This window comes from Ambystoma mexicanum, chromosome 7q (genome assembly GCF_040938575.1).
Source record: "Ambystoma mexicanum isolate Mex_15411 chromosome 7q, UKY_AmexF1_1, whole genome shotgun sequence".
Lineage (NCBI taxonomy): Eukaryota > Metazoa > Chordata > Amphibia > Caudata > Ambystomatidae > Ambystoma > Ambystoma mexicanum.
Window position 1 is genome coordinate 1,078,632,368 of NC_090941.1, and position 72,089 is coordinate 1,078,704,456.

The window sequence follows — 72,089 nt, forward strand, 5'->3', positions numbered from 1 at the left end:
TCTTTAAAAAGGGGAGTAGGATAGTGCCATTTCCACAGGGCTGATGGGGACGCCTGCCTCTCAGAGTGAGAGTAATTGGAGCGTGGTCCGAAAGTAAGATGGGACCCAATGCCATGGACTCTGTTTTTCCGAGCAAAGGACTTCATAGCCACATTTGGTCAATTCTCGAGTGCGTGCGGTGTGCGTGTGAATAAAAGGTATACCCGCCCTCCTCCCCCCTCAGCTCTCTCCATGCGTCCATTAAGGAGAGTTTGCTCATTTGTATTTGCAGTTGTTCTCAGGGGGACCCTTGGTGCCCTGCCACCCCTGCCCTCTTATCTCTGGAAGGATCCCATACCATATTGAAGTCTCCCGTTAGTAATATTGAGGATTTGGCAAGAATCTCAAGCCTGGCCACCACTTTTTACACAAATGCATCTTGTCTCGAATTTGGGGTATATAATGTGGCAACAGTGAGGGTTTCCCCTTGCCCTTCTAGCGTGGTCACTAGGTACCTCCCCTGCTCGTCAAGCTCCTTCGCCGTTATTTTCAGGTCAAGACCATCCCGCGGAGCCAGAAGACCCCACCTTTTTTCACTGGTTGGTTGGCCTGAAGGCTCCTAGAGTAGCCCCATAGACTAATTCTCCACTTTTCCTCCCTGCGGATATGTGTTTCCTGTAATGTGAGTATGCCTGGATGTTCCCTTCGCAGGACCCTCTCAAGTTTTTTTCCTTTTATGGGGGGAATTCAACCTGTTTACATTCATGGAAAGTACTTTCAATGTGCCCGCCCCCGCCATAGTGGGTCTAGATTAGTTGATTGGATTGCAGCCACCACTAGGTTGATAACCGGGTCACCTGAGGTGATACAGGCTTTTGTGGCTGGCCGCCTTTGTTTCCCCCCCCCCTTTGTGGGCCAGGTCACCTGACTTATAGCCCCCCCTCGATTCAAACCTTCGAGAGTTGACTCTCCAGTCGCCCTCCAATTTGTCCCACGCAGGATCACCCAATCCCATTCCAAGAGTTGCACCCCCTCCCGTCCCCCAAACCCTTCCACGGAGTCGGAGGTTCTTCGAACCCCCTCATGATTTCTTCTGAGTGCCCTCTCCAGGCCTGCTCCTATTCATTCTTGGGCTCATGGACCAGGCTAGGACTCAGGCCCCGCCATCCCCCTCAGGCGCTTGTATTACTCTCTCTCTCCCCCGACTGGCCCCCAGACCTCCCCGATCCAAATCTCCCCTTCCTTGGTTTCTTGGCCCGGACTGTGGCCACTCACAGCTCTTCGGCCCCTGTTAGGCAGAATCCTGTGCAGTGCCCTTAGGGACCACTATACACAATTAAGACTACAGGTAGCAGTACAAGTTTTACCTTTGTACAAGCCTGTACTACTAGGTTATAGTGGTAGCAGTAGCAGAGCAGCCAGGCTTATCTCAAGAGTATATGAGCAGTAGAGAGATTACACAAAGGGACCACAATTACTGTGAATCAAGCAAACACCGACTCAAGGTTTCAGGTAAAAAATATAAGTACATTTATTTTTAAACCAATTGTTATTTTTAAACCAATTGTTATTAACACAACACTTCTAATAATTCTAATACTTTACCAGTAGCAATGTCTGTTGCCCTGTGTGCCTCTCTTTGTGAGCCACGCAGTGTGCTGTTTCCGCAGGACCATGGAATTATGGGTGGACTGAAGAGCAAGCACAGCAGTGTGTGATGATATGATGTCCGCAACCCAGGTCACCTGAACATTCATAGAAAGGCACTGCTTCCTGCTGCAGGTATAGCTCTTCTTCTGACTGAGTGGCCACCAGGGCCACAAGTACTCAGTCTAGGGCTGCTTTTTCATTGGAAAGCTCAGCGATGGAGAACAAAATTGCCTCTTTTGCATTGATGTGTGCCTGGGTGCTGGGCAGGGATACGTGCTGGGCTGCATGCCGCAACAGTGCTTCCAAAACCTGCCCCCATAATGGAAAATGTGGGCTGCAACTTGCCATGCAGCATGCCCACTGTGTGCTGGTAGGTGCCTGTAGCATGAACATGCAGCACCGACAGGAGCTTCAGCAGTGGTAATAGGGCATTTCAGATGTTTATCCGGTTCTGTATTTCATCCTGGATCAGGGATAGTAGCTCAGAGATGGTCTCCTTATTCAGCCAGTAGGTAGTGATGGGCTACTTGTCTGTAGATTCCGAGGGTGATGTCCTAACCAGGGGAATAGATATTGACCTTACATGGTGTGCCCTCTGCATCTCTGCTCCATATGCACTGTGGTGCTTTCCTGACTGCGAGCGCACATTGCAGGCAGCATGTACAATTACAATTAAACCCTGTCCCCCAGGCTTGCATGTCAGGCAGGCTTTAATTTCAATTGGACGCACTGCTGTCCAGAGCAGAGTGAAAAAGAGCAGGGCAAAAGGCAGCGCACACATGTACAACACCTTTGCACTCTGCCATGCAAATGATGAAAGTTTGTCAAGGAGAGCCGTTTACGTTGCGGTGCAAACGTAACAGCTTCCCACCACCAAATTACACTTTGGAGCTAAATTAACTCCTCTGTGTCTAAAGATTGTGTGAAGAAAAGAACGCATTACCCAAATCTAACGCTGTTTTGAATATGAACCTCTGCATGTTAATCCAGATCTGTGAATATTTTGAGCTGCATCATTGTGGATCTGTGCACTGAGTATGCAACAGTCTAAGACTGAATATTAAGTACCATCTGGTTGGCCACTGCAATAACTGTTGTTTTGCATGGACTTGCCTGTTGTATTATGACTCCTTGGTCTAACAATTGATCTTCTATTGCGTTTAAGTCAGGGATAGCTTGTGCTTTAATGAGGTATTATTTCAAAGGTTTAGATGTTGAGCACACCAGTATTTTGCGTAGTAGACAGTCAATGCCATGACCAAAATGGTTCTTGAACATTTGAACTGCTCTTAGCTGGTTTACTGATATCTTTGTCTCTAGGACATTCTCTAATGTATTGTTGTGGCCAGTCTCTAGATGACAAAAGACCATCTTGTTTTAAATGTACATCGGGCCAAACCATTTTCTCAATTTTATATGGTTGTTTACCCTCTTGTGGGAGTAGTTATTTCTACTTGCTGTTGTATTGGTATATCTCTTGAATGTTGTTTGTGTTTTGTGAAGACATCCTGAAGTAAGACACATATTCAATTCGCCAAATGGAATGCTTTATTTTTCTTAAATGTCAGGATGGAGTAAGGCCGCACTTGTCCCATACTAAGGTGGGAGTTCCCTACCTAACATAACTAAGGATAGTCTTTGTCAGTAAGTTCAACTCAAAAGTCTGTCTGTGTCCAAAACCGATACTTGCCCTGACAACTAAAGATAAACAATGTATAGTGATGTCAGCAACAAAAGAAACATTTTTCCAAATAAAGTTCAGAGCTTCTTCCAGCTCTTGGCTTACTTTCCAGATTCCCCTTCCCCAAGTTCAAAACAGTTCCAAAGGGCCTCAGGGTTCCCTTCCCCAAGAGGTCAGTACAGTTCACAATGTCTCAGGGTTCCCTTTCCCAAGAAGTCGGCTCTTCCAGCATCAAAACCTACAATCAGTTCAAATCTCTTGACTTTCAAAAACAGTTCCAGTTCAATTTAGCAATAGTCCAGGCTTTCTAGTAGTTCATACAGATTGCTCTCTTTCTCATTCACTTCAGCAACTGTTATAAAATATAGCTTCTTTATCTTTGCTTTCCTTGGCTCTTTTAAGGCAGGGGTCACTCGGTCTAGGTGCAATTGTCAGTCCATCCATCACAGGTCATGCATCCGATAACCCATGCCACATTGTTATGCCTCTGTGTTCTTTGAGCTTTCTTGCCAACACATGTTTTCTCTCTCTGAACCGGTGTCATTGGTCAACACTAATTTCTGGTTCTCGTTGGCAGCCTCTTGGCTTTGCCACAAAGTGTTTTCCACACAACCCACTCACTCCATGGTGTTCACCCTTTTCCACCACCTTGCTCTCATATTATTCATGAGTGCTCATCACATGCTGTTCACATTGTTTATAGGTGCTCATCACATGCTGTTCACATTGTTTATAGGTGCTCATCACTTGTTTTTAACGCTTGTTCTGCATTTTATATGCTCATTGCATCTTTCCCGGTATTTACTATTACTTCTTACAATCTTAAAAGTACTAATAACACTTTGAAGCTTATTGAGCATTCAATTTGGTTTAAAAAAACAACAGTCATAGTTTTCAGTTTGTTCGGCCGTAACATCCTATGGAGCGCCCCAGTATGAGTGTTCCCTTCTTTACACTCACCAGTGTGCAGCGGCTCCTCTGGGTGTCTTCATCTCCTTTCCGGCTTCCTTTTGCTCCCCTTGTGCTTCTCTGGAGTCCGGAGAACATTGCTGCTAGTTGAGCATAGCTCCATTCGTAGCTTTGTGTAAGCTACCAGAGGCCTGCGGAGCTCGGGAGATCAGTGTCCCACAGCTCTAGACACAAGGCAAGGTGTACTGCAGGTGTCTCGAACCTCTCACGGCCCACTCGCCCCCAGCGTCTCTTTCACCCTTCAGCTGCGCACAGTGTCCATCCCGCCGGCTCCTCCCTAACCTGCTCCACGTCTGCCAGCCACGTCCGGACCACCAGGCAGGTTTCTCCTCTCTCTGTGGTGGTCTCTCATTGTATGCACCTGGAACCTGTTAAATGGTTGCAGGTGCAGGTCCTTGTCTTCAGTTGCCTGCCCAAAGTTAAGCCTATTAGCAGGACCTGCCTGGCTATTGATATGATATGATAACTTATTTATAACGCACCTGTACACAAATGTTGCTAGCACGACAAGACAAGGAAGGGGAAGACAAAGGGAGACAAAACAAACGTTCTTGCTAGGCCTTGTGTCTTTCGGATCGTGCAAGTGTCAGGAGAAGAAAGGGGAGAGTGCAATAAGCAAGCGCTAAGTAAGTGCAAGGAGGCTGGGACTGTAGGGTTGCAGATTCAGTCCCTAATGCACGCTAGGCCCACAGATAGTGTATGAGGCTACTTGTCGTGAAGGAGCCTGATCCCCATATGGTTCAGAGGGTGGCCAGGTAACCAGTTAGCACAGGAGAACAAGAACCAATGCAGGGCAGAGAGAGAGAAAAAGCAGAAGCGAAGAGGAGGGTCTTCAGTTGCTTCCAGAACCTGAGGTGGTCATGCTCAAGTTTTAGAGAGGCAGGGAGGCAGTTCCAGAGGGAGGCAGAAGCCGAGGAGAGAGATCTAACCCCCCACTCTCTGCCTGGAGAAGCATCTGACCTTCACAGAGTTGGTGGTGGATGAGTGGAGGGCTCGAGAAAGAAAAAAGAGTTGGCTGTAGTGTGGTCACTGGCGCCAGAGAGCCTTGTGGGCAATGCTGAGGGTCTTGAACATGATCCTTGCAGCCACCAGGAGCCAGTGGAGAGATTACAGGGCTGGAGAGATACCATCCATGGGCTTGAGGCCAAGGATAAGTCTCACAGTCCTGTTCTGTATCAGTTGCAGCGGGAGAAGAGTAGAGGCAGGAAGATTTAGAAAAAGGCTGTTCCATTGGCTCAGCCTAGAGTCCAGCCTAGAGAGAACCAGGTTTCTGGAGACAGTGAGTTAGGGGGGGAAGTGAGGAAGGGAAGGATACCTCTAAAGAGGTGCAATGGTATTCCTCCACAATCCTTTTCCTCGACTCAGTACCAAAGTGGTGTGAATGAATGGAAGTATGCATAACCAGTTGTTTCTTTCTTTGTTTTCGTATTGACATGAGATTTCTCTGAAATAACCAGAGCAGGCTGATGTGTGTTTAACCTTCCCAAATAAGGAGGTGTCCTGCTAGTTGCTCTCTAGTTGATCTCTTCTTTGCCCAAGTATAATAATGGCATTTCTGAGGGTCGTCTTGAAAAGAAGTAAAGGGGAAGCTGTACATTCTGCTGGGACTGAAGGTTCACTGTGAAAAGGGATTGGGGAATACCATGTCTCCCCCAGGGATGTCCTCTCCCCACACCCCAAATCGCCTCAACCCAGGAGATCCTCCCTTGCATATCCATCCCCAGGGTCGGGATCCAAAAGCGATGGCCTTTCCTTGGCCACCCAATCAGAGGATGTTGGGGTAAAGGAAGTGAGGACAGCTACAGGTTCCTCACAGTTCCGACATGAATAAGGTACTGTCTGAACCCGAATCTAAAATACCTTTTATCCAGTCAGTGACATCTTTAGTTGCTGGGATTATCCTGTAGGTCTGGAGAGTTTACATTGGTTGATTGAAGAGATGCTGTCTGCTTTTCCTCTCCCTGTTTGTGTTTCTTTCTCACAGGTTTCTGCTCGCCCTTGGATACAGAGCCCTGTGCTTTTTCTCTTAGTGGGTCAAGAAAGTATAGACTTCTGTGTACATTGTTATTTGCTGAAGCTGTGTTCTTCCTTTGAGATAACATGAATTTGTTATTGGATGTGTATTTTGACCCTGTGATCGCTTTGCTCAAGTGAATTTTTGTTCAGGGTTAGAAAAATTCCTTTCAGAGGAGATGGCTCTGTCACGATTGGTGCAGTGAGGCCTATAATCCACCTTTACTCTTTGGCTAAATTTAATTTTTGCTGTATTTTCCCTTCCCATTGATTTGAGAAGGTATTTCTGGTTTTGTAAAATGTGCAATCGGCTGCCCCCCATCTCTTGCTTTCAATCGTGTCGCTCTTGTCTGGATTTGACTCCTGCTCCTCTGCACAATTGATCTAGAAAGATACATGCGGCTGACACTATGGGCCTCTTTATGAGCTCATGGCCGTGTCCAAAAATGGTGGTATTGCAGTGCTGATAGAGTTACCACAGCTTTATGCCACATAACTGCACCGCCAGAATATGTGTTTGCGGGAAGGGTGGAGGACAAACTTACTGAAGAATGCTGGAGGTAATTCTGACATCTTACCACCAAAAAACACAGCTATTTTGACAGAATTACCGCCAGTGGTAATGCCACTGAAATCCCTATGGAGTTCTAGGGACTCAATAAATGGGGACTAATACCGCCATACCACTACATGTAATCTGGCATAACAGTAAATCTGTTTGCAGCTCCCTCCAAACTTGTAATGAAGCCCTATGTCTAATAATTGCAGTTTGCTCTCTTGTTCAATAGGAATTAAACCAGTTTTCTTGCAACATCTAATATTACAGGTTCTCCTTTAAGGAGAGGCATTATTGCCCCTTCTACCATGGCATACTTTCCGCTAGCTATAGCTAATCCTATGCTCATTGACGTGGCTTCCCTGTGTGAGTTCTGTTCCCTTAGTATATTGGTTAATGTTGTAATTGATGGAGTGCCTATATACTCACCTAAAAACTGAAACCCACCTGTCACAGTTTTCCAGTGACGCACTGCAGCGAGCTGGCATAAGCGTGGCTACTGGTCTATGGGCCTCATTTGGAGTCTGTCAGCTGGGAACAACGATGCCGGTAAGCTACCGGCACCTTTGTTACCAGCCTGCAGACTCTGAGTTCTGCTGGCGGGTTTCGTCGCAGCCGCCAGGTCTGACCTGACCTGAAAGGCACCTGCCCGTAGACTTTCACGGTAGCACCTGCACCGTTATTAACATTGCCGGTGTTACCGTCCTCCCCATTCCCATTGAGTTGTATGGGACCTGAATGGGAATGGGGAGTTTCTTTTTCTTTGAGCGGAGAGACCACCGGGGCTGTAATGCCCCGGAGATGCCCCATTGCCGGGCACCAGAAAAAAAAATGACTCCGGCGGCAGTCGTGCCATTTCTACCAGCACGGCTACCACCAGACTCATAATGAGGCCCTATGTCTTTGTTGTGGAGTGACCTGAGTAAATGCTTCCTCGAGGTGATTCCTTGTAGTGGAATACCATCTGGGAATCTCCTCCCACTTGAACCCAGCAGAGGATAGTGGGTATGGAATGAAAGTCTTCCTTCTTCACTAGCTGGACCATGGCCTGTGATCGGAGCAGCTCCTAGCACTGCTATCTCCATAGCACATGCTCTGTGTCAAAGTGCACCCTGAAGAGCCAATACCCAATTTGATGAATGTTTGGGAATTAATTTAGAAGGGACCATTTTACAAATCCATTCGGAATCAATGAAATGTACATGTTTCAGATCATGCCTGGCTTGAACACGTTTCGTCTGTGTATGGCTTTCAGGATATTAACACAGAGGATGGGGTAGTCACACGATCTTGAATATATACATATGACATTAGGTTCACCTATATGGACACACTCACTGCCCTGCGCAAACAGTCCCTTGACAAAAAGCTCCGGCTGGATGTTATCCCTGTAGATCTATGTAGATCTGTTGAGGATTTGTATTTGTATTTTATTGAATGTATATAGCGTTTTAATCCAAAACGCTTTACAAGAGGAACAATCAAGATACAACAAGCATTATGGAGAAGGATAGAAGAATAGGGAGGGACCAAGGTGAGAGAGGAAGTAGGAGGTATGAGCAGTGATGAGAGCAGAAGTAAGAGAGGAAGCAGAGGATGTAAGGGAGAAGGAAGGAAGAGATGAGGATTAGGAAAGTGCAGGAAGTGGGGTAGGAGAGAGTAGACTGAGAGGAGAAGGAGAGGTGGAAGAGAAGTAGGAAAGGGAGTAGGAGGTGTGGGTGGAAATACTAGCAGAAGTAAGAGAGGAAGCAAAGGGTTTTAGGGAGGTGAATGGAAGAGATAAGATTTTAGAGAGGTACGGAAGTTAGAGAAGGAGGGTGTAGAGCAGATGGAGAGGGGAAGGCGGTTCCAGTGGAAATGGGAGAGCAGTGGCACAAGGCTATCCTGTTCAAAATCTTTAAAAAACGGATAGCATTCCCCAGCCGCATACTGGCCGATTTCTTTATTGGATGCCCAATTTAAAATATTCATCAGAATTCTGCTGGCATGCCTACCCGTGTGACTTGACAATGCACAGATTCTTGCAGATGTACAACTAGCATTTAAGGCTGGCCTGGGCACCAGTGAACAATCATGACATCTATATTTAATGATATCAAACATAATCTACAAAAATAAAGAGAACATCTCGCTAGCATTCATGGGCCTCACCACTGCCTTTGACAAGGTTAATAGGATGAAATGATGGCAATTGCTGAGGCACTTGAATTGCTCAGAAAACCTGGTTCACGTGTTGACATACCTCCATAGGGACAATATGCTTGTGTACATTGGGTCCTCTTGGCACCTGCTCTACTTGGTTCCCATTACAATGCAGTTTGAGGCAAGGTTGCATGTTTTCATGTTATACAAATGGCTTTACGGAACATCTAATTTCTTGTAAGTTCGACGTTCCATGTTTCGGCGGCAAGCCCATTCCAGCACTATTTTACACAGATGGCACTGTACTGCTTGCCCTGAACCCACATTCTCCACAGGGGCTTATTGATGCTGATTCAGAATTAATGGATAGACTATACCTTTGGTGAACGCTTCAAAGTCAGCAACCATGGTACCTAACACCGTTTGGAAACATGGTCAAAATAAAAATCCTTTTTTCTGATTTAAGCAGGAAAAACACCCACAGTTGTCTAATGGTTACTTGGGGCTTAGCTTTAATCGCATTCTTAATGGCAAAGCCCAGGTTGACAGCACACTATGGGAATGGCACAGGCAATAGGGGGCATTTGCAAATTGGTTTAAGGCTCAACCTGTGCAGATGTGTATAAGAATCCATAAGCACATCCCAAGGTGGTGGGCAGGTTTGGTGCAGGGATTTGGGGACTTACTATTTTGAGAGCATCTTCAAGTTCTAATTGCTCACCCCGCATAGAGCTAAACATGCCTTATATTGAGGATGGAGACAATAATATTGCAGCTAATAATCTGTGCATTGATTACCCCTCCCTCAACGGCTTGAAGGTTAGAAGATGGCGAGTTTTTCACACTGTACTTAACAAACAGACAAAACATGTTTTAGAGCCACAGCTATATTTAATACTTGATTTATTGTTAGTTGTTAGACACATTTTAAAATGATTGTTAAGAAACTGGACTTATTCAATACATTTACGTCACAGTTAACACAAAACTAAAACACAGATTATAGAGGGGTGAACGTCACTAAATGGGCATTACTGTGCAGAGGTAGCTGGACAGACTACTATTATATGTGGTCTTTGTTCAGATCGTATACATGTTTCGGCCACAGCTTTATATTAGGCACTATCCCTAGTGTCTTTTCAAACAGATATATGGGCCTTCTTCAGGACAAAGTATTTCTTCTACTTTTCTTCAAATTAATGATATCCCCCATTGATTGATGTACACAACATCACGGATATCTCCAAGCAGCATGAGATGCTATTGACATTATTTGAGCCAATACTGTGAATTTCTTTTAGATGAAAGATCCATGCATGTTGATGTAAGATGCTCTACTTCATCATTGTGGCAAGGGAGACATTCTTTTTTACCTCAATTGCTATTCGGTGTTGCTGAAGACAGAAAGCCAGATTTTCTCTCAAAGTCAAAGAGGTCACTTCTGATTCGGTTTTCAAACGGCACTTTTCAAAAGTTGAAAAGTAGGGAGACAAGAGGATAATATATCACTGTCTTTCTTAGATTTGAAGTTTCAGTAGTTTAACTGGTAACTGTGTCTATATGCTGCAGTACGTCAATGCAAGTATTGTTCTCAGACGGTCATACGACCACAAAACCTCTATCTGGGATCCTCGCGTTGTTCATATAACCCTTGTAACTCTCCCTCTTTGAGAACTGACCACCCGATACCAAAAAATAGGGCGCATACCTTTTTCATATAGCAAAGCTAATAATGAGAAAGATGTGTTATTTATATAGCGCCTTAATCCAAAGCGCTTTACAGAGCACATATTTTACATACAATATCACCCAACCAAAATTGGTACTCAGAATTTAAATGAAATCTTAGTAACATTGGGACACCTCTCTATTTTTCGGAGCCCCATTTAATCATCCACGTTTCAAAAGATAAGATCAAAACTGATTTCATATCTCTGTGGAAACCCATGAACTCCTCGCTTGCTGCAGTGCCTTGAATTTGGATTCAGGCCTCCCCTGGGATGAGGGCCAAGATCAGCTCTTCCCCAGGTGTGAGACGTTCTGTGCAGCCTTGTCGGTTTCCTCAGAGAGCATTAACAAGGGAGACCTGGCAGTGTTTGAGATTCACCGCGTGTTTCTCATCTCCGCACTTCTTTACCTCCTCCAGAGTGCATGCCTTCACACCTAAGGAATTGATGTCCTCCAGGAGCCTCTCCCAGAGCATGCCTTTAGCTTTGGTTGGTGTGGTGGCATGGGGACTTGATCGTTATGACCTTATGTGAGTTGGCAAACTCTACTAGGAGCTGGAGCTCCTGCTTAGTAAAGTTCTACTTTCCCCTGTGCATTTAGCCATGCTCCACGTTGCTGGCCATCATGGACTCTGAAATGATTGGGCACAATTGTGTTGTGTCTTTGATATGGCGTAGGTTGAAGTGTTTGATGTTAATTGTGATGGGTTTGTCTTTTTAGATTGTTGGGAATGCTGCAGGTGGTGTGGTGAATGTCTGAGGGAGACAACTGTATGGGCAATAGGTGTTTTGTGTCTTGCTTATTTCCATGTGTGAGCCTTGTGCGCCTATGCTCGTGGCATGGAGATATGATGCAGCCATTTGTGGGAAATGTTAGTAGTTGTTATAAACTGAATTGTGGCTTTTCATTGTGTTTATGGGCTCTGTGATGAGACATGATGTGCTTGTGACGTCACTGCTGTGCATGGAATGGACTATTATAATGATGTGTATACCTTGTGTAATGTGACGTGATTTGGTATCCTTGCATTGACAGAAGTTAATCCGCAGTTTGGTAGAATGTCCGCTTCCGAAGCACCAACATGGACCTTTCACATGTCAGTGGCATAACTTCCATGGCGTGTTTTGCTTTTGGTCACATAAAATAGATGTTTCATTGAGGGTGTCATGCAAAATGTGGGTGTGTTGGTGGGTGTGTCTGGTTTTTTGAGAGGCGTGTCAGGCCGTGTGTCGGAGGGTGTGTTTACATTTTGAGGAAGTGTCAGGTGTCAGGCGGTGTAGGCTGAAAATGATGGGGCTACCATGGGGTGTGCACCGGATTTGAAGGGTGTGTATGTATCATTGAGGGGCATGGCCGCACATTGTAAATTGGGTATTATTCACTAAACATTTCAATGCTTTAGTTTACAGCATAAACATGATGGTGTAAGCGTGGAACATGAAATGTGACAATTTTCGGTTGAGCGCAGAAATGAAAGCAGTGAATGCAGGAAAAGTAGGGGTTCATAGGACAAACATTTATTAGTGTGATCAAAAAGTGTTTGGCATGTTAGGATTGTTTTTTTGCTTGCAAAGGCATATTTTCACACCCAATGGAAGTCAGAAAGGATATTTTGGGGTGTAAATGTGTTTTCTTAGTGAATCAATTGAAACTTACACCTGATTGTGTGCAAAGTGTAAGTACTTAGACAGAAAATTTGTAGGTGTAAGTTTCATGTAAGAACTACTTAGTTAATTGGACCTACATGTATCTGTGAAACGGACTGTGAAAGGACATTATTGCTAAGTTGACCTTATAGCGAATAGAGATACCTGAGCAGTGCAGCACACAATCTAAAATCAATAAATCCATCAATATTCACTAGTTAGGACAACCTACTTAACCATAAATTGTGCCCCAAGGCCCAGCAGCCACTTCTCATACTGACATATATGACATTGCAGGTGACATTCCAAATGGTATCATTGGTTTAAGAGGTATCCTTGACTTCCAGGCGAACACTATAGAGGATTTACTTTGATTTTCATTACACCTTTGTCTAAAGAACATGATACATTTTCAAAAAGACAACTATTGATCATAAACAGAGCCAATGAAGATCTATGGGGTGCAACATATTTTATGTGGACAGCGGTGTGCAACGTGGCAGGCAAAAACACTACTAGCAACATAGATTGGAAAAGCGCTTCCGGATGCCAAGGTTAATCTCTTTGTTCCTAATTCCATACACAATGGGATTCAGGGCTGGTGGCACAATAAGAAGAAGAACATTGAGAATAATTGCACTGCAAGTCATGATTTCACTGTCTGAAATATGTGTAATAGCTATCACTATTAAAGCTGAATAGGAAATTAAAATAACTATAACATGAGAACTGCATGTGCTGAAAGCCTTAGCCATTGCTCCTACTGCATTGAGCTGTAATACTGCATGTAGGATCAAGCAGTAGGACACACAAATCAACAGGAAGTCTCCACCAAGCACTGAGTTAGCCACAGTCAGTTGGTACATGCTATTCAAGCTGATGTCATCACATGCAAGTTTGGTTACAGCCAGGTTGTTACAATAGCTGTATTTCACAATTTGTTCAGAACAATAGTTCAATCGAGCAGCAAGGAAAGGAACAGGAAGAGCAACGGCGAGGGATCGGCCAATTATCACTAATATGAACTTTACAACAAGACATTTATTGACAATTGAATGATACCTTAACGGATTACAGACTGCAACATAGCGGTCAAAGGCCATGGCCACAAATATGCCACTCTCTGTTAATACCAACCAGTGAACAAAGAACATTTGAGTGAAGCATCCAGTTAGACTAATGGACGTAGCATCAAACCAAAGCAATACAAGGATTTTGGGGGTGGTGACCATGCTGAGAGATAAGTCTACGACTGCAAGTTTACAGAGGAAGTAGTACATTGGTTCATGAAGATTCTGTTCCCTGCATATTGCTAGTACCAGAGTAATATTGGCTACCACAGCTGCAAGGAGGAATAGTGTCAGAGGAATGGAGAACCAGTGCTGCCAACGTAGGAACCCAGGAAATCCAAGGAGGATGAACTCTGTGACCTGAAAGGTGGTGGAGTTGATGGCTAGTGATGGTGTTCTCGAAATCATCTTTTGAAAACTCTGAAAAGGAATGAATCAAAATAGAAATAAATGCACGCATACCAATTTTCAGAAGTTAAACATTAAGTGTTTTTACTATAATGATTTGACAAAGTCTTTCCGTCTTATTACCCGTCCACTGTATAATCAGAAAACATGACCTTTTGACAGAATTACCATGATAGCCTGGGTAACAGCCATCTTCCAATTTTTCAGCTGGCTTGGTACTGGTTGTTTTCTTATTCTGAGACCTAGATGTTCCTCTATTCCACAATTTAGGCATAATTGGAACCACTGAACAAGAAGCAAGACTGACCTTGGCAACCATGGAGAGACAGTTATTGGAGCCATTTATAGCGATATGCAAACCCTAGGTTTCTTTGAATGAACATAAATACTAAATTGCTAATTTTAGGGTTAGCAGTAAGGACAGTGGACTTATTGATTCATGTATGCATCCCTATGTTCTATACATATATGCAGAATATAGAGATGTGAGGTAATTCCTCTATTCCAAACATGTTCTTTGATTGTATGCAAAGCATCCAGGATCTCTAATTAGTGCTATTTGTCCTTTCCCTCCCCTTCATAGTGGAATTTTGAAAGAACACAATCAGACGTTATTAAACTGTCTATCTGGGAAGGATTATGTTCAATCAGATAATAATATATAGTTATTGTAGGTTTTGATAGTGTGCCTTTGTCATTAAGGCAAACGCCACAAACCTATTATGACTGGAATTCATACTGGAATGTGATCATAAAAATGGTAACATTGTAACATTTTGACAAGTTTACAAAGTTAACATTACAAATATCTCTTTTGTGTACCCTTTCTTGCAAATAACACACACTATTTTGCCCCTTATAATATCTCTTCATCTCGGAAAAAGGGGAACCACACTTATAGACAGAAACACGATTTTTAAATGTTACATTTCTCTTTCTTACAAATGTGATCTGCTGTATCAGTCATGTCACTCATGATGTCATATGTGATGTCATTTGTGATGTCATCAGTGTGCTTAGGGGCCACACAATGGGGGCCTCACAGTTAAGGTGCCACAGCTTCCAGCACCTACCGAATTTCAGCTGTTTTGTGGTGTTAAAACAGCCCCTTATCGTCACTTCAATTAAAAACGTTTCAACGTATTTCAAGCGTTTTGTTGCATCAGATTGTTTCACCTTACCATTACTTCAACTAATGTTCTTCAACACAATTTCGTGAGTTTTGTTGAACTGAACATATTTATCTTAACTGTCCATTAACTAAAGCTTTTTTCACCGATTTCCAAGAGTTGTGTTATACTATACCCCCGCCACCTTTGATGCTATCTTTCTTTCTGATAACATAACAGATATATCATTTGTTATCAACATCTGCTCTGGAGCTACATATCATCGGGTTTATCAAATATTTCTTTTTTAATTGTGCCCACTAGATAAGAAGGGATTAGTAATAGTGTATTGTGATGAGGATGAGCGAGGTGGGGCTATTGTGAGACTGTGATGAGGAAGACTAAAGTGGTGTAGTTGGCGACTGTGACAAGTAAGAGTGAGGTGGAATAGTCGGGGACTGTGATGAGGAATAGCAAGGTGTGGTTAATGGGGGACTGATGCAAGAAACAGTGAGTTGGAATACAAATATACCTAGCACATTATAAACACAGAACTCTTTTTATGGACTACCCATAACTGTTAATGTTTTTTTCCAAACAGAATTGTCAGAATTAGAATAGAGAGCTATGAAAGTACTGGGAGGAGTAAGAGGGTTGTGCTGATATGAGATCTAGATTAATGAAAAGTATATATAAAAATGAGTAAACACTGTACTAATTGAACATTATTCATATGTAGTGAAAACACTACTCATAACATGTGACATAATTACTTGTCCACTATAACAACTCATCAGAAATCTAGCTATGATACCCATACAGCTCTCTTCTCTGTGCTAATACTTTATTGGATAGCAAATTCAATATAGAAACAAAACATATTTTCTCAGCACATCCAAATTACATACACATTTCAAAATATTTCCTATTTTCAATAGTCACTCATCTTCAATCACTTGTGCATGAGTTGCATATTTTGTTTAATTTCTATATATTTCAGTATTGAGATTGAGAATTAAGAAAAAAGGAGAGATATGAAGACAATATGTGAATCGGGAACCAGATAAAATAATGTTTTCGAAGTGTACCTTGTTTGTATCCCATCCCAAAATGAATCGAGAACTTATAATGTTATGAATATTTCAGACGATTCAGAGACAAGGAAGAGTAAATTGAGCAACAATGCATTTCGAGAACCACGTATACACCGAATGAAATATACACTGCATCTTAATCTCCCAATAACATTATTTTGTGTGAAGGAAGAATGTAAACACCACAGAAACATTGATAATTGCACTCTCTTGTGAGGGAGGAAGGGTCTCCCAGGTCCCCCTTCATTCCTACCAAAAGAGCACACTATGCTCATTCCGTGGTTGACTACGCGCCTCTGGCCAAGGTGTGGGGCATCCATTGAATGACACATACCTGTGCATGGCCCATTAGCAGCGAGACTCCATTTTGTTTAGTTACTGACTCCATTTTCTATTTGGCCAATAGAAAACGCTGAATGCAGACCTGCACCTCTCCCCGTCTTTGTCCGCGCACAGCCACCCAGCCAAACCCAACCTCCTCCCCTCTGCCTTTCCTGCAGCTGCCCTGTTCTCACTGAAGCTTAGGCGCGAGAAGTAACAAACCAAACACTGTATCTTTCGCCTCTAACCCCATGAAGCCATATATTCTTCTCTGTGCTAACAAACAGTACAACTGAATTCATTAGATCTAAAGAGATAGTTGATGAATGTATTATTGAAATATTGAACTAAATAAGATACCTTGACCCTTGTGCTCTCACTTTTATTGTTCAGGATTAACACCTAATGATGTATACTACATATAGAGATTTATGAGTAATGGTAAGATATGTGTGGCCAAAAGGGCATATTTTAGATAGTCTAAATCACGGCAACGTGGACATCGCCTGACCCTGCGCCCCTCCCAGATGAGCCCAGCTGACCCGTGTGCTCCACAAAGTTACAGTCTGAAGCCAACCAATCAAGGAGCACCATCCATATGTGCAACATACTGTCTAGTCCCCTTTGTCCAATGAACTCTATCAACTGTATCATAGATGACGTGTTTTTGGTATATAATGTGTATGTCTTGTGCATTTTGGCAGAGCGCTCTCAGAGTAGCCGATTCCTCTGCGTGCCCCAATTTTACTTTATATAAAATGTATCTTTTATCTCACCTGAACTTGGCCATGGTCTCATTCCCTACTGGGGTGTGTCCCTTAGTGTCTCTTAGTTAGAGATTGTATTGTAATTGTGGGGACTGCCAGCTTTCATTTGGTGACCTCACCGCAATAGCGTTCTTCCGTTCCTTTTGGCATAAGACGTCTCCCGGCCACAGCAGCGAGATCCAGGGTGTGCCCCCGTCAAGGCTGCCTACCTACAGCAACTGGTACCCTTAGAAGTGCGCACAATTGGGTCCCGGCTTTGAAAATACCCAACCGTACCGCTTGCCGGAGCCGGGTGTGGCCATTGAGTGTGGGGAGGCACCTTGACAGACTGGGTCCGGAGGCTCTCGAATCAAGACGGATGCGTGAGTATCAAGTGCAAGAGACCCATAAAGAAGGTGGGGGAAGAAACGGGAAGGGAGCCAGATAAAGGTATCCTGGGACTACATGGTATGAATAAGAAACAGTGGACTTTTTGGGAAGCAGGGAACTTTTCTTCACTATCCTTATTCTTTCGCATATGGCCATTAGGAGATTTGTACAGAGGTTAAAAAGGTGAACAGAGGTACGGGAAACTAGCTCCGCGAGGGGGTAGAAGGCGGTGCTGTGTAGTATTATCTGGACTAGTACAGATATTAAATGGTGACACAGTGAACAAAGTAGGAGTCTTGTGTAAAGAGAAGACTGAGAATAGTTTTAAGAAGCTTTTTTTTCTTCTTCTTCCTGGCCCTTAAGAGGGTGGTCCAGAAGAGGCCAGAACAGAAGCAAGGTTTTGGGTGCAACAAAGGTAGGGGGAAAATAGGGGACAGCAGGAATGCAGAGTCCATGTTTTTATGTTTGTGCATAATGTTCTGTTTAAATTTTGCATGATTTATGTGTGTCCGTCTAATTGATTTTTTTATGTGACGTGGCCAATGTCCTGTTTCATTTTGGCTCAGCCATGAAAAAGAGTGGTAATTGAAAATCTACGAAAAAGTATTTGAATGAACAGCATTGTAATAATTTGGTTGAAACGGCTATTGTCCTTGGAAGATTGGTTCACATTGTTATTATACTGCCCATACTTGCACACATGCCCCATAGGCCACCATTAAGGCACGATGTGGGCAGAAACAGCACTTATGCATAAATGCCAGAGTTTACCAGGGAACAGTGAATAAATTAGGAAGTATCACAAACAGTGGCACACAGAAATGAAAGGGGAAGGTATGTCCCAGGTATGGCCTGATGGTGGGTCATTTGATAAGTCAATATTAGACATGGTAGCAACATATTTGTTCATTAAGTATAAGGGCAAACAGCTCCAAAACAGAAGAGAAGTGTTGGACTTGTGGAGGTTATTTGAAGAGATCCCTCCAAGTAAGAGTAAAGGCCAAGGTACGTCTCCACAGGCAATAACAGTTAGGGGGGTGGGGAGAGTAAGGAGAAGCAAATAGAAGTTGTAAGGCTATACCTGATGCTGACAAAACCTGCAGAGGGATATAGTGACCCTGTGTAGGTGTCAAACCCAAGCACACCCCCACGTCCCAAGCAACAGCCCCAGACCCACCCCCATACGACCCAAAGGGTAATTTGGACAGATGCGCACCCCTCCGTTAAATGTGGAACAGTTAACGCGGGCCTTAGAAACACAATTAACAATGACACAAACATGATTAACTTGACTAAGAGAGATATGTGAGCAGAGCTTCTCACCAGTGCAGAGGGGCGAGCGGACACCATCGCCCCAGACACCCGACACCTCAGCAATCATAATGGGGGCCAACTGGAAAAAGGGGCAGATCCTATTTCGAATTTATGACTCCCCCACCAAAATAATACAAATAGATCAGGGAGAAGAACAGGTGAGTACGGGGCCAGAGAGTGTGTCATCTGAGAGTGAGGAAGAATACTGGAGCGATCTAGAAGAGGAAGAGGAGGGGAATGGAAGAGGTGAGGCGACAAGTGGGGTGACATGTGGAGCATCACTGTTAATAGGCTCATCACCCGGCGGGAAGAGAGATGAGGATGGGTGGCAAGGGAGACTAAGGAATAGAACTGGAAAGGTAACGGTAGTAGTGAAAAAAGGAGAGAAGGTGAGTATGGGAAGAGGGAAGAGCAAGTTACAGATGCCGCTAATAAACAAGGAGACGGGAAGGCCTCATTATGTGCCATGGGCACAGATGGACAAAGCAAACCTATTGAAGGCATTGCCCCCACTCTCAGGGGGGGTAAGCAAGAGGATATATGCATTTGAGAAAACACTGCCGGGGTCCACCTAGAAATTTGTGATGTCATAAACCTGTTGGTTTCTGCACGAGGTGATCAGGCTAACAGGGTGTGGGAGAAGAAGGGGTTCCCAGGGGTAACATTAGATCGTGACCGCCATGATGGGGCATCGTTCAACACTGTGAGGGCCGGGTGTGGGAGGACCCAGGGGAGGAGGGCAAGGAACATGTTGGAACTGTGGGTGGTGGGGTCATTTTTCAAGAGAGTGTTGCAATCGACCCATGGCCTCTTACCAAAATGAACCACCGTACGTCCACCCCCACCCTGGTAGCCCATATGGCTCGTCTATGGGCAGATTAAAATGCCAAGAACAAGCAGATCCCCAGTACACGTATGAACAAAGAGCACCCCGCAGAGTGCACAACAACACCCACATTCACAGAACCACATGATACCTGCACGCAGAAACCCACTTGTCACCACAGCAAACGGTGCGCCTGCACCATTTAGGGGGACTGCAATAGGGGGAGATAAGGTTTTCAACCACTATGAAACAATGAGACAACCAGCACAGGACAGCCCACGGAGAGCACTTGCGTGTCCAGTACCATCAACGACCCTTCGCACAGATGAGGAACCACTGGTGGGGGCGGAGATAGGGAACAAACAATTCATCTTTATGGTGGATTCAGGAGCAGAAATATTGTGTCTAAAAGAAGTCCGGTTTCCGCTTCCTGATAGAAAAATGGAAATGCAGGGATTCTCTGGGGCGGTGTTCAAGGTTCCATGCACTGAAGACTTGGATGTAACGGTGGCAGGGAAAACCTGCTGTATTACAAAGACTAGCCCATAAACTTACTAGTGAGGGACCTCCTTAGCAAGCTTAATATGACAATCACCTTTACTGAAAGAGGAATAGTGTGCACGACCAAGGATATGTGCAATGAGGGCCATGTTACTCATACACACAGGCGAACGACTAGACAGTCCACAGAATACCCATTGACCCAGACATGTTTGTAAATGGGATCCAAGTTATGGCGAGAGTAGTGCCAGAAATAACACACCAGGAATGGCCAATTCCATCAGAATTTGTGTTTTGCCATGTGGCAGCCCCAGAGGTGGTGCCAGGATCGATCATGTCTATAGATCTGCATGGTGTGCAAGTGTCTGCACGGCGAATAGTGGTCATAGGAATGGATATGCATGGATGAGAGTGGCGGACAGTGTTGTGCATAGACCCCAATGTGGCGCTGCCTGACATGTTTGATGTGGAGCTGTTCACTGACAGTGACACTGATGGGGAAATAATTAGGGAAATTGCAATCCCATGCAAAATAATCATCCAACACAGGCAGGTGTCAACCCCCCTCATGGCCATTGTCAGTGAACCACCAGCATTTTTTAATGAAGACATGCAACAAGTACCATCCATACTGTGGACCACAGGCCCCCACGATGTGGTGCTCCTGCAGGAAATGACCCCAGTAAAGATTAAGCTCAAACCTGGAGCACTACTACCCTGTGTAAAACAGTACGCACTATCAAGAGAGGCAGAGGAGGGGATAAAAGAAATAACACATGCGCTATTAGAACAAGGGATTATTGTGCCATCGAATTCACCCTGCAACACTTGTATTTATCTGATCAAAAAGCAAAGGGTGGGGCTTGGAGGATGATACAGGATTTAAGGCCACTTAATGACGTCATACAGAAAGAATTCCCACTTGTCACAAATCCTGCATCCATTTTACGCAGTGTCACAAAGTCGGCAACATGCTTTACAGTGGTAGATTTGAAAAATGCATTTTTCTCAGTACCACTGGACCCAGAGTCACAATATCTAACATCATTTACCCTGGGGGGGAAGAGGTACGAACATTGCAGGTTGCCCCAGGGATACTGTGAATGTCCAAGTATCTTTAATAGAATATTACATGAGGATCTCAGGAACATTGACACAATGGGCACAATTATTCAGTACGTGGATGATCAGTTAATTTGTGGAGAGAATGAGGAAGAATGCAGACACAAATCAATAATATTGCTCACCTTGCTAGCCTGCAACGGATACAAGCTAGACAAACAAAAGTTGCAGTATTATTTAACAGAAGTGTTATATCTGGGTCAACTCATATCAAAAGATGGCAAGCGAATAATACCAGACCGGGCGGCAGCAGTGCGTGTCGTCAACGAACCAAACACAGTAAAGAAAATGTAAACATTTCTGGGCATGGGCAATTACTGCAACGCCTGGATATTAGACTACGCCGCATACATAAAGCTCCTATTGCACGCATTAAAAGAGGCACAGAGTGAAAACACAAGATTGATATGGACCCCAGTATTGCATACAAACTTTGACACACTCAAAGAATTGATTTCAACAGCACCAGTCCTAGCGACCCCTGATTATGACTGTGAGTTCCACATGTTTTCCCACCGTAATAGAATACTGATGACAGCAGTATTGCCACAAAAAACATCCCTACGACACAAGCCTCTAGCATACTATAGTGGGACTCTTGATGCAGTAATGTAAGGTCACTTCGCATGTGAACAGGCTCTAACAGCAGCTAAGAGCCGTCGCGTTTGCGATTGAAAAGAGAGCCACAACCGTGATGTGATGTTCAGTAACTTTGTGGAGCATTCACTGTTTGCCATCCTTGAAAGATCAAAGCCTACATTAACAACACATAGAGCTACAGCATATGAAATGATTCCTTCCAGTGCAAACATACACATAGTACAGTGCAAAACAGTAAACCCTGCCACCTTTCTTACGGAGGTCTGCACAATAGAAAATATGCAAAATCGTGACTGTGCCACATACAGGGGAGAGGATGATAACATCCCCAAAGCAAATGAAGACACCCTCGAAGAAGCAGAAATACATTTCGTAGATGGCCTAGCGTCAATAAATTCAGAGACAGGAGCTGCGGTAGTACGGGTGGAAGAAGGGGAATATGAGATAATTGTGCAAAAACGGTTGCCAACACACTTCTCAGCACAAGCGGCAGAATTGGTAGCGCTGATCGAGGCATTACACAAAGCAAATGGGTGCACAGTAACTATTTATTCAGATTCAACGTACATGACCACAACAGTACACAGGCTGTCACGATGGGGGAGGAGAGGGTTCAGAAGAGCAGATGGGTCCCCGGTACATCATGCCGAGCTTTTGAAAGAACTAATAGAAGCATTAACAGAACCAATAATGGTGGCCCTGGTTAAATGCCAGGCCTCACAAATAACAATGATTTCATATCATTGGGAAACGCAGCAGTGGATGCTGCTACCAAAGAGGCAGCCTACTTGACAAGGGAAGTACAAGGTGAATTTATGTTAAATAGAAATGTAGAAGAAGAGCAGGGTGAAGGATACAACTCAATGCCAACTTCACAGATAATTGACTTGCAAAAACAAGCCCCACCTGAAGAACAAGAGTTGGGCAAAAAGGGGGTGCAACCAGTCACTGACTACCCTCCTCGGGAGACAAAATAGTACAGGAAAAATAGTAATGCCTGTGGAACTATTAGAAATAGCATTTCAGCAATTGCACTTCCCCACACACAATGCAAAACAACACATAGCTGCAGGCTTCCAGGAAAATTGGTTTGTGCCAGGATTTCAGGAGCATGTGGCAAAAATGGTGATAGAATGTACAACATGTGAAACCTACAATTCAGGGAGGACTTTGAGAACACTGAGAGAGACACTGCCCCACACCATTCCGTGAAGTGCATATTGACTATGCAGACATGGGAGAGAGGTGTAATGGAGCACAATATATCTGATTGTGGTGGTCTGTCCCTTTTCACGTCAGGTGGAAGCAGGACCCTGCGTCCACACAGATGCAAAATGTGCGGCTAATGGGAGGCATTTCATCAAACAAACTGTTTAAAGCGGTAACTGCAATGTTGGGTATTACCCACAAACTGTGTTGGATTTATCACCTGCAAGCGAACGGGTGTAGAAAAAATAAACAGCCTCCTTAAGAGCAGATTGTCAAAATTGTGCCACACCCTAAAGAAAAACTGGGTGTACTGCTTGCCATTGGCCCTATTTGAATTGAGAAACCAGCCCAGCAAAGACCACCACTTGCCACCACATGAACTAGTGACTAGGAGGCACATGCACACCCCACTCTCACCCTTAAGAAGAATGTCAGATGCACCCAGAACAGAAACAGTAGTAGGTGAGGAGTTCCAAGATTACTTGAGAAAACTGACCAGAGCAGCAAGGACAATTGAAAAGCAGATAGCCCCACCCTTCAAATGGGAAAGTGAAAGTGACACAGTAACTCCGGCCACAGATAGCCCGAATGCCTAACTAATGCCTGGGGAGACGTTATATGTGCGCAGTGTTGTGAGGAGATGGAATGCTCCAAAATGTCTCGGCCCCGAATGCCTAACTAATGGCTGGGGAGACGGTATATGTGCGCAGTTTTGTGAGGAGATGGAATGCTCCAAAATTTCTCGGCCCCTATGAAGTAATTTACTCTACACCCACTGCGGTGAAAGTAAAGGGGCAGAAACACTGGATTCATCTATCAGATATGTGCAAGGCACATAACACTGTTACGGCAGAGGAGGAAGAAAGGGTTGAGGAAAGGACTACACAAACATAACATCAATAAGGATAGAATGAGGTAATATAGCGAAACTTGAACAAAACCAAATTGAAAAAGAAAGAGAAGAAAACAATGAACTGTAAAGAAATAGAATGAAACATGTACAAAAGAGAAATAATTACGTGTATATACAATTTAAAGACACCCGCAAAAAACATATAGCAGAAATTGCAAAGGTGAGCTCTCTCAGTCTCTCTCTCTCTCTCTCTCTCCCTCTCTCTCTCTCTCTCTCTTTCTCTCTCTCTCTCTCTCTCTCTCTATCATGCTCCCCTTTTTCTCTAGTATCCTTCCATGCCCTTTCCTTGTCTGTTACTGTTTCGATTCCTGTCTCTCTTTTTTATTCAGTGGTCCTTTTTGGTTATGCGTTAGGAAAAATGAAAGTAGATTATGTGACTGAAATGTTTCTGTAAAAGTAAACGACCAGTGTTTGCTTAACCCAATTGTATTTCACTCTATAGGCTCGCCAATGGCAGAAACGAGGGCCCTCAATGCCAGCGACTCTACAGTAGATAGCAATAGGAGGAATGATCATTACATTAGGTTGTACTCCTTTGAATGTGGAATTTGCTTCTCCACAATTTTGTTCTTCTCACTATTGTTTGTTTTAGTACTGTACTGGGTGATATCTTTCATATCTATAGATATACAAGAGGCGGGAGTGAAACTCATACTAATGGATCTCATTTAATATGGGATGGTTTCAAGCTAATAAGTGTTTATCATTCCCCTGCTAACATCACCACTCTGCACAAAAATAAAACTGTCAGAGCTCCACTGGTAAATGATTCCATAACTGACTATTACGAGCCTGAATTTAATGTGTATGATATAAATGTCCCTGACTCTAATGCTTTTTGAATGACCGGGCCAGAGCCTGGTCGTGGAAAAAACCATCCATCTTCTGTCAGGAGGGTCCTGAGGGTAGAGGCGTGCCCACTTAGCTAAAGGGAGAAAGGCACACAAGAAGCTGGACTACAAGGAGTCCTGTAGACAAGAAAGGATAGGCAACACAGGCTGTGAACAAAAAGGGGCAGGGAATACAAAGATACAAACACGCTGGGTTCCCTCTTGGGGTGTACGCAGAATGGGGAAAGAGTGTTCCACAGACCTTTGGAAACTCCAGCCTTCTGCACACATTGCCATTACAGGGGCCCACTCTATATGCTCATGGCTGGGAGCAACAGCAGTTTGTGTCTGTACCTGAAACCTAAGGCATGAACAAGGTAACAGTACTCACAAGACTGAAGCCTGTACAGGTCCAGCAGGAACTGAACAATGACTGCTTCCTGAAACAGGAACCAGTACACTGTAAACAATGGCACAAAGTACAACACTGAAACGCGACAAGGGAATGGGCAGAGATTGCCTGCTGGAATCCAACAGTCAAACTCTGTACATAGGATTTACGTAAAACACAAGTGAAGACAAGAACAGAAATATCCAGGGAAAAGGAAGTCAATGAGAGCAAGGTTCAGAACAGAGAACCGGAAGAAAGGAAGGGCAGAAACCTAGTATCTAAATGCAGGGAATGGCGACCGGAAACTGTACATGGGAATCAAGAACAGTAACTCAGGGCTGGAAAGACAAGAGAAGCTGGAAGAGGGAAATTAAGGAAACAGTATAACTGAAGTGGATAACCAAAGGGGAGGACTGAAGACTCAAGGAAGACAAGGACAGGAATCATGAACAGAGGGGTGCAGGCAAGGGAAAGAGCAAGGGAGCAGTAGCCAGGAAACAGAGGGCTTTAAATAAGGAAGAGAGCAAGGGGGCTGTAGTCAGGGAACAGAGGGCTGCAAACAAGGAAGAGAGCAAGGGGGTTGTAGCCAGGGAACAGAGGGCTGCAAACAAGGAAGCAGGGCTGCAGTATGGAAGGCACAGAGGTGCAGGCAAAAGGCAAGGGAGAGAGGGCTGAGAAGCAGGGCAGCAAAGCAGGAAGCACAGGGCTCTGGAACAAGAGCAGGAACTGGAAGCCACAGGACACAGCAAATATCCAAGGAACAGGGCAACAAAGGGCTGGTAGAAAGCTCAATGGAAGAGGCCTTTGCTCCTGCGGGCAACTGCTTAAATACTGAGCTGCCCTGTGCTGAAGTAGGCTAATTAGCAGCACCTGGAGCAGCACACCTGAATGTAATTGGCCTCCGCACTCTCTAGTCCTGGGAAACCAAAAGCTGCACTGTTCTCTAAGGCTTCTGGGGATTGTAGTGCTAGAACTGCTGTATAGGAATAGCCAGGAAATGGGAACTGCCACAAGGTGCATTATGGGACATGTAGTTTGTAAAAGTAAATACGAAAGTTTCAAAGCCTTGTAAACGGAAAATAAAGACAATACTATGAATAGGTGTTCTCCAGGGAGTATTACGGAAACAATTGAGTCCCAAATAGTCCACAATGGTTGCCAATTGGTGCACCAGTGGCACAATTGTGACATCTTCACAAACCTGCCTCTGCATTGGCAGACCCCATCTAAAGAAATATAGACCACAAGCCCCCTAACCCCACACCACGTTTGATGTAACAGTTGCCTGCCCCTCGACTGTGTGCCACCCCAGTTCACCCTCTGTCACTAACCCCATGCACCCATATATTCTTCTCTGTGCTAACAAACAGTAAAACTGCCTTCATTCGATCTAAAGAGATAGTTGATGAATGTGTTATTGAAAAATTGTACTAGATAAGATACCTGGACCCTTGTACTCTAACTTTTATTGTTCAGGATTGAAGCCTAATGATGTACACTACATTTTGAGATTTATGAGTAATGCTAACATATGTATGCCAAAAGCGCAAATGTTAGATAGTCTGAATCACAGCAACATGGATCGCCTGACCCTGCGCCCCTCCCAGGTTAGTCCAGCTGACCCGCCTGCTCCACAAAGTTACCATCTGAAGCCAACCGTCTGAAAGATCAAAGTCTACATTAACAACACAGAGAGCTACAGCATATGAAATTATTCTGTCCAGTGGAAACATACACATAGTACGTTGCAAAACTGTTAACCCTGCCACCTTTCTTACTGAGACCTGCACAATAGAAGATATGCAAAATCATGTCTGTACCACATACATGGGAGAGAATGATAACATGCCCAAAACAAATGAAGACGCCCTGGAAGAAGCAGAAATATATTTTGTAGATGGCCTAGCATCAATAAATTCAGAGACAGGAGAAAAACATGTAGGGGCTGCAGTAGTGTGGTTGGAAGAAGGGGAATACAAGATAATTGTGCAAAAACGGTTGGCAACACAGTTCTCAGCACAAGCGGCAGAATTGGTAGCGCTGATCGAGGCATTACACACAGCAAATGGGTGCACAGTAACTATTTATACCGATTCAACGTACATGACCACAAAAGTACACAGGGGCTGTCACGATGGGGAAGAAGAGGGTTCAGAAGAGCAGATGGGTCCCCAGTACAACATGCCGAGCTTCTGAAAGAACTAATAGAAGCATTAACAGAACCAACAGTGGTGGCCCTGGTTAAAAGCCAGGCCCACACAAATAACAATGACGTCATATCATTGGGAAACGCGGCAGCGGATGCTGCTACCAAAGAGGCAGCCTACTTGACAAGGGAAGTACAGGGTGAATTTATATTAAATAGAAATGTAGAAGATAAGCAGGGTGAAGGATACAACTCAATGCCAATTTCACAGATAATTGACTTGTAAAAACAAGCCCCACCCGAAGAACAAGAGTTATGGGCAAAAAGCGGGTGCACCCAGTCACAGAGTACCCTCCACTGGAGACAAAATAGTACAGGAAAAGTAGTAATGCCTGTGGAACTACTAGAAATACCATTTCAGCAATTGCACTTCCCCGCACACAAAGCAAAACAACACATAGCTGCAGGCATTCAGGCAAATTCGTTTGTGCCAGGATTGCAGGAGCATGTGGTGAAAATGGTGGTAGAATGTACAACATGTGAAACATCCAATTCAGGGATGACTTTGAGGACACTGAGAGAGACACTTCCCCACCCCATTCCGTGAACTGCATATTGACTATGCAGACATGGGAGAGAAGTGTAATGGAGCACGATATCTGCTTGTGGTGGTCTGCCCCTTTTCACATCGGGTGGAAGCGGGACCCTGCGCCCACCCAGATGTGAAATGTGTGACCAAATTCTTAGTGAGAGAGGTGTTTTACCAGTGGGGGATCTGTGATGTCATACACTCCGACAATGACATGCATTTCGGCAACAACCTGTTTAAAGCAGTAACTGCAAAGTTGGGTATTACCCACAAACTGTGTTAGATTTATCACCTGAAAGTGAACAGGTTGTAGAAAAAATAAACAGCCTCCTTATGAGCAGATTGTTAAAATGTTGCCACACCCTAAAGAAAAACTGGGTGTACTGCTTGCCTTTGGCCCTATTTGAATTGAGAAAACAGCCCAGCAAAGACCACCACTTGCCACCACATGAAACAGTGACTGGGAGGTACATTAAGAAGAATGTCAGATGCACACAGAACAGCAACAGTACTAGGTGAGGGGTTCCAAGATTACTTGAAAAAACTGACCAGAGCGGCAAGGATAATTGCAAAGCAGATAGCCCCACCCTTCAAATGGGAAAGTGAAAGTGACACAGTAACTCTGGCCACAGATAGCCCAAATTCCCAATTAATGCCTGGTGGTATATGTGCGCAGTTTTGTGAGGAGATGGAATGCTCCAAGATTTCACGGCCCCTATGAGGTAATTTACTTTACACCCACTGCAGTGAAAGTAAAGGGGCTGAAATACTGGATTCATCTATTAGATGTGCTCAAGGCACATAACAGCGTTACGGCAGAGGAGGAAGAAAGGGTTGAGTAAAGGACTACACAAACATAACATCAATAAGGATAGAATGAGGTAATACAGCGAAACTTGAACAAAACCAAATGGAAAAAGAAAGAGAAGAAAACAATGAACTGTAAAGAAATAGTATGAAAAAGTGTACAAAAGGGAAATAATGACATGTATATACAATTTAAAGACACCCGCAAAACTGCAAAATACATATAGCAGAAATTGCAAAGGTGAGCTCTCTCAGTCTCTCTCTCTCTCTCTCTATCATGCTCTCCTTTTTCTCTAGTATCCTCCCATGCCCTTCCAGTGTCTGTTACTGTTTCGATTCCTGTCTCTCTTTTTTATTCAGTGGTCCTTTTGGTTATGTGTTAGGAAAAATAAAAGTAGAAAATGTTTCTATAAAAATATATGCAAAGCAAAAGTAAACAGCCAGTGTATGCTTAACCCAATTGTATTTCACTATATAGGCTCACCAATGGCAGACACGAGGGCCCTCAATGCCAGCAACTCTACAGTAGATAGCAATAGGAGGAATGTTAATTACATTAGGTTGTACTCCTTTGAATGTGGAATTTGCTTCTCCGCGATTTTGTTCTTCTCACTATTGTTTGGTTTAGTACTGTACTGGGTGATATCTTTCATACCTATAGATACAAAATAGGGGTGGAGTAAAACTCATACAAGAAGGATCTCATTTAATATGGGATGGTTTCAAGCTAATATGGGCTCACCATGCCCCTACTAACATCACCACTCTTCACAAAAATAAAACTGTCAGAGTTCCACTGATAAACAATTCCATAACTGACTATTACGAGCCTGAATTTAATATGTATGATATGAATGACCCTGACCCTTCTGCTTTCGTATTATCACATGATGACCTCTATACCGACCTCTATACAACCGCACAACCTAACTCAAGCAGCGACCATGTAAATGATGGAAATTAGATCCCCACCCTAGCTTTTGATATATTGGGTGGGCAGCAAGGTGGCCGGTGGAAATCAGGGGCAACAGATGGAATATTTCCAATCCAATACCGGGTTTGCCGAAAAATCAGGAGCGCATGTTGCACTTTTGCACCCTCTGCCAACGCGGACAATGGGACACTATCACATGTAATAGCAGCAGTGCATAACCTTGGCGAAAGGATGAAGGAAGGAGGAGTGCAGACCAGCACGTGGTTCGACAACCTATTCGAATGGGTCCCATCATGGCTCGGGATGAACGTTAAACTGCTGATACCCATCATCGTCTTTTTCTTGCTGATCTTTTGTGTGTGCTAACTGGGACTCAGGTCATATGCAAAATCTATACCTAACAGTGCAATGATGATGGTGACATTTGGCCACGTAGCAGGAGCAGTACAGATAACAAATGAGGCATAGGTCGAAACGGGAAATGACTCAGAAACAAAATATAGAATGACTGCTATCTATAACACTGGGTACATTGTGGATCCACTATGGCACACCACAATTAAGGCGCCCCGGGAATTAGAATGGTATGATGAAGTAAGGGTAGATTTGGAGGGGGACGGGGGCTGCATCTACTTGACCTGTACTCCTGAGTAATATGCACGAGCAGGGGAAAGCCTTAGGGTGGTGTGTAGGGCCAGGATGCCACAAAAGGGAATACCTGGTGGGACGAAGCCATAGCAGAAGGAGCAGAACTGAAACGTTTGGGAGAGTTGCAATATTCATTACTTAGTAACGAAAGGGGGGAATGTGAGGGAGGAAGGGTGTCTCAGTCCCCTGTGCATTCCTACCAAAAGCGCACGTCATGCTCATTCCGCGGTTGACCACGCGCCCCTGGCCAAGGTGTGTGGCATCCATTGAATGACACATAACTGTGCATGGCCTACAAGCCAGGAGACTCCATTTTGTTTAGTTACTGACTCCATTTTTTTCTATTAGGCCATATGAAAACGCTGAATGCAGACCTGCATCCCTCCCTGTTTTTGTCCGTGCACAGTCAGCCAGCCAACCCCCAACCTCCTCCCCTCTGCATTCCCTGCAGCGGCCCTGTTCTCACGTTAGCTTAGGCGTGAGAAGTAACAAACCAAACACTCTGCCTTTCCCCTTCCTTTTTACATCACTGCCCTGTGAATGACCAGGCCAGAGCCTGGTACTGGAAAAAAACATCCATCTTCACAAACCTGCCTCTGCATTGGCACACTCCATCTAAAGAAATATAGACCACAAGCCCCCTAACCCCACACCTCTTTTGATGTAACAAACCCCAGTTTACCCTCTGTCACCAATCCCATGCAGCCATATATTCTTCTCTGTGCTAACAAACAGTAAAACTGCCTTCATTAGATCTAAAGAGATAGTTGATGAATGTATTATTGAAATATTGTACTAGATAAGATACCTGGACCTTTGTACTCTCACTTTTATTGTTCATGATTAAAGCCTAATGATGTATACTACATATTGAGATTTATGAGTAATGCTAAGATATGTGTGGCCAAAAGGCAAATGTTAGATCTAATCTAAATCACAGCAACATAGATCGCCTGACCCTGAGCCCCTCCTAGATGAGCCCAGCTGACCCGCATGCTCCACAAAGTTACCGTCAGAAGCCAACCAATGAAGGAGCACCATCCATATGTGCAACATACTGACCAGTCCCCTTTGTCCAATGAACTCTATCAACTGAATCCCCTGTAGCACACGTCATAGATTGATTCATATACTGATTGCAAATCACGCATATATACTCCAGAAAACCTTACACTTTCGCATTGCTTTGGAGACAAATTCGAAATAGCCACATTGCAAACTTTGACTGTCCAATTTGTCAAATGATCACTTTTCCCTATCTAAGCGATTTCCCTGTGTGTTCTCCATTTTGTTGTATTTTGTTGTCTGTTGGTTTGTTTTGCTTTACATTCTTATTTGTTCTTTTATTCTCTTTTTAAAGATTTATTGAGCCGTTTTGCTTTCATTTTTGTCTTTTCTTTTTATTATTCTTCTTTATTCTGTCTGGAGATGGAGACACAACATTCTGAGGCAACCGCCAGCAATGAAGAGATCAACCTCATCACTGTCCGTGAAGACTCAGAAGATATTGCGAGGGTGTAGCTGCCAGCTCCAGCCAAGAAGTACCAGTGCATGAGTGTCATACCTTCTTTGTGATGGCAGTACTTCAAGGTCCCTAAAGTCACTCCATTGTCACAGCGGTACAGTGGACATTCTGTCATGAGGAAAAGATTTCGCTGGTCTTTATGACATAGATGGAAGCAGGTTGGCTGTACATTGTGGGAAACTGACTAGACAGATGTATTGGTCATAACGACCACATTCTAAGTCACGACTAATACTAACCCCCACTGTGCAAGAAATCTAAGTGTGAACTTGTATATTATATGAATCTGAAATATGATATATCTTGTGTAACAACCCATCAATAATGGGCTTGCAAATGATTATGTATGTCTAACCGCCTCATCAGGCCTTTTTATGCAACATCAGATAATAAAATGTGTGAAATTATATAAATGCATTTGTGGTGCTCTCTAATCCAAATACAGATCGAGTGATATGATCAGTTTCATGTGTGCTACAAACACTACCGACCTGGGCCAGACAGGCGGGTAGCTTATGTCCCTGTTTTCTATAAAACATTGTGGTAAACTTCCAAGATGGCGCCTGACATCTGCTGCAGCATTTCAGTCTTCCAACATACACACTGTTCTCTGGCTCCACCTCCAGCTAGGGAAACTGCTCATATGGATACTCGGACCAAAGCATTCTGCATTGCTACATTTCCTAGCGAACGCTCAAATGTCCGATCCTTTCTGTCCCCTGTTTCCAAAGCTCTCCTTGACATACTTTGTTTGTTACTTATTGTTCTCCCCCTCTCTTAGGATTCACTCACCCCCATTTCAGCCCTCCTGATCATTGCATTACGTGTCGGCTTTTTGCGCTCTTCCGGGTAGGAACGGCTTGCTAACTTCCCCATAGCAAGGGCTTCGCTCCTCTTTCACGGGTTCACTAACTTCTTGTCATTTCCTTGCAGATGTGTGCGTGCTGCACCAGAGATTTTGAATACAAGATCCACTCTTGCAACATTCCTCTGCTTAGTGCGGAATCGGTCTGAAAGGCAAGAAACACAGCCGGTCTGCAACCAATGCAGACACAACGCTACATTGCTTAGCAACAGGTTGGTAGGGCTTCCTCTATCTGCCACCTCTTTCCTCGCTACCTTGCTTACAGTCTGTGTCTTCAAACTATTTTTAGGCACACGCCGACCTCAATCCTCTCTGTTTCCCGGCACCAAGTCTTCTATCTGCCTACATTAAAACCAGATTGGGTATTGGGTATCAATTTCTGTTCTACAGAGTATTCACAGCATTCCTGTTGAAACCCATTTAGTAATCGGTCATTCTATTCTCACTCTCTTCAGTTACCCACTCTCCTTCTGTAAAGAAATTTAAGTTACCACATCAGTCAAGATTCTCCTCGTCAGTCTGTGGAATGATTCCGAAACCATCTTGAGAAGATTTGCAGGGTTTTCTGCCCCAGAGGTTTTCCCTGGAAGCCCTGTTCTCCCTGAACCTTTCACAGGAGCAGGGGAATAGGGTGACCAGGAGAATTCTCTTATCCCCAAACTGCTGCCTCGGATTCAGGTCAGTGTTAAAGGTTTGGGGCATGGTAATACACACGGTGCACATTTGTACATTCATTATCACACAATCTGTTGCAAGGTGCGCAGTTGAGGAATCTCTATGGTTCCTACGCAGAGCCTGGCATCACAGCATTCGTCAACAACCTGATTTGTTGCCACTGGCAGCAAGAATATGAACATTCAGGAGCAGATTATGGCACCATGGAATCTGCCTAGGTAGCAATGCCCAGCAACCCACTACCAGACCTGCAAAGCCACAGGCCACAGAGGAAGCACAACCACCGCCACCAAATATGTCCTACTCTTAACCTCTCCCACCAACTTCATCTGGTGACAATGATGGAAGTGTCTCCTCTGCCGCCCCTGCCCTGGGGCCGCCACACAAATGCAGGTCTCCAGTAGGTGGCATGTTCACCTACAGGAGGTGATGTATGCCAATAGTACCAAATGCAACCACGTTTGAGACAATTGAGGATGACTGGGTGGAGCATGGACTAAATTAACAGTAGTCACTTTTTATATTAGCTTTTTTTTAACTATCTTTTCAGGTTTGTTTTTACCTGACTGTTACTTAAAATATATATAAAGCGTGTCCAAAATAATTGTTTACTTTCCTACTATCATTTATTTATCCATCCCCCTCCCCCGCCCTTCTTAATCCCATAATGCATCTTTTCAGAACCACCATACAAGTTTAAAAAAGGATCTTAAATGGGAGGAGGACTTAACATTAAACACCACAGCAACCCACCTGGTAACAGTCCGCCACCCATGTTAAAGGCCCAAATGGAACAAGGTTCTCTTAACATAGGCAGTGGTATTGATACTGGCAGTCATGTATTTGTATTTGTATTTGTTTTATTTGTATAGCGCAAACCAGGCCCGAAGGCTACCGGGCGTGTATCTTGAGACAATGGTTACAACAGGGTATTGCATTACAAGACATAAATAGGACATAAAGTTGAACATAGGAATACACACACAATACAGATTTGTGATTAAGTACAATCAAAGGCATTCTTATTGAGCTTTCAATTCGTCTTCGGATGAGACTAGCCAGAGTTTGGCTTTGTGTTTGAAGGAATTCAGGGAGGGCAAGTTTCTGATAGGGAGAGGTACAGAGTTTCAGAGTTTGGCTGCCAGAACTGGGAAGCTGGCCCCACCGGCTGTTTGGAGCTTGAATCTAGGGATCAGTAGGCTCTGGCTGGCAGAAGACCTTAGTGATCGAGGTGGGGTATACTGGGTAAACCTGGAGGATAGATAGCTCGGGCCTGGTTGTGCAAGAGATTTTAGTGAAATCCTTTGGGTTACTGACAGCCAGTGAAGGTTCTTCCTGGTTTCAGAGATATGGGCTGATCTAGGGATGTTGAGGGCAGCTCGGATGGCGTTATTTTGTGCAATCTGGAGTTTGTCGATGTTACCTTGGTTGGTGCCTTGGTACAGTGCATTACAGTAATCCAGTTTGGACATGACCAAGGTCCTAGCAAGGGTGGTGCAGTTCTGAGAGCAGAGAAAAGGGCGACAGGCTGTGATCAACTTGCAAGTGTAAGCAAAGGCAGAGGCTACTGCGTTAGTTTGTCTGTGGAGGGAGAGAGTGGAATCTAGGTAAATGCCAAGTGTTTTAGTATCTCTGGAAACTTTTATGGGGTTACCATCGATATTGAAGGCGTTGAACATAGGGTTCATCTTGTTGAGTCTTTGCTGTGTTCCAAGGATGAGGAGCTCAGTCTTATCATCATTGAGACAGAGCTCATGTTGTGCCATCCAGGTTTGGATGACGTGGTATATGTCATTTAAAGCTTTCGAGTCTACCGTGTAGTCACCCGTGATAGGGATGAGTATCTGGGTGTCATCGGCATAATTGGTGTAGGTGACACCCAGATAATTGAGCGCATCGAACAGGGGTTTGGTGAAAACATTATAGAGTGTAGGGGATATGCAGGACCCTTGGTGGACACTGCAAGGGACTGGCGCAGGGTCAGCAGAGGAGATGGGGGAGAATACCCTCATGTGTCTATTATCCAGGAATGATTTGATCCAGTTAGTGGCATTATCAGAAAAGTAAGCTGCCGTTCTTAGATGATGACAGAGGATTTGGTGGTTGGCCAAGTCGAAGGCAGCAGATAGGTCTAGTAATAGTAGCAGGGCTAATTTACCTTTGTCTTTGAAGTCCTCAATTTGAGTTTGGAGGTCAAGAAGGGCTGTCTCCGTGCCGTGCTTAGGTCTGAAGCCGGAAGAAGGTTGTTAGTTTCCAGGTAGTTCTGTATCTGTAGATACGCTGCTCGGTTTAAGATTTTCAGGAGAAAAGGGACAGTCGTTATAGGCCTATAGTTGGTGGGGACTTCAGGATCCAGGGTGTTTTTTTTTAGGAGAGGGATAACCCACGCATCCTTCAGGATGTCCCACTGCCATTCATTATATCGCCATTAACACCTGTGTAGTTTCCTACGCGGATGCTAAGGATCTTTAATTGAAAACAAAGACACTTACCTTGCAATGCACTTCGGTGCTACTCCCCCTAATTCCCGAAATCCATTTTCTCTGTTGATGACCATGAGATCATCAATAGAGAGATGAACATGGGAATGTACGACATGGCACAGACCAGACCACAAGGCCATTTTTTATAATAAAACACTCTTAGCAACCGCCTAGGAAACTACACAGGTGTTAAGAGTTAAGGGAGGATCAGGGAGGAGAGGGATGTGAAGGGGAAGGGGCGGTGCCCAGCAGCACTCAGGCTACTCGTAATGCAGACTTATGCTTGAGACTACAGCTAGCACTTCAAGCATCCTGATTGGCTAGCGGCCCCTTCCAGGGACATAAAGGAAAAAAAGAAAAACGTAACTATAGCCTATCCAACACCACAGCCCAAATCTCCTGAACTATTTTTCATATAAATATAAACATAACAAAGTTACCACATTACCATTAACTACTCTAATAAATATATAATCAGAATAGAGAGCCAACGTTCTAGAACGAATACTCAAACATTTTATACTTTCGGAAAATAAACTTCTATTAAAAAGATCACAATCTCATTTTTTACATTTGATCATTCACATTTTAGTCTTTGTAGTCACGTCTTATGAATTCATGCAAAATAGTGTGGATTAATTTCCGTGCCCACAGATTTTTTCCCAAAACTGTAAATACTAATCTACCTTCTTCATACAACTCACATCCTCTCTTCAAACTAATCAAATATTAAACAATCCTAAAATCGACTTTGACAACTTTTGTACAAATCCTGACTTTGAGAATCACTCCAAAGCTAACACTGAATGGAGAAGCGTTCCTTCAAATAGCGTAATAACCTCATCCAATCAAACCAAAACAAAATGTAGCCATGGCTCAGTCGGTTTACAGTCTCTATAATGGAAAATAAATAACACATGGGATATATAACAAAAAATAAATAACACCAAATAAATAACGAAAATATATGTGGGGGTTGGAAAAGGGTAAATCATGTGGTAAAATTGGTTGGGGTGGGTTTTTAGCTGCGGGAAATGGGCACATGGGGGTACCCTCCTAAAAAAACATTTATTATTTTTGTCATTATTTTTGTTTCATTATATTTTCATTCATTATTAATTAACTTCTTATTTAGACTTGTAGCCAGCTCGGTCATGTACGCTTCTCAGTGAGACACTTTATATTCACAAAAAAAAGTTAATTGAAACAGATCTAAATCTCAATATACAAACACAGAATGTTAAATCACTTTAATACAACCCGACTATACATTTACTTCACCAATCAACTCTCCTCACCCTGCCCACATGCTCCCTGCCATAAATAAAACTCCCTAATTAACACTAATGATATTTTATTTAAAAATATTATATTTCTAAATGTATTAATAATATATTTGTATGTTGTTACCTTAACGTTATGATTTCTTTTGTTTGTAGACTTTAAGTTTTTGTTGGTTTAACCTTAACTCTTTTGTAATAAAAAGAATTCAAATAATGTCCTGTGTTTTGTTAAGGTTTTGTAACAGTTTGCAAAATGCTTTTAAGTACTATGTAAAGTTATTATTATATATTATATATTGAATGAAAATGTATGAAGGTGAATGTTTGTTTAATTTTGATTTTGTTGTGTAAAATTGATTTTTTGTATATTTGTGAAAATGTAAATATCGTTTTTGTGACCGTTTCCCCATTACCCCTTAAAAGCGAGTTGTAAGGGTCCAGATTCAGTGCTGCCAAGCGAGTGCCAGCTACGTAAGTGATGCAGTGACATAAGAGTCACGTGATGGGTGACGTCATGGGGCATTGGGCCGGTCGCATAGATCTAATGTTTGAAATGACAGGGAGCTGTGGCAATGCAGAGAATCACATGTGGGATAGACAGGAGTGTGCGTAACATGCAGGTATGAGGGTGGGGCACCAGGGTGCCGCTACGGAGTATCACAACTGCAGGGGGTTTGTTGAACAATATATGAACAGTATAACGGCTATGCTTTAGTGGCTCGAGTTAGGAAAGCGTTGTGTAGGCAGCTGAGAATGAAGAGGTGCAAGATATTTGGTTAATAAGGTTTTTTTCCCAAGCTGAGCAGGAAAAGTGGAACAGGAAGGTCAGAATCCCAGGACTGGTGCAAGAGGGCAGCAGGGAAATGTTACAGGAGAAATGGTTCTCAGGCCACAGCGGTTCTGCCTAGGACTTGTAATAAGATACTTTCCTGGCCATTCGGCTAGGCATCTGGATGCACACGCAAATTAGCAGAGAAATAGACATTCAATATAATGAATTAAAATCCAGCCACGGTGTGGTACAGTTTTTAAAAAATATATTTGGCAGAAGAGCATGAGATGGGAGCTGGATGGCAAGGGCGAGGGTCTTAGTGACCCAGGGGTATAACATTGTAAGTTGTCCGTGCTGATGTCCGCGAGGCACATCATTGGATGAGTTCTGTGAGAAGTTCTTGCCTCATGCTGTCTCAAAATGCCATTCCCAATCAATATGCAGCAAGTTCTACAATTGTATGTTGGCCTATGCCAGACAATTGGCAGCAAAGGTTTTTTTCCTCCAGTTGTCAGCATAATAACGTAATTGAGGGTGGTGTGGTAGAGGTCATGACATCATGAAAGGGTGTTGAGATGTTATGTTCCAAGAAACGTTTTATCCAATGGACGCCTCCTAATGTAATCAACAGTATAGTGGTCTGAATATTTTCACCAATCAGTGCTTTTGTCCTGCCCCATAATGTAACTTGTTTGTATATGTAAATGTTGTTATTCGACATATTGAAGACTATAGCCGCAGTGGCCGGCATCACATTGGCTTCCATCAGTTCAGTTCCATTGGACTGTGCGAATCGTTGGTCCCAGCTGTTTGTCCAATAAAGGCTGTTTTATTTCTTGCATGGTGTGTACTCAATTTTGGATGATGTTTTTGGTACATTTTTTGGACTACAGTAGAGAGAAGCCCCTCTCTGCATTTGGTGGAGAATCCGGGCACCCCATTTTCCCTGGACAGCTGGAGCTCTCCCTGGCCGCACACAAAGGCGGCACCAGGAGCGCCTGCCAGGACCTGATAGTGCATTGAAGGAAAAGGTTTTGCAGTCTCCGAAGGGTCACCACCAACCTCGTAACGAGGCCAAATTGAATATATATGTGGGCCACCCCACTTCCTGAATGGCTGCTTAGCCTGTTCAACTCACTGGTTGGTGCGCTGGATTGCGGGGTTTTACATGTAGACAGCAGAAAGGAACTCTTGATAAGTTCACATTGTATGTGGGCAGTACCCCAAATACTACACATGCATCACACTAACCACAGCCTATCTTATGTGTTTGCATGCCGCTATTCTGGCACCACGTTATACACTGCATTAATGAATGTGAGACACTGATGTAGACATTTTCCAGTCAAGGCAAAGTGTTGCAGCTTGTGGACTGATAACACACCATCCACAGAAAACACTGGGAAAGCACTGAAAACTTGGCTATTCGTCCAACCCCCTGTGAGATACGACACTCGTCTATCCCTTTTTGTAATGCTTTCCGTCTATTTGACAAAATGTCTTGAATGAAGCTCTGTATAATGTAACTGGTTTGCGACAGCGACCTGATGCCTAAGGGCTTAGGCGCTTTACCAATAAAATAAATAAATACAATGGGAGCTTACCCCGAGTCTCTCTGCTTCTGGGCATGTTGTGGCCATGTGTAAATAACGAGAAGCATTCAAGCCTGAGCCTTGTTGCACTGATGGAAACCAGAAAGGGATTGTCTTCTGAGCCAAAGGTTCAGGCCATTGAAACTAGTGAGCTATCTTATGGTAGTGCATTTTCACACTACAATTAGCAAAGATTAGGGCTACGTCTGATCATTTTCTTTCAAGACCATATCCGACATTTGCAAATGTGCCATAGTGAACATTTGGAAAACATTTGAAGCATCGTCATGTAGAAGGCTGGTATCCACTTAAGTGAGCAGACCACTAAACTCCTTTCCTGGGATTCATAGCTTCTAGGTAGTGAGTTCATTACCTAACTGAGCTACCTAGGTGTAACTCGCAGCCATCAAGATCTGCAGAAACAGACTAAAGGCGGCTTGTCTTTGATTTTCAGCAACTCAGGTGTGTAGCTGTCCATTTCACAGCCAGATCACAGCCAGTCTCTGCTACAAGAGGGTTTCCAAGGTCAGTCAGTCCGGCCACACAACTGCCAGCTCACTGCGCAGTGTGTGCAACCCAGCATTAGAAGTGGTTTGCAATGACAGGGCAATAAAGGAAAAGACTGAATCATGATCTGGGAGGACAGCTCAGGAGTGACACGTTTGTATTGAAAACAACATAACGCACAGCACTGCAGGTTTGAATCCCCATCTCTGCTTAAAGAATAATTTAATAATTTCCAATGAAAGGCATCTTTCCATGTATGCAACCTATATAACATGATTAAAAAATAAATAAAAAAACATTCTCTGCTGCCAAGTATTTTATGTTCAGAAGAATGACCTGGTTAGCATTACAAACATTTCGATGGATATGCAAAGTTGGCAGCTGGCAAATCACAGAAACTCGAACTACTTTCCACCACCGGAAGCAATCCCAGTTGAAAAGAGCCTTTAAGGGGCTGCTTGTATTGTTTATGCATATAGCGCCTACACACATGCTAGTGTTTCAAAGCGCTCTAAATTAATTCCAAATTTAACAGACATCGTCAGTACTGATCCCAGTTCCACCTGTGTCTGTTTTTGACAGAGCATTCTGCCATGGCCCTCTGAAATTGCTAGAACCTGGGAGAGCTGCACACTTCCTGCTATGCAGTGAATGGATTGAGTGATAGAAGTGATTTACACAAATGTTACAACCCCTCTGTGTGATAAATAACATGGCTCAAAGAACCTGCCCTGTGAGATGCGTCCCACTCGGGACCAGACAGGTATGCCCACGGATTACTCTCTCTGAAAGACACAGAGGGGTAGAAGCTGCTTGTCGACCCTCCTCGTGAGTGAGAAAGAGGATGTGCCAGGCGACAAGTGTTCCGGGTAACTGGCGTTGCTACCCTTCAAATGCCAGAGTAGTTGGCATCTCCACCTACCGCGTGCACCCAGTAGCAATTATTGCCGTGATGTTGATATGTGCCCAGTAGCAATAACCAGCATTGCCCGCCCAAACATCCCCCCTAGGACAGGTTGCTTGAGCCGTGCCCGTCCTCAGTAGAGGGCTGCCCTCACGTTTCAGTACCTGGAGTCAGTGCCTTAAGTGGCACTACAAATCGAGCCGGGGCCCATCGAGGGGGCGTGGCCTAACAACGGGGGTCTTGATGGGCCGTTAGGCCACGCCCCCTTGACGAGCCCCGGCTCAATGGGCTACTGGCACCCCTGCCAGGCAGCCTTTTGTAGAGATCAGCACCCTCTCCCCCAAAGGGGAGAGGGTGCTAATCTCTGCATTTCTATTCTATAGGCTTGCCTGGCAGGGGACAGCGCCTCTCCTATTCAGCCTTAATGGTGGCGCTGCCCCTCGCCAGCTGGGGAGGGGCAGCGTCACCATTAAGGCTGAAAGGGTGAGGCCACTGGAAGCAGAGGCCCTTTTCCTAAAGACTGAAACTCCCGAGAATCCACGGGAGCTTCAGTATTTAGAAAGCAAGGCCTCTGCTTCCAGCGGCCACACGTTTTCTCCATAATGGTGGCGCCGGCCCACATGCATCCCTTAATTAAAGGGATGCCTCGCAGGTGCGGCGCCACCATTATGGCTGAAAGGCATTTTTTTCTGAAGCCCGAAGCTCTCGCATACGAGCGAGAGCTTCAGGCTGTAGAAAAAAATGCTTTTTCCTGTAGTGGCCGGGGCTGACAGGGGAGATTAGTGGGCCCCGGCAGGGCCCCGGCTCAAAACGAAATTTCGGAGACTGCCGGGGCCCAGCCCCGGCAGGCCCCGGCCCACTTAAAGCCCTGCCTGGAGTACATTGTTTGCGTTACTCACTGCAAATGATTGGCGAAGGGGCAACTGCACACGTGATCTTCCGACGATCCCAGCTCTGCAACTTTACAGAAGATCACACGGCTTCGCGCTATTTAACGTCGTTTAAAATCAGTTAATTATCACTGGGATTCCGGCGCTGCTAAGAGCATATTTCCCCCAGGACAGCTCACAGGGGTGCAGCTTTTTTTATTTTCATGTATTGAACTGTTGCCTCTCCCTAAAGATGAAAATAAAGTGTCCTGTGTATTCATTTCCATGTATTTTCTCTCAAGATTAAAGTGCATGCATGTTCACTCCATTGCAAAGGGTTCTGCTGAAATCTAGAAAAGGTTCATTTCATCTGTTGTTGCAAATGGAGCAATGTATCCACGTTTCCAATGGAGCCTAGAAATAGTAAAGCGGAATTCAGTTTCACTCATTGACAGAATAGACCTTGGGCCTAATTTACAAAACGATTTTCATGGCACTAAGTGCGCTTTGTGCGGGAAAAGTGCACTTTGTGATTCATAGAGAGTACTTTGCACTGGCCCGCCCCACTTTGCGCCCTGACCGAGCATTTAGCGCCGGCGTATGATTACTGAGAGTGCAAGGTCAGAGCAAAGTACGAGAAGAAGCGGAATATGCAAAAGCCCTCATTAAAAATGGAAAATGGGGGCTAAGATGGGAGGCACTGTGCCCACCTACAAACACACCCCATGAAGTCCAAACCTAGCCTTATTTGCAGAATAAACAACTCCATTTGCATTTTCTTTTAAAACACTCACACAGCCCGGGGCATCGAGGCGCTGTTACCACATGTCTTAGTTGTCTATTTATAACACGCTTAATACTCAGAGGTTTCTAAGCGTGGACCCAGGGATCGAACCTGTATTGTTCCGTGCCGTCTTGTTTCCAAGGCGAGCATGTTGCTGCTGAGCTATCCTCCTGTGACCCATGACATATGTTGGCTCACTTTCAAAATCCAATATTGTACCACTAGCCTTGAACAGGCGCAAACTATAAAAACGCAAACTATAAAAGCACAAAGAATAAAAGCGCAAACTATAAAAGCGCAAACTATAAAAGCGCAAAGTATAAAAACGCAAACTATAAAAGCACAAAGAATAAAAGCGCAAACTATAGAAGCACAAAGAATAAAAGCGCAAACTATAAAAGCGCAAACTATAAAAGCGCAAACTATAAAAGCGCAAAACTATAAAAGCGCACTGTGATCGTGAGGATAATTGATATTCATGCACCAGGACAGTACATAGAAAAATTGCGAGAATGGCAGATCACGCATTGCATGAGCTTGGCTATTACAAGAAGGGCCGCGAGGAGGATGGCTAGAATGTTTCACACACGCACCACCATTTTGAAGAGGGGGTATTTGTCTCCCACATGCCATCCTTAACGTGGTAAGGCACTGGGAGAATGACCTGGCACCAATTACCATGTGAAAGTGCTATCTGACCTTCGCTTCCAGGAGACTTCGTTATTCCAGCGCACAACAGCCATGGTTCATGGTTGGGGGATTTTCCCAGTCATGGTGCCGCCGCTAGGTCTTGCCCTGCATCATAGCATGTACGCGTGCACAGGCACAGAGAACTACCACTCACTCTGCAGGCAAGGCAATGTGTGTCCCAGGACTTCTATGCAGTTCTATGCAGCAGGAGGGTATAGCTTCGCTTTGCAGACAGGAGTTTTTTCGATGGAATTCTTACCGAAAAAATGTCATCTGAAAATCTTATCGAAATATAGTAAGGGGATAAAAAGGGTATGAGGGAGTTAGGGTACGGATACACATATAGGAAAGGGGAGTTTGGGGTGAAATTCCCCCACATACACAAATACATATATATTTTGAGGATTTTTTTCAATGGCAGTATTTCAGTAAAAATTTCAATCAAAGCAATTCCCATCATCAAACAGACAGAGAGCCCTGCAAGAGACCCCCAGTGTGGTGGAACTCACTCCTTGGCCATATGGCAATCCCTCACAGCCACCTCTTTAGGGTTTGGCAACTCATAAGAAGCACGTCAAGTAACCCAGCCTGTTTTTCGCATTGGCCTCATTTGTCTGCTGTGTGGCAAACCTTTGTCCGGACATGGGTAAGACACATGTATGTTACAATGAGCATGTTAAACACACAATCATTGACTCCATTCGTTGTGGACTGTCCCCCTCCACCCTGGTAAAACCTAGCCCCTGTCACTGGCAGCATGCGCTGTTACTCCACCCACCTGCTAAGCCCCCTTAGGGCAACACTCCAGCTTCCCTCTCCAGTGTCCCACCTCCCATTATGAAGACACTCTGCAGCCTTCCAACAGCATGCTCAATTCCGGGAGGCACCTCATAATATATGGTCAGGTGGTCGTCTGGTCCGCAGTGAATGGCGTGGTGCCCCGGGCCACAAGAATAATTGCAGAATGCTATGATGAATGAGCTGGGGTTATTACTATAGTTATTATTGTTAGTACTATTATGAGGAGTATTAGTATCAGTAGCAGTAGCTTCGAGAAGCAACCGAGTGTTGTGCAGTCATAGAGGGAAGAACATGGTTTTGGAAACAAAGAACATGGGAGTGGGGCGCTAACAACAGGGGAGCGGGAAGGTGGACAATTAGTCAGCAAGGGATTTACAAGCAACCAGGGAAGGAAACAGAGGGGATTTGTCAGCCAATCTCAGGTAGAGTGGAGGGCGTCTGGACCTTGGTGTCAGGGAGGAGCTAGTCTGTGAAGAAGGGGTCTTGAGCTCCATTCTGAACTATAGAAGTGAGGGGGCGAGTCTGATGTTGATGGGGAGGAGGTTCCAGAGTCTTGGTGTGTAGACAGAGAAGGCCTGACTTCTGGTTCTTTACTCCCTGCAGCAGGGGAGTTCAAGTCTGCACATGTCCTTACTTCTGGCGGATTGAATGCCTTAGGAGATGCTGGAGTTTCTTAGTGAGGTAGCTTGAGGACTTCAGGATGACAACCTTGTAGATGAAGCAAGAGGATTTGAAGATGATACTGGTTTGCAGTAGGAGCCAATGCAGTTCAATGAGGGGGAGTGTTATTTGGTGGATTTGGTAGGGTCCTTTGATGAGTCATGCTAGGGGTGCCTGGGAAGTCGCTTGTAGTTCCAGCAAAAGGGCAGTGCCACCATCCGGTTGAGAGAGGACCATGGCTTGGACAGTATATCTGAAGCTGTTTCTGGGATGAAGGACTTGATATCCGCTGGAGAGAAATTTGGTAGAAAGCTGTGTCTTCCTTGCTAGGTGCTGTTTTAAGGAGTGGTGTCTGTCAATGTCAAACCTAAAGGACTTGGTGCTGGAGGCCAGCTGGTGTGTGAAGCCCTTGAGGTGCATAGCAGAGAGCCAGAACTGGATTTCATGGTGTTCGGTATTGTTGGCGAGGAATAGGAAATCAGTCATAGATGAGTTGAGTCTCAGGTAAGTACTGAACATCAACAAATAGATCAGTAAAGGCAGGCCATAATTTAAATATCCCTCTATCTTTTGCATTGGATTCCTCTTAGCCAGGCATAGAAGCAGTTGACAAAACATGGCTTCGTACTGTGTCTCTCATTTTTTTAATGTTGTTTAATTTGCCTCAAGTCCGTAAGTATTCATCAAGGCCAGTTCTTGTTTATATTCAGTTAACAATGGAAACATAGAGAAACCCCAATACTTGAAGTTACATTCTCTCAGTACTGGCATCACTGGGAGACCTTGATTTTCTATTTTCTTATATTAAAATGGCCTCCTTTTTCTTTGAACTCAATTTCCAACTGAAAGTCCATATATATTTTCCATGAGAAATGACCAGGATATTAGTATTACTATATATAAATATTATACCCTATATTCTGCCTATGCGTCCATGTGATTCAAAGTATACTCCAAGCCTAATTAATTATTATCCATTTGGATGACGTCATCATTATAGAGCATACTTCCTACACAGTGATCTCATACCCTAGGAGGAGCTGCCTTGCGATGTGGTGTAACATTATAGAGGACTGCCATGTATAAATCCAAAAGAAATGTTGCTAGGAAACAGTTTTTGCTCGATTGAAGTGTAAAGGCTGGAGGAATGTTATCTGTGCTCCTGCCCTCTATATGTCAGAGTGGAAGCACAGAGCACCCCAGCCAAGACTCTCTATTCAGTAGCTCTGGACGAGCAATCAAGGCTTAAGCTCTCAGGAGGGGATGCGGGCTGGTTCTTAAGTGCAGGCTAGTTTCCAAGCCCCCACAAAGTAATGTCCTCACTATGTTAGTGATAACACAGTTCTTTATATGAATAAGGCTCAAGTTATACACACCCAATAGCACACTTTGTACTCAAGCAATATTATAGTGATAAATGTACAATTTCTATGTGGTACTACAATTACTCTTTGACTCCATTAAAATGCGCCAACTGTGGACAGTTTCCAAAGGCATACAAATCAATAGCAACAAGTATCAAGCATAGATTTGGGAGGTAAACAAGTTGTTTAAACAATTGACAGAATACTGGGCCCCTACCACTAGACACAATTCTGTGTGAGGATCCCCCCACCTGGGCAACCTGTAAATAAAGTATATTGACAAGCCCGTCCATATATTCTTTAGCAGCATCTTATTTCCTTCTACAAATGTTCTACTACCCCAGTGTACCAAGTTTAGCAGAGTTCGACAACGGGTCATCAACAGATTCTTCTTAAGTGAACTCCCTTTAAGGCAGGAGCCACAGAACGTCAAGATTCCTTGAAGAAAAGGGTGAACAATGTTATCAAGGAAGCAGCTTTGGCCCTTTTGGTGCTCATCGACGATTGGTCGTGGCCGTCCTGCAAAGATTAGGCGTGCGGGCACCTCAATGATGATAGTTTGTTGCCGCAAATAGTCAATGAGGAATGTAGGCCCAGTAAGGGCTTTGGGTCATCAGCGTTTTGGTATCAGTGATTGGGGGTCGACCACGGCTGGCTTTCACATCTTCATTACGTCTTTAAGGACTTTGGGTGGCAGGAAACCCACCCACGGATTCTCCTCAGTTTGTCAGTGACCATGACTTTCTCCAGCGGGACAAAGTGGTCGATGGTGATGAGCAAGGAAGTCATTGATTTCAAAGTGTCTTAGGCAATGGAGCATTGCGGCTTCCGGTCGACGAGTTTACAATGGTCCTCCGAACCTTGGTCAACGGTGGCGATCATCGATGGGCTTGACGTTCTGGTGCTTCACTTCAGATTCCTCGGCGGTCCCTGTCTCCGGTCGGCAGCCTTTCGATGGCTGCCTTCCAGGGAGCCTTGGCGAAGGTTAGCTGGTGAACCTTGTTCCCTCATAGCTCAAGAGGAGGTCTCCTAGCTAAGTTCTCCCTTGGATCAGTCCTCAAAGGCACGACAGCTTTCAGATTGCATTGAAGTAAAGCAGCAGAAATTCTCCTTCTTCTGACTCGGCTTTGAGAGTAAGCATCAAGTTTCGACTTCAGCTTCTGAACAATTTCCACCAGTGAGAGGTTCCCAGATATACTGTTCGGTCTCTCATTCACTCTGCTGGGTCACACTCAGGCAATCAGTCATTCAGAAGGGCATTCATGCAGGCACACAGCCAATCAGGCTCACAGTGCATTCAGGCCATTCTTCACCATCCAGACACTCACAACAAGGAATGTGGATTGGAACAAGTACCCAGCCATTCAGCACTCCACACTGCATTCATACCAGTTTTGGGCATGGCTGTCTCCTTCATTGTGTCACACACCAGAAACCAGACACCCATAACATGATATTTATATTGGTCACACACTCCATTCACCCAGGTCCCACCCCAAGGGCGTACCCACAACATACCGTCACTGGGAAGCCTCCAGCCAGTCTGGTGTGGTCTTCCTCACAATACCATATATGGAACTTCCACCTAACAGCCAGTCAGGGCAAGGGACATAGTCAGGGCTTCCCAGGAATTTAGGAAAACAAGGTGATAGGCAATAGAAAGCAAGAGGCCACAGGGGCCATCTTTCTCCTACAAGGTATCAATTTATTCCAAAGGCAGGGCCTGCATATCCCAAAATGGAGGATAATCAAAGCACATGTCAAATTCAGCATGGAGCTGCCACCAGCCCATTCTCTGCTCTGTGGGCCACACACAGGTGCCCAAAAACATACACTCACATCACTATGCATCATTCGTAATAATTCAGTTATGAACAGATCTACACCCCAAGCGTCCATCTTCTGCCATAGACAATTTTGGCAATCTCGATGAAAAGTGGCTGAAGGAAAATAGACTAATAAATAAAAACCATGAATTGAAGTAAAGGCACCACAAGTAATGCTTTAGATATCAACACATTGGAGATAAAGAGAGTGTGGTTCATGGACTACTTTACTCTGAAACCCATTTACAGAGAAAGGATCTTATTTTCACGTGCACACATTTTCATTTTTCTCAAATGTAAAGATGTAAATGTGTTACTGGTGGTATCAAGAGATACAATTCATATGTAATGTCCTGGGGCATCTCACTGTCAATTTCTGGAAATGGGAATAAATAGAGCATCTTTTTCAACAGACCTGCCCAAAATTCTGGATGATCTTAACTGCTACATATATTAGCCCTTAGGCTGCTCATGTCCTGGAAGATTTAAGGCATCTAATTAACATATCCAATTTCTTCTAAATGTATTACTCTTTACAATTTTCCTCTTTCCTAAAAATTCACATTTATGAGGCACCATTTTTACAAAATATATTTATTTGTATTTGGTTAAAAAAACCTTTACAAACATAGATTAAGTAAAATGATTTTTAACCAATGAATTCATAAAAATACCAGGACAGATATTATGCCATAGCTTAAATTTGCCACATACCTTTACCTCACTATGTCTGAGATAAATTAACTTCTGAACACCATTGCTTCAGTTTTTTCATATACATACTTCAGATTACTATGTTACAGCCTTTCAAAACTTGCACAATGGCAGATTTTAGGGATGTTTCATAGCCGGAGATCATTCTTTCCCTGAAAAGTTCTGAAATCAAACTCTCCTCACGATCCTCACATCTCCTGAATAATGCTAATCTCACATCCCAAGTGCCCTCAAAGTCCAATAACAGATGTCTTAAAAATTGATTACTTGGTGTAGCACATGTTATACAAGGTTTCAGTGCTTGATTCCCTTGATTTCTCTCGCAAGAGTTTCCCCAGTGTGTGTTATATTTAACCTTATCCTCAGGAAGTTATTTTTCACCTGTCTATCCGGGAACTTTAGTAGATATCGTGAAAGACATCCCGGTCTTTTTTAAGCTCTCAAAAATTGGTTGGGGGGCAAAGGCCCACATTCCCGCAATTGTATCAATCCAATCCCTCAGTTTCAGCAACCTTTTCACTTTTTGGGGATTCACAATTAAGGTTTCCAAAGTTTCAATCGATCCTTATCAGGATATTTTTTATGTTTTATTCCAAGTCGGTAAGCATCTTAGATCTTGAATTTTTGAGATGTAATTTGATATCCCCATAAAGTGTAGAGTTCTGGGCAGTGATACGTTCTCGGTACAGCGTGATCAACTTCCAATCTGCTCGGCAACCCAATGATTGTAGACTTAGTTCAAACCTTAGACTCCAGAGTGATGTACACATTGGAAGTCTGGGAGCCTTCTTCCACAGACAGCCTTCTAACTTACTCCAATTTTTATTCCATATTAAATTCCTGGATTGCAGGCCATATGGGATCACTGGCACTGCCTTAGATAGACACAACTTAATCAGATGTAGGATAGAGAATTTACAATATTTAGCATTACGTTTTTTCATCTGGGTTATTATTTGTGAAATTTTCCCCATTCCTTCTGACTCTACGTTATAGATAGCAGGAGAGGAATAGATCTTGTATCCCAGGTATGTTACTTCATCCACCCGTGCAATAAATTGGCCCTCCAAGACCCAATTTTCATACCAGATTTTTTTTTGGGTGCTTAAAGACAACAATCTTAGATTTTAATGGGTTGATCGATAACCCATTTGTTCTAGCATAATCGGCCAGTTTAGTCAAGAGGCGCTGACGTCCCACTGCTGTCTTATCTAACAGGATAATGTCATTCGCATAGGCCAGCCAATGAATCCTTCTCCCGTTTAACATTGGACTGGCCAACACAAATGCCCATATCTGCTAAAACCTTTGATTTCTTGACCAGTGCCTATATTTTAATTTAGCTTTTTTGGCCTCAGGTCCATACGCCTTCGAGTCAGTATATATTTTTTCGTGTTTGCACAAACATTGAGCAAGTTCGCTTTTTTTCCTCCACGTCTCCTCATGAAAGCTGTGGATATGATTTTCTTCTTCCTCCCAGATATATTTCAGAATTTTTCACAGCCTATGGTTTCAATGTTTCCCATTCTGTTTGTATTTAATTGCTTTTACTTTCCATTTTTTCCCTACATGTTCTTGTTCATATATGACAAAGGGTATAGCTGAATAGTCAGGGAAAGCCAATCCCAATCTTGAGTGATCACTCCCCCCTTCATGCTTAATTGCCAAGGTGGCGTGTTGACAGAGGAGACCTGCTGAAACAAATATATAATCCAAAACAGAGTATGAGTCACCCAGGCATCAAGTTGAACAAGAAGCATCCTCCCCCCTAACCATCCCCATCATCATTTTTAATCACTACATCTCTAGAAAATCTAGCCAAATACGCCCTTTTTTGGGAATTTTCCTCAACGGTGGTGTTTCATTGCCTATTGCTTACTGAAACACTCCACATTTAAATCTCCAGCTAAAATAATATTAGAATCTCCATAATCAATATTTATCCTTGTCAGACGGGATTACAGTATAGTCAGAAAAGCTTGGAGTTCTGAACAGGCGGGGTTCCAATAAATATTGATCATAACCAAATCAGGATCTTGCATGACGAAATTTAGCTGAATTTTACAGGCTTGAATACCTATAATGTTGTTATAGATAGGAGTGATGGCTTTTACAGTATGATTTTTAAAAGCCATCAAATGACATCCTGAGGCTCTACCTTTTGCTTTCTGTAGAGCAGACAGGCAGTGAAATGAATAGCCCTCAACCTCAATAGGATTAACTAGCCAAGTTTCTTGAAATAGTATGGCATTGCCTCACTCAAATAGATGTTCTCACAAATATACTGGGATCCCGTGTATTCCAACTAACCAAGTTAAAACTGTTCTGCCTAAAGATGCTGGATTCCTACTCCCAGTTCTTGGGATATGATCTCAGGAAGGATGGACAAAGCTTTACCATTAACATGCTCCCTCCCCATGGTTGAGGAAAATGTGGCTGACACCATCCCAGCTCAGCCCTTGTTGGACCTGCCCATTGTGGCACCTGACCCGGCACAGGATGACTCCCAGGCTGACTTCCAGGTCAGCAAGTCTAAGCTACATGTGCCGGTGCAAGTTGGTGTCACCAGGCCACGTGGATCTGGGGCAGCGATGTCATCTGCTGCCCCAAGTAGGCAGGGTGGGGAGGCTGCAGGGGCAGCTGCAGCTCTATCCACCCCAGCTCTGAGTCTCCCAGCCCGGACAGTGTCAGTCCTGGTCCATCAAACTGACGTTGCCCCTGCCAACATTACACTTCAGCCAATGCCTGCACCAAGACCTATGGTCATTGTGCCTTCGCACACTCCCAGTACCCAGTCCACCTGCGCTTCTGCCCCTACTGACCAGAGCAGCGCAAGCCACTCAGGCTCTGCTCCACCTTTGAAAAAGAGGAAGAAGGGTGCTCTGGCACTACAGGCTGAGACCACAGACACAGCTACACAGTCCTGCACGTCAAGGAAGCCTAGCTTTAATGACGCCGAACTTGATGCACTTGTGACCTATCTGTCGGCACATAGCCACAAAATGGTGGTGACTGCAGGGTGCAAGACCACACCTGGTCAACGTAGGGCACACTGGCAGACCATCGTGGACCGCATAAGTGCCCTTGGATTTGTGAGGCACACAGCTGATGATTGCTACAAGCGGTGGAATGATCTGAAACGCACAGCAAAGAACAAGCAGGCCTCAAATCATGCCGCTACTCTGGTGACTGGCAGTGGGTCTCCACCAGAGGACTACGAACTCTCTGAACATGAGTCTGTTGCTGGGAGCTTCGTCACAGAGGAATAGATCCAAGGCGTGGGAGAGCTACCTGATTACAACGCATTGTCCGGTGAGTGCCCATGCATGTGTGTGTAATCCATGTGTATGTTGTTTGGGTGACGGGTTCTGATTGAGTGCCAGGTGAGGGTGTGTACTCCTGAGTGTTATGGGTCACCAATGTGCTTCCTCCAATACATTCACGTGCCTTTGATTTGGGTATGACAGTATCCCTTCTGCCACAGTAGCCAATTAGCTCCACATTGCTGCTGTTGCACTTGAACTATCATCTTGCAACAACATTGTTCTGATTTTTTCTGTGTTCATTCAGGCTGATTGTTTAGATTATCCCATTTTTCATATGCTTTTTTCATCCCTAATGCCACATATGTGACATGCTTCTGTCATTGTTTACACCCCACATTGTGCCACTTTAGTTACCTAGTTATGTGAATGATTAAACCATTCAGGGCGAGGGAGTATTGGCCTGCTGAAATTTATTTTTAGGGCCTGTTTGCATGTGGAACATGATAGTTATTTCCTGTCATGTTGAAGTAACCAACCATTGATGTGAACATCTGCCTACATTCACTGTCTAATTGTACACTGGATGTGTTGCAGTGTGCGGCACATGCATATTTTGCAACACTATTCTGCATTAATCTTCTCATCATGTCCATGTGACATGGATGTGTGACAGTACTCATTCACAGACATACCTCTGTAGTTGTCTAATTTACCATGGCTTTGCTACATGACATCTGTGTGCTGGCATGTGTCATGTATGTGTATTGGACATGCCACTCACAGGCTGATGTGCGTTGCCACTGCTACAGGACATGCTGCGAATGTGTTGCTTTTAAGGCCTTCTCTATCTCGGGTCCTAAACATTGAAATGCATTGCCAGTAGGGATTGGCCACCTTCAAGACTATGATCAGTCCAAACTTAGCTCAAAGACCAATTTATTTGTCTAATAGTGTTCCCTCTTGTCCATGCATCTAGACAGTGCCATGTTGCCTTCAGTGAAAGTGTGCTCTATAAATGTGTTGATTGATTGATTGTTTGATACTAAAGGAACAGACTGTATGGCATTAGGAAATGAGGTAGTCAACACAGCAGCAAAAAAGCAGCATATTTGCCTAACATGTGAGAACACAAACAAAAACACAGACAGGTACAACTCACAGACCCTTACAATGCACTGCCTACAGCAACAATAATAGAATTTCAGGGACATTCCCCTCTGCAGGAACATGCATCATGGGAAAAGAGAGGGTGTTCCTTAATATCCATTGGTTTAATTTGGTTGCAGAATATTTCAGGGAAGCCTGTTATGCCCCAAGAATGACTTATTATTGCTCTTGAGAAACTACATTATCCTGTCCATACCTCCAAAGAATCCATCACAGCAGACTTATTAGAGAATTGGTGTATACCAAATTTGCATGAGCACGTGGCTGAGTTTAATATGAACTGTGTTGTATGGCAAGAGCACACCTCAAAGACGCTCAAAGCAATTTTGCCTCACCCTTCAGGGCCCTTTCACCATCTAAGCATCAATTATGGTTAACAGATGCAATACTTTTGCTAACTGCTTGTTGTGTGATCAATTATCTCATTGGCGTGAGACTTGTCCCGGCGCCCATCCCGGTGCAAAATCAGCAGCAAAATTCCTTGTGTGTGAGGTTTTTCTCTGAAGGGCAATTTGCAAAGTATGGTGGTCCGACAATGGGTCACATTTATTCAATGACCTCTTTAAGGAAATTACCTATTTGTTGGGCACCAAACATAAACTTTGCTCAGCTTATCACCCACAAGCCAACAAGATAGTTGACCGCTTCCTCAAAGAGCACCTTGCAAAGCTGTGTGAAAGACTTCACACGAGCGGGCTCCATTTCCTTCCTTTGGCTTTATTAGCCCTCAGGAATAAGCCTGCTCCTGACCATCACCTAACCCTGCATGAGATAATCATGGCAGGAGGTTACAGTCTCCAATCTTTCCTGCATGAACAGCATCTTACGCTCAAGGATCTGCAGAAATATTGGGGGAGGAGTTTCAGGGGTCCCTTAGGGCTTTAACCAATGCTCAGAGAAGTTCATATCCCTTCAGGTGGGCCTTCGACAAAGCCAACATGGCCCTTCGACAAAGCCGAGTGGCCACAACACCAGTGGATGCCCCAATGCCACAGGAAGAGGAATCACTGTTGCAACGGTTCACACTCTACCCTGGGGATCGTGCATTTGTCGTAAACCTTAACAGAAACTGGAATCAGCTTCGCTTTATAGGACCTTTGGTGTCTATTCTACACTGACGGCCATCAAGGTAGTGGGTTGATCATGGATCCATCTCCCCGAAGTCAAGAAAGATAATGATGCCCACCCCCCTCCCGAAGCACCTAGAGGGAGGAGACGACACAAGGGAAGTATAGTTTGGTTGACTATAAAAATGTTAACTTGGATCTACCCCTGTGGAAAGAGACACTTCTTTCAATTCCAACAGCAGCAGAAGACACCTAGAGCAGTTTTGATGTATATATTATGCATTGTTGTTGCTTTCTTTTTTCTCTCTCTTACTTTCCTCTTTTTAGAACTTAAATTATTGTTAGGAAAGCATAGCATACATATTATTGATGTAGCAGGAGACATTAGCTTAAGCATGATCATAATTAAGAGGAGTGCTCTGAACAAGGCAACGTTTTTGGGCAGCGATGGGGAGGAACCTCAACTGAGCAGGATAACATGTTGTACAACCACATGAAGATAGTGGGAAAACAGAGGTCAAATGAGGTGTGCTATGTGTGTTCTCTCATTCCTCATGCAGCAGGTAAAACACACTGTTTAGTTCACTTGATCCTATGAAAAGTGAGAGGGTTGTTTTAGGGTCACAGGGCTCAACTACAGTGGGTAGAAGATGGATATGTCGTATATGAGGACAACTGCATCAAGCTTAAGAAGATGGTAGAAAATGTAGGAACAAAACACATAGGGCCTCATTACGAGTTTGGAGGTAGTCATGGTGCTAGTTGTGCCCTGGCTGCCTCCTTAATCGTGTCCGGGTACTGTGAATGAGGAATTACCGGGTCATTCCAACCTTGGAGGACCCAGTAATTCCTCATTCACAAAACCAATCCCCATTTCCATTTGAGCCCCCATAGGGCTCAATGGGAATGGGGACGGAGTATATAACGGGCCCGTTAATAACGGGCCATTTATTAGCTCTCTGGTCCCCTTTCGGGACCCGCAAAGGACGTCTGGTCTGACCAGACGTTCTGAGTGGGTCCCGCAAGGGAACCTCATAATAGGGCGGAATGGGTTTACCGGCACCATTACCGGTGCCTGTAAACCAATTCCGCCAACCTCGTAATGAGGCCCATAGTGTTTCATTATGAAACAGAGGGACCCAGGAAGGGCGAAATGTCTTTCACAACACAGCATGGAGCGATTTGTCATAATGGGAAAGGGCATGACATCCAGTGATGTAGAACAAGACCACTGTTTAATGAATATGGGTCTATTTTTCAATGGGATGAGTGGACAGATGAGCTGGTGGCATGTAGAGCAGAATCACTGACAGGGTTGGGGCAGTTAATGATAGAGTTGTTCTGTTGTTTAGGGATGCACAGTACAGAAGTTGACCTACATTTACAAAAACAAGCCACCCGTCAAAATATTAGGACTCACACAAACGTCCTTATATTTCAGGTCAAGTGGCACTACCAACGTAGAGGAACACACTAATTGGAAACACACAATGAGCATCCTTGGTCTAAGAGTGGGGAGTGGCAGTATTGATGGATCCTACTGGGTGTGCAACGCTCTAACTTATACACAGCTCCCACCGAAATGTGCTGGCACCTGTACCCTGGTAACATGCCACTTGCCTGCCTTAGCTATTCTGCAAACTTATTTGTGTCAATAGCTGAACATTTTGTCCACAAGAACATGAATTTTGTGAACAAGTGAGCACAACGTTCTTTGGGCTTGCAAAGAAGAAAAAGAGAAAACTTTGTTCTCAAAAATTGGCTGATAGTTTGTCAGAGATCCCACCAGAGTTCCGTTTCTTCTGTAAGACAGGCCAGCAGTGTTCTTTACATTTCTCCTTCTGCCAAGGTTACAGACTGCAGCCAATGGTAAGTGGCTGCAGATTACCAGATACAAACGTTTGTGTTTGGCGAATAGTATGGACGAAGGGCCCTAAGCCATCAGTGGTGAGCTTCGGGAAGTTCGCTTTGACTACCCTGCAAAATCCTGCCAACGGCTATGGAGTGAGGCATGTGCGCCAAGATATGGTCCTCTTTCTGCACTTTTGTGCCGTCAATCAATGATACAAATAGTAGCCTAACAGAAGCGATGAACTCGTTGCATAACTTATATACTGCCATGTTCCAAGAGGCGAGCATGGAGGTCAAAAGTGAGAGGTATCACAAACAGTGGTGCTGGGTCCCCATGTGGTTAAGCAAGATCCTTAAGCAGTTTGTCCCCATCCTCGTTCAAGTGCTTATTGGCCTGTGTACTCTCCAGATAGTCATGGGTTATTGTAGAAGGGTTGTGTCAAAGGGTAAAAAGATGATGTCAATTATACCACACACACATGATGACACTTCCCTCTCGAGACATGTGGACACTCAAACAGATAAATGGAATGGTGAAGAAGAATATCGCTTTGTTCAGATAGGGCTCCCAATTGGACCCCCGGAACACTTTGTCACCCCCCTCCCAAACTTGAGAATTACACGGAACATTGAACTGTTTGGGGACAATGACTATTGCTTTATGCCAGGAACTCCGGATGAATATGTAGTACGTGGGGGCAGACTGAGGGGGGTCTGTAAAGCATGGGTCCTGAAAGATGATTTTGACAAGATGAAGAAGGAACAGTTATTGGTTAACAAATTATCCAGAGCATGGAATTTATTGATGAAAGTGAAGCCCCAAATGGGCCCAGAAATATAAGTTTGTATTTGTATTTTTTGAATTTTATTTGTGTTTTACTAAACACCATAAAACAAAGCGCTGTACATATAATACAGATCAGTACAATAAATATGAACAAGCAATAAGGTTCAGGAAACAATCACTCAAGGATGTTGGAGCAGATGAGATTTCAGAGAACCATGGAATCGAGAATAAACAGAAAAAGAACAGAGAGGGAGAGAGAGAGAGAGAGAGGAGATGAGCATTCTAATGAAGTGAAGCAAGAAGTTCAAAGGAGTGAAAACGAGACTGAGCAGAAGGAGGACATGGAGCCCGAAGTAAAAATTCAGAAGAGCAGCAAAGGGAGCGAGAAGGAATATAGAAAGATAGTAGTGTGGTAAGATCGCTGGGAGCAGGGCCATATAGAGATTTGTAGACAAGACAAAGAAAATGTAATTTAATTTGAGAAGGAAAAGGGAGCCAACCAAGTGTCACAAGAGAAGAAGTGATAGAATCCCGACACGGGAGAAGACACAAGAGACACATTGAGGAATTAAATACTCCCAACAGGGCAGACAAATAGTAAAAGAGTCAGTAAAAATGAGAGAAGAAATTAAGAGTTTAGATGCTTGAACTGTAAGAAATAGTCAAGCTTTGCAAATATTGTAGAGATGAAAGTGGCTGTAGTGGGAGGTCAAAGAAATATGATAGGAGAAGGAAATATTTGTGTCAAAGTAAAGACCAAGCTTATGAGCCGTAAGTGAGATTCAAAGCTTAGATGGGGAAAGGATATAAAAGAGAGTGGAAGATGGGGAAGAAGAGTACTGGCGGGAAAAAAACAGTAGCTCGGTCTTTCTGGAAAAGAGAAAAAGAAGAGAAAGAAAGAAATAGGTGGGTGTCATCAGCATAGAAAGGCTGAGATAGCCTAAAATAAGAAATAATAGCCACAAGATACAATGTATAGAAGGAGAATAGAAAAGAGCCCAGGACCGACCCTTCAAGTTACCCGTGAGCCAGAGAGAACGACTCAGAGATCTTACACACCCAAGAGAGAAAGAATGATCTGTTAGAGAGGTAAGAGTAAAACCAGAACAACACAGCGCCTGTGAGACCAAAAGATGAGAGGGAAGCCAAAAGTAGAGAGTAATCAACAGTGTAAAAAGCATCCGGCAGGTCTAGAAGAATAAGAAAAGAAGAGTGATTAGAATAGCGTGCCGAGATAAGGGAGTGCTAGTACTGGGTGAAGAGCCGTTTCTGTAGAGTGAAGAGGACGGAAACCAGACTGGAGCTGCGGAAGAATACAAGAATTAGAAACATATGTAGAGATCTGAGAATAAACAAGCCATTCCAGAAGTTTGGAAAGATAAGGCAGAAAAGAGATAGGACAAAAATTAGAGACAATCAGAGGATCAGCAGTGGATTTCTTTAGAATTGGAATTATAGATGTGTAGGCAGGAAAAGTGGAAGTAGAAAGACAAATGTTAAAAAAGAAAGCAAGATAAGGTACAAGAAACGGATAGACCTTGGGAATGAATGCAGATGGGATAGGGTCGGTAGGGGAGGCAGTAGAATGAGATTTGGCTAGGAAAAGATGGACCCCCGAATTAGAAACCGGAGCAAAGTGAGAAATATAAACAAGAGGAATAGGAATAGCGGGAGGGCAGGTCACTTCAGATGTCTTGAAAACTTCAATGTCATGACGGAGAGAAAGAACATTAGAAGAAAAGAAGTGAGCAAAGTCATAGGCAGATAGAGTACAATAAGCAGAATGATCCATAGTGGGAGGAGAAAGAAAACATGCATGTGTTTGAAAAAGGTGCCTAGGGAGAGTAGACTGAGTTTGTAAAACATCAGAGAAATAAAGACGCTTATCAGAAAGTAGGCAATCATCATAGAGAGCGTGATAAAAGAAGAATGATCGGATGTTGATTTAGTCTTGAGTCACCTTCAAAACGATGGAGAAGACGGCGCATAGAGCACAGATAAGGAGAGAGACAAAGTTGGGAAGGTGTACGAGTGAGATGGAAGGTGAAAAGAGGATAGAGTTTATCACGGGACGAGGTGAGAGATGAGGAAATAGAAAATGCAGCCTCATCAGCATTAGGGGCTAAAAAAAAAAAGAGGAAGAGGAAAGAGCAGAGGTACAAACAATATTAAACAGTGAAGAGTTGAAGTTGCGTAGATCACGCCGAAAAAAAGTTAACAAGCGAGAGGAAAGGGAGGAACAACCAGAGGTTGGTGGGAATAGTGATACAGATAGTAGATGATGATCAGACAGATAGACGAGGAGAGACGGTACAGGACAATACAGGAGAAGCAATAAAGGACAAAATAAATATAAAGTCCAATGAGGAACCAGACCTATGACGAGTGAGAAGAGGCAGAAGGAAATTAGAATTAAGAACAGAAAGAAAGGGAGTAGTAGAGAGTGTTGAGGAGAGGTGAAGATTTAAGTCTCCTAGAAATACAACAAGGGTGGAGGTTGGTAATATGTGAGACAGAAGATGGTCAATGTCTTCACAAAAAGAGCCAATAGGACCAGGAGGATGATAGACAACAACAAAAAAGATACAAAAAGATTTTGAAAAGATTTTGTAGATGAATTTGAATGAGAACAAGTCACACTCTCAATCATGTATGAATGTTCTCCTGATCTGACTAACCATGGCATGTCATATGGCCTAAAATGCCCTGACATGATTGCACAGGTCATGGAATTCCATTCATCTGCACCTTACAGGTCACAGTGTGCTCTATGCCAATGTGTGATGTATGTGTGTTTCGCCATTTCATGTCTGTCTGCATTGCACTTCTCATATGCATTTTGTTCCAGGTACTCATACCTCTGTATGTTGTTTTCTGTCTGTGTGCAGTTGATGACGCAGCAGATGGGGGGGGGGGGGAAGAGGAGAAGGAAGAGGCCAGGAAGGAGGAGGATGCCTTACCATCCACCAGTGCAGCCCAGGGTGTGGTACCCAGCGAGAATCCCCTCCTGCTGCAGTCAATTGGCAGCATGACTGCATACATTTTCCAGATGATGCTGCTGATTCTGATGTGGAGGGCATAATGAGGGACACTGAGGGTTCCTCAATGGGCAGTCCAGATGCCATGGAGCTTCAAGAGTTGCTTGAGTCTGCTGAGTCAGAGGAGACCCAGGGGAGCATGGGGCCAGCAGCTGGAAGCCTCACATCACTGGTGGCATCTGCAAGGTTGCCTTCGGCCTTCGATATTGTGGAAGGAAGGTTGATGTTGTTTTGAGCTACGCATTGATTTATAATTTGTGATGCACTGCTGTCTAGCTGGGTGAGGCTCTAGCTTATGTACTTTCCATATGTACTGGTGATGTTATTTTACTGATAAACATGCAGTAATAGGTGTATGCAGAGGTATTTCTGAGTAACTCAACACACAGGTTGGGTCCAGGAGAAGTTGTGTTCATATAGTTTTTTCGTCTCTGATCCCCTGGTAAATCAGGGTACCATGGTGTTTTACAGACAGTTGAGTTAACTGCTATGGTTTGTGGACTGCTACATCCTCCCACTTATAGGTGCACATTGCAACCTTCAGTGTTTCTCATATGTTTCACATATTTGCAGTCTGTAAGAGTGACTCCTTCGCCTGCTCCAATTCATTGTACTATGTTGTTACAGGTATCTTGACTCTTCCTGTGCCCAATCTTCCAGGGATCCACCCACACCCTTGTTCCATCCTAGTCCCCATTCCCTCTGCTCTGTTAAGTGGAGGGTGTGAGGATTTCACAGCAGGACAGGTGCACCAGCAGGTAAGGTAAGGTTATGCACTGTCACTCATGTTCATGGCTGGTGATGTTTACAACTCAATAATGACATGTGGTGGCACACATAGATTTTGCATGAATGATGTGATTTGATGAAGTGTGGGTGATGTTGACTGTCGCAGCAGATGTGAGTTGGCCTACATGTCTGTGTGTGTGCATGCCTCTTAGATCAGCCATGCATGTGTTTTGTGTTTCTGATTGAACATCCACATCAAACTGTGGCTTCAGAAGGCTGGGCCTCATTTGTCCTCCTTAACCTATTGCCAGGCCTTGACACCATTAACCCCTTCATCCTCACAGACATGCATTATGGACTCCACATTTAGATAGATCTCCTCTTACCTTGTTGACCGTTCCATGATCACTATACTCCCACCATTAGAGTGGGAGGGTGGTGTCCTCAGAGGTATTCTTCCTTTCCTCTCCTTCCCCCAGAAGCTCACTGTCTCCAGAGCTCTGGTTCTCTCTAGGCTGGACTATTAAAACAGCCTCTTTCTAAATCTGCCTGCCTCTACTCTCCACCATCTGCAACTCATCCAGAACAGGACTGCAAGACTTGTCCTTGGCCTCAAGCCCAGGGATCGTATCTTTCCAGGACTGAAATCTCTGCACTGGCTCCCAGTGGGTGTGAGGATTAAGTTCAAAACCCTCTGCATTGTCCACAAGGCCTTCTGGGGTTTGGGGTCTCAATACCTTCAACTCTCTCTTCTTAATATCTTCCCTCTCAAACTCTTTGCGCATCCGCCTCCAACTCACTCAGGGTAAGTCGCTTCTCCAAGCAGCGAGTTGGTGGTAGATCTCTTTCTGCCGGGGCCTCCCTCTGGAACAGCCTCCCTCCCTCCCTGAAACTTAAGGAGAACCATCTCCAGTTGTGGATTCACCTCAAGACCTTCCCCTTTGCTTCTGCTTTCTCTCCTCCTCTTCCCTGCTAAACTCTTCACTGAATCTGCACTGGTCACCTGCCTACCCTCTGAACTCGGGCCCCGGTCCCCTCCCCCACCAGTTGCACACCTGCACTGCCTCCCGGGCAACACCTGCACTTGGGGGCTGTTTTCTGTATCCATACAGTCTCCTACCAGCTCTTGACTCTTGATGCCTGCACTTAGCTCTGCACTTGCCACAAGCTGGCCACACTCTTTACCTATTTTTCTTATTTATTTTTTTTATTTTAATGTTGATCCTATGTATTGCACTGCCCCTTCCCCACTTCCCCCCGCACTTTTCCATTTCCCCCCTCCCCGGCACTTGCGCGATCTCAATGTCACCTGGCCTAGTAAGATTGTTGTCTTTGGACTTCCCTCTGTTCCCCCTCCCTTGCCTCATCGGGCCTTGAAACACTTGTGTAAAGGTGTGTTATAAATGCCATGTCATATTGTATCATCTCATTATCATTTCACCCTTCTCCTCTCCACCCCGCCCTGTCTACAACAGGATCCCACAGGGAGACTCTCTATTCCTACTACTGCTACCTGAGCCCCTGACCCACCCTTCACTACTCACATGATCCAACATGCTACAAGTACGCAGATGACTCCCATGTCATCTTGCAAATGCCCAACCACACAGCTTCTCCCCATCCTGACCTCACCTCAAGCCTTACATATACTTTTTCCACTGCATGACAGCTAACCACCTCATCCTGAATCCTGATACAAGTGTGATCCTGATCTGTGGTAGTGCAGCACTCTTCCCCAAAGGCAGCCCTTGCCTGTCCTCCCTAGGCCTCACACGCCCAGCATCGAGCTCAGTTAAGAACCTGGGATGCACCGTGGATTGTAACTGGTCACTCTCTCATCACATCAACTGTAGATCATGTCTTCTACATCGCTGCATCCTTACATTAAACTTCCCTTATCTCTCCTACCCTCACTGATTCATGGCAATGTTGCACATCATCCTCTCCCACCTAGACTACACCTCTCCTATTTATTTGGGCACCCCTGCCTATCAGCTGAGAAAGCTCCAACAGATCCAGACCTCCTCTCCTAGGCCCCTCCCTCCCCTCTCCTCAGGGAACACATCACACCTGACCCCCAGGAGCTCCACTAGCTTGCCATTATCCAACATGCCATCTTCACAGTCATCTACAGTGCCCTGCACACAATGGGCTGACACTGACTCACAGGCTACTCGCAAAATCTACCTTATATCAGGCTGTGCTCTCCTCGTTGTGATCTCTTCCTTCAATTCCAGTTCAATAGGAGGACCCTCATTCTCCGTTCGGGCTCAAACACATAGTGGACCAACTTTCCTTCTAGCCGACACTCAGTACATGGCTATTCCATTCCCCAAGGCCAAAAAGGCCACACTCCTCAGCTTGCCCTGCTGGGGACACTCTGAAAGCCCATAGTGGTTGGTGCTGTAGTGCATGTAAAGCCTGTGGTTGTTTCCGGGCATTTCTCTGACCAGCAGGGTGCGTGGTCCAAAAAGGTATACCTCAGCTGATTTGCATGCAGACAGCAGGAAGACTTGTCCATGTGCCCCCCTGCACTCCACAGGATGTATTTAATGCACTTGCATCATCTAGGTTTTGACTGCTTGGCACATATGGACCCCTGTCGGCCTTTACCTGTGTGTCACATATCTATCACTTGTTGTTTACTGTTGGTTTTCTGTATGTATCTTTCATCTTCAATGTATTGCCTGACTTTTCAGTTAACAGATGTCATTCTCATGTTGCTGGCTGCATGTTATGTGACTGTATATTGTGGGTGCATGCCTGAGCAAGTTAGTCCCCTCCATGCAGCATCTGTTGTCCCTGCCTGTGTTTGCAGTGCACCCTATTATTCCCAGCCCGTTCCTAGGAGCAGCTCTTCCTGGAGGTGGGTTCTGAATGAGGGGGAAGTGACAGATGGGAAGAGAGGACCTGTCCCTGAACTATTGTTACTGTCCGGGGTGGGAGGACTCTGTAGTGGGGTATTCTCAGCCTTATGTGTAGGAAGCGAAGACCAGGATCTCTTTCTGGATTGCCTGCCATGGTGTGCTGACCATGTGGGTTTGTGGCAAAGAAGCTACACTATCCCTGCTACCTTCTTTGTCTCTCTCCTTCTGTCTTTCTCTCTCTCTTTCTCTCTTCCCCCAAACTCTCACCCCTCTCCCCACCAGCTACTCTCCTCCTCATTCCCCACTCCCTCTCTCTCCTCACTCCTCACTCCCCAGCTGCCCATTCTGTCCTCTCTCTCCTCTCTCCCTAGTCTCTCTCTCCCTCTTTCCTCCATCACACTTACCCTCCTCCCTTTCTCTCCTATGTATCCAAGGGTACCCCACAGGCCCCATGAAGAGAGGCTGAGCCTTGTTTGCAGATGGCACCTTAAACCCTGGACTCTGGACAGTGGTCATAAGGCAGACACAGCCTCAAGGCCACACAGGCATGTGGTCGGAGTGGCCTTCCCCAGACATCTGGTCCTTCAGCTGGTCCCACCTTGACATATGGGTGCAGCAGTCCGAGCAGATAGCTTGGGTTGCAGCTGGCATGGCTGTCGCCTGCTTTGTCTGCAGTCAGACTCCATGATAGTAGGTGGAAAGTGACTCCCTGTGGGACATGCATGTGTCAGGGCAGATGGACAGGTTACTCCATACTCGGACTGGGTCCCCAGAGTACATGGGGAGCAACGGGCCTGGCTACAGAGGGAAAGGGTCTGAAAGCCCAGAGCTGTAGGCCCAGGTGGGAGTCAGGGTCCTGTGGGTGTCCTAGGGTAGTGCTGCTGAGGCTGGACGAGTCAGTCAGGGGCACCAGGCCTCTCCAGAGGGCATGGCTCAAAGGTGTCCCAGCAACAGCCCCGGGTGTCCATGAGTGCTATTTCAGACATTGTGCACCATCCTCTGATGCAGTGCGGTAGCCACATTACTCAGCAGTGTTCCTCAGGGGGGGAAGCCCAATGTATTGGCCAAGGCTCAAAGTCATCGGATGCTGCTAGGTCGACCACTGCTGTCATGTTTCCTTGTTCCATGCAGGACACCTATGTATTTCCGTTGTTTTTGATTCATGCATTCCATTTCTATTCAAGCTGACAAGGTGATTTTGCAGGGCCTGATTACTATGGGAGGCAGGTGAGTACTTTCTTGCACTTGTTGCATGGCACTCAGGTGAGCACATGGCATGGTGGGGCTTTGGGTGGTAATAGGGTAACTCTGTGCAGTGTTTTGAAATTCATTGGCCTGGTGAGTCATCTTTTGCACTTGTTGTTTGGCAATCAGGGGTGCACGCAGTATGGTGTAATTGGGTGCACGGATTGCTACCTGCTCTGACCTCATGTTTTCCTTTGATGTGAGGCGTTCAGTGCAGATGTACGGTTGCTGCTGATCAAGGTCACAGGGCTCTGAAATGCTAGAACACCACACCTTAGGCAGTCTGTGTTTGTTTGGACCCTTCCCGAGAAGTACATTGCTATGTTACTGAGGACAGCTGGAGCAGGCTCTCAAGGGCAGAGACTGTCACATGATGGAGACATTCTTCTTCAATGCAACGTAAACTTTTTCTATCTGTATTGCTCCTTATATGGAGTATTGTTTTGTGGGCTGTATTTTTTGGGCGAGCAATGGAGAAGCCAGTCCACCTTTATATTAGGGTGGGGCAGGCCTAGCGTAGGTGAAGCAGTCCTCCCAGCTATTGGTTCCTGCTTAAATTATATGCTGTGGCTTTTTACATCTGTCTCCTGTTTGTTATTGGGTGTCTGAGTGCACAATTATTGGTGGGTAGCTGGTGAAACCAGTGACAGGATGTATTGATTGTGTTGTGTGAATTTGTGTCAGCAACAAGGATAGTGTTGTTTACACTTGCTATTGCTGTGCCAGTGGTTTGTGCACTTGATTTGTCTCTCCCAGACGCACATTCTCAGGGTGTTGTTATGGGCATACTAGATTAACCCTATTTCATCAATGAGGGGCATCAGAGATGTAGCTTCACAGTGTCTGATGCACATGGGCAGCAATTCGGTTGAAGTACATTTGTGCAACCTGGTTACATGTCCCCGGTCCATTTGTCCTTTGATGTGCCAAGGGGATGGGTGGTGCCTCTGGATGAGGGTGTTGTCCCTCCTGCAGCTCCACTGTTATGCCACGACATGTCGCAATACTGAGGAGGATACAACTTGCCACAGTGATGTGGCATACTACTGGCGGAGCATATAACAATATGCCACTTGTGTGGTCAAGGAAGTGCACCCCAGGTAATTGGCATTCACATGCATGATGACTCCCTTGGCATCACAGATGACCTGTGCTTTGATGGAATGCCAATGTTTCCGGTGTGATACACGTATTCACTCAAGGGGCTGCAGCACTATATGGATACATACATGGATACAGTCGATGGCTCCCATTGCCAGTGGAAAATGTGCAATGACATAGAAATCCCGGCACATTCTCTGCATTGCCTGTAGTGTGCTTGGCATGCATATGCATGCATGCATGCATTCTATTATGCAGCACAATACTTGGTGTAAGCACCAGGATTGCGAGGTCTGTTATACGCCACTGACAATGGCAGTGTTGTGCTGAAAAGAGCCTATTTTGAGAAAATGTAAGGCTGTTAGCACCCTGTCCAGGGGTGTCAGTGCATGGGAACAGATTATGGGTGATGCAAGGTCATTCTACTCCTCCCATGCCAGGCCTAGAATGACATGGGGAGGGAATCTGTACCTTACATACACCTTGTCGTCCTGCATCCCAAATAGCATTGTGCACGGATGGAAAACCACGTGCCTCCTCATCATCATCCTCCTCCTTCCATGAATGATCAGTGGCACAAAAGCGGGGTCTGACATGCTGGAAGTCCTATGTAGACTGGGGTTGCATTGCGCTTTCATAGTTGGCCTTTCTTTGTGACATGTATCATATGATGATAAGTATGTGAGACTTGCATCCTCATTTGGACTCCGGACAATTGCGCGACAAGATGGATAAATAAGGGTGTCTTTGTGCTTGATGAGGTGTGTTTGTTGATTGCATGGTGCATACCCTCAACACGTTATTCCTTGTTCTTCCTCATTTTGCGCAAAGATGGGAATACACATGTTATTTCTTTGCACTATACATTCCCACACTTTGCACAGTGTGTCACGCAAAGCTCTCAGCACAGTGTAAAGTAGGTAACGGCCAGCATAAAGTAGGCTAAGTCCTGCACAAAGTCAGATCTGTGAATCTGCAACTTAAATTTTGTGCAGCGCAAAGTGTACCTTTTCCTTTTCCCACACAAAACTTTCTTTAACTCGGGCCCATAGTTGAATGTTTTACTCTTGCTCTAAGTTATCTCAATCAAAGGAAAAATCAGGGTAATGTCATATTTCTTCCTCACAAGATACAAGGCCCAGATCACTCACCCACTCTATCACCACTCTACCACTCCCCATGCTTCTTCACCCAACTCATCCACTCTACCTCACCCCACTCAACACACCCATGTTTGTGTTCATCTAATTTATTTTGTTTATTTTGATAACACCTTGCACATGCTCCACAGTCTCTTCTATATGTTCCATGATGTCCACAAGCAAATTCCGGTGGCCGACGTGAAGGTATGGAATTCAACGATGGAAGACGTTGAGGATTTCCTATCCACCAACAAGACTACAGTTGCCTTGGAAAGATTCAATAGGGTAGTATTCAGGAGGAAAGAACAGTTTGAAAATCAGATGTTCCTTGGGCACATCCACACAATGTGCATCATGGAGAACAATTACTCAAAGCACTCCTCTGCATCTATTCTGAGTTGATCTTGGGGTACCTCAAATGTGTCCACAAAACCACCAACAAGGTAGTAGTCCGGGTGGGCATTTTGACATTTTAGTGACAGATCCTCTACTAGGATACATGTTCAAATACAATAAACGACATTAGGCAGGTGCTTGCTGTTGTCATGGAACACAACCGACACTGATAAATATGTAATTACACTGTGATATGCCACCCACCCAAAGACTCTTGCCATTATCTTAAGTTATTCAGCTATGCAGCGTTTATATTGCACCAGTAACTAGTAAATGTATTACAATAAAGAAGTACATTTAGTAATACAGGTGTTGTCAAAACATATTGCAAGCAAGAACCCATATGCAGCATAGTATGGTTAAGCATTCAAAGAACTGTCTGAGATGGGAAGGGAGGAGGGTTGGTGGCTATAAAAAGTGTTAGTGGCTAAGTGCAGGAGTGGCGGATAAGCTCAGAAGTGGATGGTGGGGTGCAGGAAAGGTTGAGAGTTGCCACTAGTATCAGGGGTCAAATGCAGGAGTAATGGGTGAATGATTGTTGTGGGTCAAATGGGAAAACAGTGGGTCAGTGGAGGTAGGAAGCAGAGAGGGGGCAAAGTTTCTGCTTTAGATCTACAAGAATGTGTTATTTCTATTCTTGCAAAGCTGGCTGTTGTCACTCTGAAATGTTGCATGAACTAAGGTTAGGATGATGTTTCTCACATGGATAGGAAGTTCTAACTTGTCTGATCTAACAAAGTACATTATCTTGCACCACTGCTCATCCTGATCAAAAGTATCACATCTTTGAACAACAAACATACCATATCACCCAGTTAGTGCCTAAAGGTATTACTAAGTACTTTCTCATTGTTTGCGGAAATGTCTTTCAGTGCCAAAGCCACTGGGTGGGAACAAATGGTATGTGACACATGGGGTATAAACCGGGAAAGGTGGGTGGAAGACAGTGTTGCCAAAAAAACTCTGTGGGAGTATGTAAGACAATGAGCCTCATTACAAGTCCGACGGTAGCCATGCCGGTAAAACCGGAAGGCTGCTGCCGGACCCGCAGGGATTTACCGGCTCCGTACTTGCTGGAATTACTGGGGCATTACAGCCCCAGTGATCCATTAAATCCAGAGCTGGCATTCTGTAAATCCCCATACCCGTCTCATAGGACTCCACGGGAATGGGGAAGTGGAAACACCTGCACCATGTTGTAATGGTGCCGGTGTTTCCGCGTCTGTCTGTGGCCGTGTGGCGTTACACCTGCCAGGTCAGACCTGGTGTGTGTACCACCACACGGCCACAGAACTCGTATTCCGGACCGTCTAGCTTGTAATGAGGCCCTAATGTCAGGGACTGTGAGAGTGCATGTGGTGAAGGTAAAGGCAGGGACTGCGAAGTTGGGTGTGGCTGAGAAGAAGGCATTGACTACAGGAGTGAGTTTAGGTGAGGACAAGGCATGCGGTACAAGTGTGGAGATGAGTGAAGAGCATGTATAGGGTATGATGGCTGAGGCTCATAGCTAAACCTCCTGACTCTCCTCTGCAATCTCTATTTTAAAGGAGGGAGCAGGCATCCCCCACCTTGTGCCCACCATCGTCAGCAGAGAAGCATTGACAGACAGACATTGGCAGAGACTGGCATTGTTGGCGGTTTGCAGTGTACACTATACAGTAACATCTCGTGACATGACATACAATAATGCACCTAGGTTGTATGATGAACATTTTTGCGGTACTGTAAGTGATAGAAGCAAGGCTGAGAGAGAGAACGAGAGAGAGAGAGAGATTGTAGAAAGAGTGAGATATGTGTGGTAAAAACTACAGTAGCATATTCTGAAGTAAAACAACATAATGAAGGCAGAATGTACTGTACCATTTGCAGTGGCTATGACTGAAATGTTGGAGATGATGTCCTCTTTTTGCAGGAGGGTGATTGCCCACTCTTAAGGGCCCCGCGTTAAAGAAAAAGGCGTATTTTGGCACATTACACATATTTCTTTTTTTATTTTATTTTTTATTACTTGTGTATATCAAGATGACTTGATTTTACAAGACTGCAAATGATTGTGTTTTGCTTTTGTTCCACATTCTTGTTTCTTAGGTGATGGTTCTTACAAAATTGTGCATAGAAACTCTGCACCATCCCAGAACGAAGAGAAAGTTATTTCACATTATTGCACTCAGCAATAGCTGCTTGTAGAATTTTTGCAGTTGCAATAGTCCATGAGGTTTTTTTCCACACTTAGCAATCGAGGCCACCTTTTTTCTTCTTCTCGTAAAGTGTAGGCCGATAGCACTAGAGTGAGATACGCCTGTCTAATCTGTTGAATTGCGGGGCATGACATCAGAAGATGTCGAACCGACTCAGTCTGGTCTGTGTCATTAAGAGCCTGCAGGTGTTGGTGTTCGAGAGGCCTCTCACAAAGAGGATTTCGTTAGTGAGCAGTAGATTTAAGCGCGCTCTCAAGAAGATGTGTCTTAGAGATTTACTCGGGAATCTCTTGAAGACTTGCTGTGTTTTGTTCACTTTCCTTATGTGCACCGGTAAATGGCTAAGGAGTTTGTTTTTACCCTCCATTTCTTGGGTGGTGATCCAGTCCAACTCCTCTAGTTTCTTTGTAATTCTTAGTGGATTTAGGATCAGGTCGTCCTCCGTGCACACAAATGAGTCTAGCTGTTTCTTTTTTTGCCTTGCCCAGTTCGTCAGCATTTTACAGCTCCCACCTTTTACTTTGTTGTCGATCATTCTGTATAAAAGAAGAGTATCAGGAATAACCGTTTTTCTGAATAGTGACATACTGCCCGTATTCCACTATTTCTTTTAAAGGAATCAGGCCCACCTCTCTCCTGATTGCTGGGGTTGAGGTGGATTTTGGGAGATTCAGCACCGATCTCCAGATGTATCTCTCTATTTTTTTCCCAAATTTCAGCAGGGATCGTTGGCATTGAGTGTCCGCCGTAGACTAAAGATGGAACAACTTTTGATTTGTGGAACTTGATTACTGGGATTAAGGAGAAATGACCAAATTTCTTATCCATCACGCAAGCTTGTGCTGTCAGTGACCGGGTTTTCACCCAAAGGTGTCTTTGCATATTCGATTCAGATCTGGAACTGTCGATCATTACTCCAAGATATTATAATCGTGGACTGTTTCAATTTGGACGCTGTCGAGATTCCAGTGAGAGGTTGTTAGTCTTTTTGTCTTTTTTTTTCAGGATCATAATCTTTGTTTTTGCCTTATTGATTTCAAGATTGTGGCGGTCTATGTAGTCTGACAGGTTGTTCAGTTGTCGTTGATTTTGCTTGGGCAGTTCCAAGCCAAAAGCTTTGACCACAGCATTCATCTATCCACTTGGTCAAAGGCTTGCGTAAGGTCTATGAACGCTAGGAACACTTTTGTGTTACCTTCCAAGATTTTGCTTTTAACAATACTTAGCAGCATGATGTTCACAGTTGTACCCAAAAAATTCATGAAACCCGCTTGAAAGGGGTCGGCACGGGGGGATGTCTTTGCCCATGATTGGAATCTCTGGAATAGAAGCATCCTGTATATTTTCCCGATGGTGTCAAGTAGGGCAATTGGCTGATAATTACATGGATCAGCCCTGTCCCCTTTCTTAAAAACTGGAACCACCACCGACGATGTCCACGAGCTTGGGATCAATCTTGACTCAGTGCATTTCCTGAAAAACAGACTAATAAAGGTCGCCCACTTTGATGGATAGTTCTTTAGGTCGATTTTTGTGACCCCGTCTGGGCCTGGGGCTCTTGAAGATGTTAACTTACACATTGTTGTTTCGATATCTTCTTTATTAGAAAGATCTTCCCAGGTCAATTCTGGGTAACCCGTGAGTACCAGGCATTCTTGCAAAGGAGCTTGAAATAAAGAGGTGAAATGAGATTTTCACCTTTCTTCGCTAACAACAAGGGTTCTGTTTAGGCACCTGAGGTGTTAATTAGTGCCCAGATTTCCCTGGCATTCTGTCCTGCAACCTTCTTCAGCATCTCTTCTGAATCTCTTTGATAGAGGTTTGCACAATGTTTTTTTCCAGGATTTGTATTTCCTGGATTCTTCAAGAAATTGGGTTTGTTGTAACTTAGATTTAGAATTCACTGCTTTACTTTTTAGTTGTCTTAGGAGAGTATGTTTTTCTACGAGCAGTTTGTCAAATTGGTCATTGATTGGCAAGGTGGCAGATTTTTTTCCAGGCCCTATTTTATATGGGATTAGCAAAGGTTGGTAGTCTATTTCTGAAGCACATACGTCTCTGTTAGGATCCAGCTGTCTTTGGTAGTTAAACGTCAATTCTTCAATTCTTTGAGCAGTTAGCCTGAGATGATTTCCTTGCCTGTTGCTTTGGATGCTCTCCTTCTTCGTTGGTTTGGAGGCAGTAAGAGATTCCTAGGATACTTTCAGGAGGTTATGATCACCTGCTGCTTTTTGAATAACCTCAAAAGATGTCACTAGCTTCAGCATTTCTTCCGACTCGAAGATGTAATCAATGGTCACGCCTCTCCCATTTCTCTCGCCCACGTCGGAGTTCGGTCCGGGTTGAAGAAGACCTGGCCGATATTGTGAAAGCCTCGGGAATCCATAAGCTCTTGCAAGAGCCCCCCTCGGTTTTCCGATGGGGTTTTTGGGGTTTTCTTATGGATGAGGGTGGTTGTTCTAGGTAATTTTGAATTTAAATCACTGCAGATAGTGATGTGCGCAATTTGCTTTTCGGCATAGGTTTCGTCAATTTCTTTTTCGATAACCCTTAGGAACGTTTATCCAAAATTGTTTGTGGATTCCAATA

At 44.4% G+C, this 72,089-nt stretch overlaps 1 protein-coding gene across 1 annotated transcript; it reads right to left on the reverse strand.

Annotated features, from left to right (window-relative positions):
- Positions 1-12,879: 12,879 nt before the first annotated feature.
- LOC138528177 (olfactory receptor 56A4-like) lies at positions 12,880-13,842 on the reverse strand. The gene has a single exon (XM_069639630.1). The coding sequence runs from the start codon at positions 13,840-13,842 to the stop codon at positions 12,880-12,882; it is 963 nt and encodes a 320-aa protein (XP_069495731.1).
- Positions 13,843-72,089: the final 58,247 nt, after the last annotated feature.

Bases quoted from the DNA above. Each gene is read 5' to 3' on its own strand.
- LOC138528177 (XM_069639630.1), bottom strand. From the start codon at position 13,842: ATGATTTCGAGAACACCATCACTAGCCATCAACTCCACCACCTTTCAG.